Source organism: Medicago sativa, chromosome 2 (assembly GCF_051527215.1).
Source record: "Medicago sativa cultivar Bolivia chromosome 2, Bolivia_mono, whole genome shotgun sequence".
NCBI lineage: Eukaryota > Viridiplantae > Streptophyta > Magnoliopsida > Fabales > Fabaceae > Medicago > Medicago sativa.
The window spans coordinates 62,812,261-62,884,349 of NC_140750.1; the positions used below are offsets into that span (position 1 = coordinate 62,812,261).

At 34.7% G+C, this 72,089-nt stretch overlaps 2 protein-coding genes, 1 long non-coding RNA gene and 2 pseudogenes across 19 annotated transcripts; 2 read left to right on the forward strand and 3 right to left on the reverse strand.

Moving 5' to 3' along the window:
- The first annotated feature begins 401 nt into the window (after nucleotides 1-401).
- On the forward strand, nucleotides 402-6,865 carry LOC146949521 (eukaryotic translation initiation factor 2 subunit gamma-like). The gene is made up of 9 exons (XM_085745516.1): nucleotides 402-543; nucleotides 2,758-2,940; nucleotides 3,116-3,177; nucleotides 3,713-3,825; nucleotides 3,913-4,015; nucleotides 4,486-4,713; nucleotides 4,795-5,013; nucleotides 5,531-5,791; nucleotides 6,289-6,865. The coding sequence occupies exons 2-9, from the start codon at nucleotides 2,835-2,837 to the stop codon at nucleotides 6,595-6,597; spliced, it is 1,401 nt and encodes a 466-aa protein (XP_085601642.1). The 5' UTR covers nucleotides 402-543; nucleotides 2,758-2,834; the 3' UTR covers nucleotides 6,598-6,865.
- A 10,023-nt stretch (nucleotides 6,866-16,888) lies between these two features.
- LOC146949522 (DNA glycosylase/AP lyase ROS1-like) lies at nucleotides 16,889-18,790 on the reverse strand (annotated as a pseudogene).
- A 1,166-nt stretch (nucleotides 18,791-19,956) lies between these two features.
- Nucleotides 19,957-22,431, reverse strand: LOC146949523 (DNA glycosylase/AP lyase ROS1-like; annotated as a pseudogene).
- A 1,705-nt stretch (nucleotides 22,432-24,136) lies between these two features.
- LOC146949524 (protein GRAVITROPIC IN THE LIGHT 1-like) lies at nucleotides 24,137-37,314 on the forward strand. The gene is made up of 3 exons (XM_085745517.1): nucleotides 24,137-24,353; nucleotides 24,870-25,005; nucleotides 35,373-37,314. Exon 3 carries the CDS (start codon nucleotides 35,373-35,375, stop codon nucleotides 36,792-36,794), a length of 1,422 nt encoding a protein of 473 aa, XP_085601643.1. The 5' UTR covers nucleotides 24,137-24,353; nucleotides 24,870-25,005; the 3' UTR covers nucleotides 36,795-37,314.
- Nucleotides 26,653-32,759, reverse strand: LOC146949525 (uncharacterized). 17 transcript variants are annotated; one of them, XR_015027307.1, is made up of 11 exons: nucleotides 32,533-32,759; nucleotides 31,937-32,056; nucleotides 31,606-31,698; nucleotides 30,906-31,249; nucleotides 30,578-30,651; nucleotides 30,282-30,470; nucleotides 30,028-30,201; nucleotides 29,839-29,944; nucleotides 28,755-29,622; nucleotides 27,781-28,157; nucleotides 26,653-27,079 (listed from the first exon to the last, which is right to left on the reverse strand). It is a non-coding gene; the product is annotated as an uncharacterized LOC146949525 (long non-coding RNA). The 17 variants fall into 17 exon arrangements; XR_015027305.1 differs by having other exon boundaries at nucleotides 30,875-31,249; nucleotides 31,937-32,118; XR_015027294.1 differs by having other exon boundaries at nucleotides 27,781-27,937; nucleotides 28,061-28,157; nucleotides 29,839-30,201; ... (1 more) ...; nucleotides 31,937-32,118; nucleotides 32,533-32,756.
- Nucleotides 37,315-72,089: the final 34,775 nt, after the last annotated feature.

Sequence of the window (72,089 nt, forward strand, 5' to 3'; positions counted from 1 at the left end):
TAAACTTGGGGACAAAGAAATCACTTTTTAATAATGTGAATTACTTGCTCCCAAAGTTTCTCATTTGCGTTCTAAAATATTTTAGCTAAACTTGGGGACAAAGAAAACACTTTTTAATAATGTGAATTACTTGCTCCCAAAGTTTCTCGCGTTGTGAATTTTCTCTATAAATAGAGAGCTGCATTCTGGACATTGAAATTCCCAATAGTCTCTCCAAAAAAAATTTTCAACGTTTAATCCTCCAAAAGTTTTTTCATCTGCACTTTTAGTCTCTCCTTCAAGGTAAACTCTCATGTAAAATTCGTAATTATTTTTGAATAAAATTTTGCAGAATTTTTATTTTAGAGGTCCAAAAACATATTTATCCTTAAATAAATTGGAGTTTATTTGTGAAAAATCGTACTCTGACTGTTTTGGATATTACCCTACCCGCAGCCTTGATTCGACACTCTCTCACTCACTCTCCGCCTATCGCTTTTGCGGCCACCTCCTGCCTTGCTTACACCTCCGCACTCCGCACCTTTCTTCTTCTTCTTCTTTCAGGTTTTCATCTCTCTCTCTTCGTTCTCATGTAAATTTACTCTACAAATTCTCGATTTTTTTTTGGTGATATAATTTTCTTGTACATGCGCAAGATTCGTTCGACTTTGAATTAGGGTTTGAAAATTCTTCTTGTGGAATTCTTATTAGTTAATTAGGTTTTATTTAACGAGAGGTTATTTTGATTTGATTATTACCTTACACTATACACATGCATCTGTAATCGATGAAACCAGTTTTAGAAAAGCCCTAAAATTTTCAGGTGCGGTGTACTGATTATTGCAATTTTCCAAGAATGTCCATTGTTGAATGTCTTTAGATCAAATTTAGGTTAGTCAAATCATCAGAGGCAGATAAAGACCTAGAAAACAGCTTATTTGTGGCTTACAGCACAAGCACTTATCATGATAAGCGCTTATGTATAAGCTTGCGTAAGCTATTTTTTACAGCAAAATAACGTTCAATTGTTTTTATATATGCTATAAGTTGTTTTTATAAGGTATATTGGAGAACTTATGAAAACAAGTTGAAAAAAGCTTATCGAAATTGCCATAAGCTGTTTTCAAAAGTTCTCACGAAACTTATGTCAGTAGATTAGCCCAAATAAGCCAATCCAAACACGCCCTTAGTGGGATAAGAGTTAGCTGTTATTGAATATACTACCAAATCATTTATTTTTTTCTTCAATTTTTTTCCCAGGGGGCTTAAACTTGCAAAGTATGGAAATTCTCATTACCCGTATTTCTCGTTGTTAGTAATAAGATGTTGTACTCCTGTGACTTAGTATCCATGAGTTGCTAGGTTTGTTGTTTGTGCTTGTAGGGAAATGATCGAGGTAGCATTAGTTTTTGTTAAAAAATTGGACCTACTGTGTGAGAATAGAAATATGGTGGATGAATAGGAACATGGTGTAACTAGTTGCTAAGTCATTCACTCATTTGGTCAAAAGATTATTATAAAACAGTTTGCATTGATTATATGTCTTTTTTACTCCTGGTGTGCACACTTCATAATCTATGGATCAAGACCAATTTCATTAACCTACTTCTTTTCTGTGTGACTCATTTTAATTTGAAGTGTATGATAGGAGTTGGAATGGGTGAGATTAAGAATACAAAAGTGGTAAAGTAGCTGAATACTAATATTATCACTGATGTTCAATAATAGTGGTGGCTTGTACATAAACAGTAAAACTCTTCCTTACTCTCTCTCTATAGAACAAATGTAGACAAGAAAAAAAGATATCCCTGGTTCCTTCCACCATTTCCCGATTTCCTCTCCTTTCACTCTCTCCCTCCCTCCCGCTCTCCCTCTGACATGCTCTGCCATGTGAACAAGAGGTTATTTCACCCCCTTCCTCAGGAAAATAATTTCAATAGATGGGAAGTGCAGAAAAATTGTGTTAAGAGAGTTATCAATTTATTTTTTTGAGAAGGGGGTTGGAACATATGCAAGGATGAAGTTAAAATACGTTACTGATAGGGGGATTAAAGAACAAGGATATTTTCAACATGGAAAATTATGGATATATTTTGAATTATACTTATGGATGTTATGAAATATAGCTTGTACTTTGCACCAGGTGTAATTGTGAAGCAATCTTCTTTTCTTCTTCCTCTCTCTTTCGTTGTTTTTCTCCCGTGTCATATGACAAATAGTCGACTAGTATTACATTTATGAATTACATTAAAATTAATGATTATTTTAATTTATGGAGTTGACTATCTCTTTGTTAGACTCTAATTTTAATTAGTCAATTCATCTTTACTATCAACAAGCAATGTGTCTCTTGATTCCTGTGCAAAAAACTGTCTGTAGAAACTTGGTACCTGTGCCTTAGTCACTGCACAAAGTTACTACAGTTATAGGGTTTTACTACCAAAGGAAAGTTGATGAAACTAGTTGTAACTTATAAGTGTCACATATTCGAAGTGGTATTTGTAAAAATTTCTTTAGTTATGAAAATAATAGGGAAAGATGCAGAAGAATGAGCGATAATCAATGTCTATTTTTGGACATTATGGAAATATTTCGCTTTCCTTTGTAAAATAATGATCTGCACTGCTGCATTAATTATACATCCTTTACTTTATAATTGCTCATAGTAGGATAGAATGTAGAAGAATTAGGTTGTGTCATATATTTATAAAGAGATTCAATGGAAAGGCAAATGTTTACTTTGATACCGATTTCTTGTCATTTGATAAATACATGCAGGTAGTTTAGAATTAAACAGTGTCAGCTTATAAGTTCATTCCATCACGCAATTGAAGTTTCCATTGGAAGAAGCCAAAATGTCGCGGAAGGGTTTGATGGAACAAGACTTGAGTAAGTTGGATGTGACAAAATTGCATCCACTTTCTCCTGAAGTCATATCTCGTCAGGCTACCATTAATATTGGTAATATATCCTCCCTTTTTGGGGTTCAATCATATCACTTATTGAATTGTTACAGTAATACTAGAACATGAACAAATTTCTTGTTAAATAATTATGTAAACTTCTTTTCCATTGATGACTGTTATTGTTAGATGATTGTTAGATGATTGATGAATAAAAAATTAAATCCTGGCAGGCACTATTGGTCATGTGGCACATGGCAAATCAACAGTTGTGAAAGCAATATCGGGTGTTCAGGTATTTCTTTGTCTAATTTTTTTCCTCTACATTTGTTGTGTGTAGGGGTGAGGATGGCTGTGTTTATATTGTATATATGTTATTCTTGGCACATGGTGTTTTGGAATTCTTCTTTGTGATCGATCCATTTAGATGTAGGTGATTTGTTTCAAGTAGAAAGGAAGTATTTACTCATTGACGTACTCAAAATGCTATATTTTATTTAATCCAAACAGCCTGTGAGTTATGAAGCTTCTGAAATCTGAATTACCATAGACTTATGAAGTTTTGTTAATTTCAATATTTGGATTTTATTTTTTCATAGATAGGGTTTATAGCTACGTTCATTTGATTGGTTTATGGAATCCATAAAAAAGTGGTTATCTTCTCCTAACATTTAGATCAATTGAATTTGCTACCCTGTTTTTGCATCTCCAGTTTTGAAAAAAAGATTTACATAACGCCATAGTACCACATTATATTCTTTGTGCATTTCCCTCGAGCTTTTTTATATTCATGCTGTTGACCTCTGTGGTTTCCCATGAATGTTGTGCAGACTGTGCGTTTCAAAAATGAGTTGGAGCGTAACATTACAATCAAGCTTGGCTATGCCAATGCTAAAATATACAAGTGTGAAGATGAACGATGTCCAAGGCCTATGAGCTACAAGTGGGTATTTATTTTCTGATTGATGTTATATTATCAGGTTATTTCAACTATTGGTAATGTGATCATATTTTTTGTTTTTTGCTACAGGGCTTATGGAAGTGGAAAAGAAGATAATCCTATGTGTGATGTGGCAGGGTTTGAAAACTGCAAGATGAAATTGCTGAGGCATGTTTCTTTTGTCGATTGCCCGGTAAAACTCTGAACTTTCATTTTTTGTTTAAGGTTGTTTTATGGATAACTTCATTAAATTTTAAATTTAATGCAGGATTATTTTCATAAATGTGCACATTTGATTTTACATTTTTTATCCATCCAAATTTTATTTTCTCTCCCTACCATTACATTATCTCCCAATTCTTTTAATCCCGGGAAGAGATGTATACTGCAGTGTCTATGTCTTAACGAACATACATATATAGGTATGTGAGAAGATATGAACATGTCCTATATTATCTACTATATCTGACTAAGATTAACTCATAGGATAAGTTTTGCGGTCTTGGAGTTTCTTAGACTCTCTTGAAGAATAGTTTCCATATCTTAGACCATGTTCGAGCTGACATGCCATACCATGATACCTCTTATGGCCACCATTTAACGACACTGCTTAATGCTTATACATCTACGTGATATTTATTTTTACCTTTTCAATTGCCACAGGGTCATGATATTCTCATGGCTACAATGCTCAATGGAGCAGCTATCATGGATGGAGCTTTGCTACTCATAGCTGCTAATGAAAGCTGTCCACAACCACAAACCTCTGAGCATTTAGCTGCTGTGGAAATTATGCGTCTTCAGCACATCATAATCCTTCAGAACAAGGTCGACCTAATTCAAGAGAATGTGGCTATCAATCAACATGAAGCAATTCAGAAGTTTATAGAAGTAAGTTTTTTGCGAAGAGGTTTCTGCTATGCAAGAGAATAACTTTTTGCTTACTGATACACCTACTTGTTGGCTTACCAGGGAACAGTCGCTGATGGTGCACCAGTGGTACCTATTTCTGCCCAATTGAAGTATAATATTGATGCTGTGTGCGAATATATCGTGAAAAAGATCCCAATTCCTGAAAGGAACTTTGTTTTCCCACCTAATATGATAGTAATTCGGTCCTTTGATGTCAATAAACCTGGTTTTGAGGTTGATGAAATAAAAGGAGGTGTAGCTGGTGGAAGCATTCTGAGGGTAAGTCTTTTGGTGAATATTCTAAGTATTTTTCTTGATTTGCACTTATCCGACTTTGTCTGCAGCACATGCAAATATTAGTTTTCCTAATAAATTTGAATTTTGGAATTATTATGTCTTAACATGTATACAATGAGTAATTCTAAAAATGTTTTTTTATTAATAAGTGTCCTTAAAATGTTTAATCTATGCTAGAATTTCAAATCTTTGAAAATATTGCCGAGGGCAAGCACGCTGAAACATGAACACCCAACATATGAGAAACATTGCAACTTTTTTGTTTTTGGATTTTGTTCTTTGCAATTTTCCAAAATAACTTGAAAAACTCCATTTTATTTCCAAACTAGAACGAAGGGATGAACTCAATACCGTGTTTTTATCTAAAAGCAGTTTGAGTTTGTTATGATGAATTTTCAAGTGACAGAGGCCATGGATCCAGTTATTCTGGGCTGAGTCTTGAATCAGACATATTGACATGACATGTTCTTCTGAAACGCATATGACAACTTCTTTGCAGGGTGTTTTGAAGGTCAACCAATTCATTGAAGTTCGACCTGGAATAGTTGTTAAAGATGAGGGTGGAAATATGAGATGCACACCTATATATTCTAGAATAGTTTCATTGTATGCTGAACAAAATGAGCTTCAATTTGCTGTGCCGGGAGGCCTAATTGGTGTCGGAACAACAATGGATCCCACTTTGACGCGTGCCGACAGGTTGGTGGGGCATGTTCTTGGAGAGGTTGGGTCACTGCCTGAGGTTTTCGTTGAGCTTGAGGTATGTGGCTATGCCTAATGATTTATAATTTTATGCATGCATGCGTGCCTGCCTACCATTAATATGCTTGGTTTCACGAAGTTTCACTATTCATATTATTCACTTTTACTTGCCAATCTGGTGAGATTAGGTGGGTAGTCAAAATTTAGTCTGTTTTGAAGTAAGATTTATCAGCCATTAAATCTCAGGTTGGTATTATAATATTATACATCTAATGTTTTAAAAATCGTGAGTCTATGCAAGTTGGGAGGGGGTTGAAAAATTGTAAATTACTACAGATGATCCAATGATCTCGCACAAGAAAGAAACAGAGGATCGTAGACTCCTGCAATTATACCATCCAATTTGCGATACTGCAAACGTTGCATACATCCATAACAAACCATAGTTTACTTTACTCTTTCCTCACTTTAGAATAGTCAAATCCTTTACATTCACTCAGCTTCCCGGAATGCTCAAAATCTTTATTTACATGAGTTTTGCATTTGGTCTTGCAGGTAAACTTTTTCTTGCTTCGACGGCTTCTTGGTGTCCGAACAAAAGGATCTGAGAGACAGGGAAAGGTAGCTAAGCTGGCTAAATCTGAAATCCTAATGTTGAACATAGGATCAATGTCAACTGGTGCGAAAGTAACTGCTGTGAGGAATGACTTGGCAAAATTGCAACTTACATCTCCTGTGTGCACTAGCAGGGGTGAGAAGATTGCACTCAGTCGACGTGTTGAGAAGCATTGGCGTCTTATTGGGTGGGGTCAAATCCAAGCTGGAATCACTCTCGAAGTCCCTCCTGCACCCATCTTGAATTGAAGACAGACAAGAAAGAGAAAGAGAAGAGACAGACTACAAGAAAGCACTTTTTTTTTTTTTAAAACGTGAGAGATGGATTTAGATATGTGGGAAGGTAGACAATTTTTGGGAACCATTTTTGTGAGATGGAGAAGAAAACATTGGGATTGTCAGTTTTTGTTTTTGCATTGTGATTTACTTGATATTTTCTTTACTGTCAACCTATTTTTGAAGTTGTATCTTATACTGATTGTGTTTAGACTGAGAACTAGCGTTCATTGTTTAGCAAGCCCTGTTTCATTCCACGGTTACCTTACCATTACCCTGTATTGGTTGGGTATGTGATTCATCATATATTTGGAACTGCGGTCCGATGTTTAATTCTTGCAGTTCATGAAAGCTACGCATTGTAGCTTAAATTTTGATGCACGTTTATATTCGCTATAAAAACAAACATGCCAATAGTGAAGCACTCTTCCTTTTTCTTTATAATGGAAGAAGCACTCCATTCATTACAAACTTATCTACACAATAGTTGAGAATCCTATTCTGTTTGGTTTAATTTCTAACGTATATGTTGGAGTGGAGGAAAATTTGGTTTCGGAAAACGAGAGATTGGTAAATTTGATGTTAAAAACGTTGAATCGTGTTAGAGTAGAGTGTAGTGAAATAGAATGCTCAGAAGTAGTATGATTATATTTTTCTTGAGTTGTTTTTACAAAAAAAAAAATGTTTGGAGTGCCAATAATTGATTATGACTTATGACTTTATACCTGACAAGCATCCTCTACCGTGAAATTAGACTTATACATAAATAGCTTGTCTTTTATACCACCTTCAATAAAAGGAAATTGAAACAAAGTTTTTTGAGTTTGAGTGGTTAATGAATTTCATTTAAAGACGGATCGTTTGAAAGAATTGAAATTTAAACTTTGATTGAATCAATCTTTGATCAAATTTTATTTACCATTAGATTTTACTCAAAAGTTACCAATGTTCTTTTTCCCTAAAAATCGGATGATTAAGATAAAAACAAAAAAAGTTAAAAAGTCTGATCTCAAATTTATTTTAACTCAACTATTTAATCTTTTTCATATGACTTAAGATTACTTGTTTGTACAAATTTAGGATTGCAGGAAATTCGGGTCCCAAAACAGTTGTTATACTTGAGTGAGATTGAAAAAGTTGGCAAAGTTTAGGATTCCAGGAAATTCGGGTCCCTATAAAATTTGTTTTTATACTTGAGTGATTGAAAAAGTTGGCAATTGAAATCTAAATTGTCAAAAATATGATTATTTTGATAAACAAATTAGTTTAATTGATATAACAATATAAAGAAGTTTTGCATAAATGTTCAAATAGATTTAAATAATGATTTTTTTTTTGTTGTCAAATAGCTTAATAACTCACACACCTTAAGTATGGAGAAGAGGAGAATCCAGGATACGAACTCTTGTGCATATTATTATACTTACAACTACCAATTGAGTTGAGAAGTAGAGAATTTGGAATTCAATTCATAACTCCTGCATATTATTATACTTGAAGCTACCAACTGAATTGTAATTATACGACATTTAAATAATGAAATCTGATTAGGCGTATTATACAACTCTTGTTTATACAATTTTTTTTTTTTGGTCTCTTGTTTACAATTAAATTCAAAGTATTGCAAAAAAAATTAAACTCAAAGAAATGCATCATCTATACAAGCAAACAAAACCGCACACTATTTTGAAGTTATCTAAAAAAAGTAGTACTAGTTTATAAATCATACAGTACCTTTTCAAAAAATACTGTAAAGTTTTAGATCACAAAAACATAATTTAAAAATCATAATTTCATTTTACTGGATAGTTTATAAAAATGTAGTACGTTTTTTTTGTCATACTTTTAAGATTATATTATCAATTATTATGATGTTCACATCACATGCGAACTGTGCGTGCATGGAACATGCATTTCTTGTATGAAAGCAACCATGAAGACGTCAACAAAAGAAGCATTAAACGTGCATTTATCTTTCGTTCGTGACGTTGGACAGCAATAGGACGCAGGAATCTCATACACTTTTGGATTTTATAGAAATGAATACGAAAAGAATTACTATTAAAAAACTATAGTTAAGATTGATTTATATATGTTTAGAAATCATAATTAAATAAACTATAGCAAAAAATATAGAAGAATTAATTCAATTTAAATGATAAGGCATGTCTCTTATTTTGTTTTACTTTGTTGTCATTCTGCATTAAAAGAATTTTATCTAATGGATAATTTTTATTTTTCTTGTAATATTATGTAAACATGATTTGAAGCCTCGAGATCACCCGCAACTAAAATAATGATTTTTTTAAGGAAACTAAAATAATGATTATCGAAGTTCTTTATAAGTGGTACTAACACTAATGCTAGTTACAGCGAAAATGTTTATCAAGAAGAAATCACGACGTTGCATTAACAAAAGCCATGGCCCACTTCTTTATATCACAACCCATGTATTCCATCAGGGAGAACATCTAACGGATGGAAACAAATCGTGATGATTTCGGAAAGTTTTATTGCATGGATTTCTATCTAGAGTAGTGTTATTTCAACAACTAAAAATTAACATTGTATTTTGACATGGGGGGGGGGGGGGGGGGGGGGGGGGGGGTTAAAAAAAACTAGATGGTATACACACATATGGTCTTGGACAACTAAAAAATTGTTTAAAATAACATTTATCTTCTACATAAGGCATACTAGAACATTAAACATAAATATCTCTCTGAATTGAGATTAAACATTAGAGTAATAATATTTGAACATAAAAAATTTGATAACTTACGAAATAACTTATAAAACTAAGTGTTAATTGGGGTTAAGAGAGAAAAAGAAAAATTATTATAAAAATTTCAAGTTGTTTTCAATGTTGTCATGTAAGTTGTCCAAGTTTTAATGTTCAAATATCAATACTCTAAATATTATGGAGGTTGTGGACCGTATCAAGCAGTTATCTTGGTCGTGGTTTATATGTAGGCAAGGAAGAAATAAAAATATTTTTTTTTTCTTTCTATCTTGTATCCAAAACTAAACTGAAAGAGACATGAGGCTTCCCTGGTGCTGGAATTTTTTAGTGTGATTTAATAGGTGGCATTTAACATGGGAAAGCTTAAAAGTTTCCCATCATGGGAAAGTTAAATATAGCCATTTGATCAAATAAAGAACACATTTTTATCATACACCCACAACACTAGATATGTTTCCTCACCATCTTCAACCACTATTCTCCCCCACCTCAAAGACTTTGGCTATGGCAGAAAGAGGTGACTTGCTTCCATAACAGATTCATAACTTAGTCTCGTTTACAATCACCTCAGCAAACACTTTTTTTTTTTTTAAAAGGAATAAAAATGGAAACATTAGGACGACAACAATGGTAAAGTGTGTAGTTAAGAAAAAAGACCTTAAATAGGTATTCTGGTAAAGATTGATGAAAAGGGGGAAAGTTGATTTCTGGAAGAAAATAAATAAATTCATATTTGATTTCTGTTTTTATTGTTAATTTTACCAGAAATTTATTTTAGAATCTGCACATTGGTTACATGATTCTGTTTTCATTATGTTGATTTTGGAAGGAAATTGCTAATAATTCTATCAATGAATATGTTTAAGGAATTTGTTTTTGGGATGTTAGATGTAATGAGATCAACATGAGGAGAAGAAGCTATGGTAACGGTTCATGGTTTCTGTGAAAAGGCCAAGAGTTAGGAGAATGTAGGGGAGAGTAGTGGTGGAAGATGGTGAGGAAAGAAATCTAGTGTTGTGGGTATATGATAAAAGTGTATTCTTTATTTGATCAAATGGTCATATTTAACTTTCCCATGGTGGGAAACTTTTAAGCTTTCCTATGTTAAATGCCACCGATTTAATAGTGGACGATATAAATGACAATGAGATTGAAATGAAAGGTATAGCATGGGTTGATGTGTTGATGTTTCATCAAGTGGTCGTTTATTTAAGTATACATAGTAGAATTATGTGATTCCATAAGAAAAATAATCTGAAATACAAGATGGTAATGTCTCAAAAGTTTAGAGACTAATTCACGATGTAGCCACCAAACTAGAAAGTAAACAACTATACTATATATTTTGCATTCTAAATAATAGACCTGCACACACACATATCTATTAAGAAAAGTTGTAGCCTTACTCGTATTGCACTCTTGCCTGGAAGTTCGATTGAATTATTAATTCAACAACCCTTAACTAATTAAGCATATGTACAATAGATTAGAAATCTTTTAATGTATAGAATGCAACTAAATAATGCTTATTTTACATCCTCTTCTTTTTCTGTATTCTGCTCACCGAACGCATTCTTTAAGTATATGGTCCATATTTGTGTGGTTGTCAGGTCTTGTTTGGGTATTGGTTAACGGATGTTTTTGTAATTATTTGACAGACACTTTGTATTTTGAACGACCTTTTTAGTACGTCTTGTGTTAAAGAGGCGTCTGACTGTGTTAATATATACCATTTTTGTTTCTTAAAAACAAAGTATATGGTCCATATTTATTTATTTTTTTGGTCAGGTATGGTCCATATTTTTATGCCAACTCATGTATTTTTTTAATGAAATTGTGCTGAAATGTGTAGTATATTGTTAAAATTTCTTTAAAAAAAAATAGAAGTATATATAAACACCATTTAATATATATTTCAAAATTATAAATATTTCCAGCACATACATAGCTTGTTCTTTATACAATGGAGGAAGGAAGTACAGTAGAAACTCTTTAAATTAATACTCGGTAAATTAATAAACTCTCTAAAATAATAAATTTGTCCGGTCCCGACTTGGGCCAATGTAAAAAATTGAAAAACACGATAAAATAATAAGATAATAATTTTTCGGGAGATCCCTTTATAATTTTCGGCCCCAAGAAAATCATAAATTAATAATTCATAGAAACTGAAATAAATATATTACACTCTATTGAAATATGATTCAATAGTTGTCTATTTTCCTTTAAAGTTCAAAAGTCATTATTGATTTCCAATGCATATGAACACAGTAGTTCCAAGGTTCGCTACAACGTAATTCTAAGAGGCACATACTAATTTGCCTTTTTGTTTGGTATGTACAGTATAATTACTTAAAAACTCTTTAAATTAATAATTATTAATTTATCGATAAATTAATAACTCTCTAAATTAATAAATTTCTCCGGTCCTGACATTATTAATTTATAGAGTTTCTACTGTAGTATTTTCGTTGTTGATTATAGAACGAAAAAAAAATAGTGAGAAGCATATTGGTTAAGAAGAAATCATTAATGGAGCTAAAAACTGAAAGAGAGACATGTAAAAAATGACAAATCTTAAGTTGTTCTCCGACACATACCATTTAAATCTATTCCGACCATTCAAACATATAAAAGGGGGAAGGACATTAATACATATTCTTCATGATTAAGAGTTGCTTAAAAGCATATTGGTTAAGAAATCATTACCGGAGATAATTGAAAGATAGTAATGTAAAAAATGACAATCTTATGTTGTTCTTCGACACATACCAATTTTTGTGTGTAAATAGAATATTATCTACGTGCAACTGCATGGATTAATACCTCAAGTTAGATAGGATCACAATGAACGAATCATATAATTAACATTTTAACGTATCGATACAATTAATATGCTTCGGCTTTATAGGAGGGGAACACACATAAAATGGACAATTGTAGTCATAAGTACAAAATTGAAATGTTGCAATGTAAAATTAGAAAACAATATTGTTATTGAAAGACGTGAAAGATTATACGTGTGTGTGAAGATGGATATATTGACTTCAAGAGTAATTCAAAAGAGTTACTCCAAATCTTAACCCTTCATTCTAATAATAATTAATGGCTAAGATTAATTACTAATAATTCCTAGGTGTGGTTAAATCAGGTAAAGAGGAAAATTTGAAAAGGATGAGAAAGGTCTTACCGTCGGTTAAAAGAATAAAAAATGAAAGAAGGATAATCATAACATAAACAAACGTGAAATTTTTAGTCATATTCTTTCTTCTTCCCACTTAACGAACCTTCAACTCTTTGACTACTTTACAATGCAAAAAACCTATTATGTTTACTCAAATTAAAAGTATTTAACACTTCAAAAATAACAATAAATCCCTGCAAAAATAAAATGATGAAATGTTTCTTATGTAGATCGATGTGTTGTGATTGTCCTTTAGCACAATGAGTTCATTAAGTAATTTAAGTAAACAAATTTAAAGTGATGTTTTATGATATCAATTTTATTTTTTTTTGCATTCCATTATTATATTTATTTTATTTTTAGCTTTTTATGATATTAAAAATGGAGACATATCTTTTGTTGGATTTTTTCACATCAGATAAAAAAATATCTGTAAAGAAACAACAATGTCTTATTTTAATAAATAGAATCAACAATGTGTATGTGATATAAGTTTAATCATAAAGTGATAAAGCAAAAGAGGTTTAATCTTGCTGCTTTTCTTAAAGCTCGAGATTTTTTTTTATTTTTATGTTTTTATGTATTAACATAGAACAATAAAAATCAAATTATAGTGATCATGAAAAATTACATTATTGAGAACGTGTCTTAAAATTATATTTGTTTTGAGATTCTGAAACAGAGTGATTAGAACAAGCTTTTGGATGATTAAAAGAGCAATGCTATATATCTAGAAAAAAAAACATCAAGAATTCTTCAAGAATAAAGAGCAACCAATCATAATGTACTATTTGCCACAATTCAAGGAGGTGTGGCTGAAAAATAGGAAGTGGACAAATAAATCATGCAATTAAAACTTGCCACATGTGTCTTGAAAAATTCTTGATACTATTTTTCTAGATAAATAGCATTTTCCTGATTAAAATCACGTTATTGAGTCTGGCTCAGGGATGACTTATGGAACAGGTTGATTAAAATCACATTTTTTTGGATTCGAATCACATGTGTTTTTCCTGTAAAATATAAGCATAAACATGCAACATAAGTAAGTGATACCAAAAGGAGGAAATACAAAGGCTTTTGCTAGGGTTTGAGTGTTGTGTGTCTTTCGGTGAGGTTATATGGTTTGAAAAATATTCTAAACACCGTCGATGGTTAGGAATCATGAGAGAAATAATTCAATAAATTTCTAATGACTTCTTGAGAGAGAAATCATTTAGAGGTTTAAGAGAGGAAATGAGAGAAATTTGGAATTACTCTTGGTGAGCAATTGAATTCTTGATCACTTCTGTAACTTTTTTAAGATAAAGAGAAATGGTAAAAAAATTGGATTGACTCTTCTTGAGCTTGAAACTGATTTCTTATAATTCTTTTGTATCTATTGTAAAGACTCGTTGATATTGAATTGAAGAGTTGCTCTTTCCCTCAAAAATAAGTGAATTTGGGTCAAACCGAGTCAACAATATCTTGGTGTAAATCCTGTATTTATTTTGTTGTGTTTGGATTTAATCTACACATAAGTTCTCATTATTTGGAATTACTTGTTTTATGACGCTTATTGAATAGCGTCATAAAACAACTGGCAAAATTATTTAAACACCCTTTAACTACTCTAGGGACCCAGTAGCACAAGTGAAGCGTAGTATTGTTAAAAGGTCACATAGAAGGGATTCTATCAAGGAAAGCCTTGACATTTAAGTGGTCCAGGTGACCCACCTCTCTTTCTTGGGAACCCCTTTTATGCACCATTTACTTTGCAAGCTGAACTAACTGCTTAGTAAAAACATAAGTAATGGACTAACAGCGGTAGGTTAGGATAAAGACAAAATGGGGCCGAATAGAAAAATAAAATTGGGCAAAAGATCTAGAAGGAAATAAAAACATAGAAAATATGATAACATGCGAGCTAGTTTCCAAGCTAAAGAGGAGTATAAAAGATGTAGGGGGCGAGTTAGTTTAAATTTAATTAAAAGAAAGAGGAGTAGTGAATTCCAAGTTAAGAGCAGTAGTGGAATATAAAGGAAGATTTCGTTCCAATATAAATAGAAGAAAGAAAAGGACTAAAAGCACAAGATAATTAAGTAAGAAAATTATTTCCAAGTTAGTAGGAGAATAAATAAGAGAAATAGAAAACATGGGCGAATTAATAAGAGAAGGACAACAAATAATTAATTCAAATTTAATAAGTAGATGGAAGATTATTTCAAGTTAAACGGGAAATACATAAAATATTTGAATTGATGAGTTAGCTCCAATTTAATAGGATGAAAGTAGTTAGTTCTGAGTAATTATGATGGACTATATTTGAGATTGCATTATTATACTTACCAATTGAGAAGCCTGCAAGTATTGTTATATTTCAGATAAATCATGTCTAGGAGGCACACAATCCCGCCAAGGGCGAGATTAAACAAAAGGAAGAACTTACCAAACAGCACACCATAATTCAAATGTGAAAAATGAAATGCATATGGAAGCAAGTTTCCCTCCATTAAGAACAGGAAGATGAAACACTGAGTTATCCTAACCTTTTTCGACATTTGAGATTTGTTTTGCATGTTTTTTACGAGGCACCATACTTTCTTAACAAATATTGTTCTCTTATTTTCTCTACTTGATTTCCTCATAAATAAAGACAAGACACCAAAGCAGAAAAGTTAAAAACGAAATATCAAGACCAAAAACACTTGCAGAGTAAACCATTACGTCAACCCTTTAAGAGGGCTCTGAACGTCGACATCACGTCAACCCTTAAAGAGGGCTCTGAACGTCTACATTACATCAACCCCTAAAGAGGGCTCTGAACGTCACCTATCCATCAACCCTTAAAGAGGGCTCTGAACGTCGACATTACGTCAACCCCTATGAGGGCTTTGAATGAACAAAAAATGTCAACTTCTATGAGAGCTCTAAATGGCATCAACCCCTATGAGGGCTCTGAACGAACAATAAACGTCAACTCCTATGAGAGCTCTGAACGGCGTCAACCCCTATGAGGGCTCTGAACGAACAAGAAACGTCAACTCCTATGAGAGCTCTAAACGACGTCAACACCTATGAGGGCTCTGAACGAACTAAAAACGTTAACTCCTATGAGAGCTTTGAACGACGTCAACCCCTATGAGGGCTCTGAACGAAATAAAAAGCGACAACTCTTATATGAGCTCTAAACACATGACATGACGTCAATCTCCAAAGGATACCACTACATAAAAACAAATCATCATTGTATTATACCGAAAAAATTTAAATACAGGTGAACGATAGAAACCGCCCTGAGAAAACTCCCCCGCATCTGGAATCTCAAAAAATTCACAGAAACAAGACTTAATTAAAGGATCTCGCCACGTCAAAAACTCCAAAGATTTCAACTAAGTCACATAAAACTACTCGCCTAAGAAACCTTCTTTAGATTTTCTGTTGTACTGAAAAACTACTCGCCCTTCAAATCCTTCGTATTTGCTTGCCTAAAAGATATGAAACGACCACATCACCCTAAAAAAGCATCACGACCTAGTCACTTCATATCATCACTTCGTCTTCTCCCAAGACTCGTGCTTGGAGGGTTGTGGACCGCCAAGTACACTTCTAAGAATCGGGGTCCCTTCGAAAGGGCCCCGGTACCCTATAGAAGGGCCTATGTGCCCCAGAGCGCACACCATAGGGGCGCCGACCGCAAACGTGAACCACCATTTAACCATATCATCACTTCGTCTTCTCCCAATACTCGTGCTTGGGGGGCTGTGGACTGTCAATATATTCATAAAGGCTCGAATGCCCTCTAGAAAGGCTAAGGAGCCTCCCATAAGGGCTCACCAGGCCTAGGCACGCCCTCCAGAGGCGTCGCCTCAACTAGCTTCTAGAAGTATCTAGAGCTTAGGAAGAAGACTTAAGGCCCATCTTTCTTTTGGCTTAAGTCACGAAAGAACAAGCCACAAAGAGCTATAAATACCCCTCTTGGGATCATTCTCAAGGCATCTCATAAACAGTCTAAACCCTAATATCGAATATCGTACTCACTGCGAGTACAATGACTTATAAGAAAAAGTGTCATCATCATGTGCCTAAGAGATCGATAAAGTGTTTAGGGAAGTCCTAAAGGAAAATACTATGGCGGTAATGTGGACGAAGCTAGAATCGTTGTACACGAACAAGACATTGGCTCATATGTTATGTATGAAAAAACAACCTTATTCATTCAAGATGGTAGATTTAAAATTTATTGTGGAGCAATTGATTGAATTCAACAAAATTATTGGGAAAAACCCGCATCAGATAGATAAGACTCTTGATAAGTGTTTATATAGAGGAGGCAATCCTCACCTTACAAGTCGGACTTATAAACTCAAAGTGGACTCCTGTCTGTTAAGTTTAATGCTATGAATTTCACACGGTCCATGGTAGAAGGCATCCTCAACATCACTTAGTGACACTTACGTGGATGGATGTGGAGGTGGAGTTGTCGGCTCTTCGATGATAGGTTGACAGATATTAACTCGGCTCACTTCTGTTTGGTGAATTTCTTCCACTTGGTTTGTGTTCTAAGGACAAAGCAAGTGCAACTGACTCATGACTACAGGTGGGATCTCATCAGTCACACTATTTCCAGATACACCATTGGAACTCTGCTCTGGTCCAGGCAGTATAAGCCTTGCACTTGCAAAGTGCCGACAATCCGCTCTCATTGGGCATGCATTACAATTTGGTTTTTTTTTTGGTACAGAAGACCTTTCCAAATGTAATCATATGGTAATGTAGCTCATATTTGTAATAAATTGCAATTGCAATTTTTTTTGATCTAGTATGCACAGTCGAACCCAAAGATGCTTTTGGTTGAAATTTACCAACGAGTACAATTCTAGGAGATGCAACTGTAGTGACTCACGTAGTGGCTAGAGAGGCACCCATCCCAAGCGTACCGCTATACATCCAATGTTTATGTTAACCGGGAAGGTAGGCTGGTGTAGCGTTAAAAGCCGCACACACTATGCACTTTTCAATCCCAGTCATTCTACGCTCAGCAAATATTATTTTGCTTGGTCATGAGGGTCTCTCAGCCACTCGAGGTCAATGCTTCTATGATCGTCAACCACCCTAATCAGGAAATTCTAAATACGCTTGGCAAGCTTGTTGTTCATGCCCCATTCTTTGATTGCATCAACAATTTTTTTTATAATCCACACATCTCACACCATCCCAGTCTACAAAATCCATGGTGTTTTTGTCTTTTCTCTTTTCCCAGCTTTACCTTGTGCATTTATTTGTAAACTATCCCTATCAAATTGTTCCAGCTTTAGCTTTTCTTTTGCTTTGGTTGGAACCAGATTGATTAGATGAGTTTACATCACATTCTACGTTCTCTTCTGGATCCACTATATGCACTTGTTTTTTTGTTGACTGTCAGGCTTGTGCCTTCTCCATCGTATGTTTTGCATGTGCTGCCTGACTTTTTGGGAAATTGAGACATGAAAGCTGAGCTAGAAAGATGGTTCGAGACATTTTGAGTGAGAATAACCCTACCATTGAATCCACAACTGATCCTTTCCATCTAGAAAATTGTATGTATCCCTGTATGGGATGCATTCGTGCAATAAACGATTCCGCTTGTCCACGGAACAACTTACGTTCTTCTTCCCACCATTTGGCCTAGTCTTCATTTGTTCCATCTACCCCATCATGGTTTAAATCTGAAAGTAAAGGCTTCCATACTCCATTAGTCTCCTCATCAAGGTCAACTTTAGCACGCTGTTTTTTGAGGGGATCAGATGAGCCCTGAAACAGAACAAGTGCATTTTGCTCATATATAACAATGCTTCTCTCTTCTGTGTTCATGTTTAGGTGTCTAAATTCCTCTGTTGGTCCTTCCACATTATGATTTTCTTCCGTATTTTTCCACATACTTTTCCGAGTACTATATCTAACTTTTGGTGATGATTTCCCAATGCAGAATTATGGCACCATAGCATCTCAACTGTGTTGGGATGCTTTATACTAGAAAGAACATTTCTCTTCCTATTTCATTTATTTCTTCCACACGATACAGACATACCTCCAACTAAGACGTTATTGCATGTTTGTGGACTTTCTGCATCTTTAACTGTTTGCCGGTCGGGAAAGTCATGTTGCTTTGCAAAATAATTTTGGTCCAACACAATTTCTGTACGTTTAGTGGTTCTAGAATGAAAATTCTCGCAACCAATCATTTGTAACTTTACCATTGAAACTTGACTGTTACTCATATTTCCATCCTCAACAGGTGCAAGGACCTTTCTTTTATTTTTGTTCTAGGAATTCTGCTCTCCCTAGTTGGATTGTTTTTTGGAAGACATGTACTTGGAGCTTGTGTGTTTGATGCACAAGGATGCACCGGATCATCTTTAGGGGGTAATAATAGGGGTGCTCCATTTTTGGTAATCACAAAAGATGTAACATGAGTGCTCGAACTTTTTCGATTTTGTGTTCTCCTTTTCTTTGGGATTTTTGGAAACTGAATCTGAAACTTTGACGGGTGTGACGCCGGTCCATTGTAGGGTGCCCCAATTTCATGATTCATCCAAGTGCATTGATGATAGGAAAGCCTTTCCTCTAACACGTTGCCACTTTCTCTGTGTGCATGGAATTTTGGAAACTGAATCGCAAACTTTGATGGGTGTGAAGCAGATATTGTCTTTTCGCACTTGGGCTTTCTTTTGGCTTTGCCCTATTACGCTTTCTTTTTGAACATGTGTTTGTGGCTTGCATATCTTCTCCTATTGACATGTTATTGTCTGATGCATGCTTCTCAAGCTTTTTGGCAAGGTCATTCTGGGAAGTTCTCTTCCGACGTGCGTGAGAATCACAGAAATTATAAAAGACGACTGGTTTTGAAACACTGGACTTAACAGGGGTTGTAGGAATCCAAATAAGCTTTCTTTCCATCCATGTTCACCATAAACCCTAACTAAATGCTTGATGAATTTATACTAATTTTAATTGTGCTAAAAGGGAGGAGAATTTTTGGGTGTGGAAATCGATGGACTGATGAAAAAGTAGTTCCCCTCCTTCTCCCTTTGATATCTCAGCAACAGAGTAGAACAAGTGGAAGGTTCAATAGTCAACTAGAGTGATAGAAGGAAGTAGGATGAGAGTTTGGTGATGGATTGGAGGCACACGTGAGAGAAGAAAAGAAGAGTAATAAATTTAGAAGGGCGCGACAAAGTGTTAATCGATTATGAAGTTTACTGGTCTGACATGTATATATCTTTTCCATATTGGTGATGGATTGGAGGCATACATGAGAGAAAAAGAGAAGAGTGATAACTTTAAAAGGGCACAACAAAGTGATAAATTTAGTATTGGGAAAAACCTAAGTCCCACATCGAATAAATAAGACTCTTGATAAAAGTTTATATAAAGGAGACAATCATCACCTTACAAGTTGGTTTTGTAAACTCAGAGTGAACTCCTGTCTGTTAAGTTTAATGTTATGAATTTCACACTGGCCATGGTAGAAGGCATCCTTAACATCACTTAGTGACACTTACGTGGATGGATGTGGAGGTGGAGTTGTCGGCTCTTTGATGATAGGTTGACAGATATTAACTCCGCCCACTTCTGTTTGGTGAATTTCTTCCACTTGGATTGTGTTCTTAGGACAAAGCAATTGCAGCTGACTCATGACTACATGTGGGATCTCATCAGTCACACTATTTCCAGATGGACCATTGGAACTCTGCTCTGGTCCAGGCAGCATAAGCCTTGCACTTGCAAAGTGCCGACAATCCGCTCTCATTGGGCATTGCAACTGACTCATGACTACAGGTGGGATCTCATCAGTCACACTATTTCCAGATGGACCATTGGAACTCTGCTCTGGTCCAGGCAGCATAAGCCTTACACTTGTAAAGTGCCGACAATCCGCTCTCATTGGGCATGCATTACAATTTAGTTTTTTTTGGTACAGAAGACCTTTCCAAATGTAATCATATGGTAATGTAACTCATATTTGTAATAAATTGCAATTGCAATATTATTTTTTTGATCTAGTATGCACAGTCGAGCCCAAAGATGCTTTTGTATGGAATTTACCAACAAGTACAATTCTAGGAGATGCAACTGTAGTGACTGATGTAGTGGCTGGAGAGCCATCCATCCCAAGCGTACCGCTATACGTCCAATGTTTATGTCAATCGAGAACGCAGGCTGGTGCAGTGTTAAAAGTCGCACACACTCTGCACTTTTCAATCCTAGTTATTCTACGCTCACCAAATATTCTTTTGCTTGGTCAGGAGGTACGTCTCTCAGCCACTCGAGGTCAATGCTTCCATGATCGTCAACCAGCCTAATCAGGAAATTCTGAATACGTTTGGCAAGCTTGTTGTTCATGCCCATTCTTTGATTGCATCAACAAACTTTTTTGTAATCTGCACATCTCACACCATCCCAGTCTACAGAATCCATGGTGTTTTCTATCTTTTCTCTTTTCCCAGCTTTAGCTTGTGCATTTATTCGTAAACTACCCATGTCAATTTGTTTCTTTCCAGCTTTAGCTTTTCTCTTGCTCTGGTTGGAACCAGATTGATTAGATGAGTTTACATCACATTCTATGTTCTCTTCTGGATCCACTATATGTACTTGTTTTTTTGTTAATTGTCAGGCTTGTGCCTCCTCCATCATATGCTTTGCACGAGCTACCTGACCTTTTGGGAAACTGAGCAGCAACAGACATTAAAGCTGAGCTAGAAAGATAGTCTGATACATTTTGAGTGAGAAAAACCTTACCACTGAATCCACAACTGATCCTTTCCATCTAGAAAATTATCTGTATCATTGTATGGGATGCATTCTTGCAATAAACGATTCCGCTCGTCCACGGAACAACTTACGTTCTTCTTTCCACCATTTGGCCTTGTCGTCATTTGTTCCATCAACCCCATCATGGTTTAAATCTGAAAGTAAAAGCTTCCATACTATATTAGTCTCCTCACCAAGGTCAACTTTAGCACGCTGTTTTTTGACGGGATCAGATGAGCCCTGAAATAGAACAAGTGCATTTTTCTCATATACAACAATGCTTCTCTCTTCTGATACCCCATTCTATGAGTGCTCGAACTTTTCCGATTTTGTGTTCTCCTTTTCTTTGGGATTTTTGGAATCTGAATCTGAAACTTTGACGGGTACGAGGCCAGCCCATTGTAGGGTGCCCCAATTTCATGATTCATCCAAGTGCATTGATGGTAGGAAAGACTTTCGTCTAACACGTTGCCACTTTCTCTGTGAGCATGGACTTTTGGAAATTGAATTGTAAACTTTGATGGGTATGAAGCAGATACATTATATACATTATAGTGTGCCCCGGTCAGATTCGTTCTTCTGCTATCTGCATGTTCACTGGTTCCAGAATGAACTCTCTTGCAACCAATCATCTGTAACTGTATTGTTGAATCTTGAATATTACTCATTACTGCACTAATTTCTTTGCACAATTGCAGTTGCATTTTCTCTTTTGGCAAAACTTTCTTCTCTTGCTTGTGTGTCAAAAATATACGGAATTATTACAATTGTTGGCATATATTTTTCCAGGAAAGTCTATGGAAACTTTTGTAGGAATGGAAGACTTGTTCAAATCTGACCTTTGCATATATTGCCTTTTAGCACTTGTGCTTTCTTTTGGCTTTGCCCAATTACGCTTTCTTTTTGAACATGTATTTGTGGCTTGCATATCTTCTCCTATTGACATGTTATTGTCTGATGCATGCTTCTCAAGCTTTTTGGCAAGGTCATTCAGGGAAGTTCTCTTCCGACGTGTGTGAGAATAATGGAAATTGTAAAAGACGGCTGGTTTTGAAACACTGGACTTAACAGGGGTTGTAGGAATCCAAGTAAGCTTCTTTCCATCCATGTTCTCCATAAACCCTAACTAAATGCTTGATGAATGTATACTAATTTTAATTGTGCTAAAAGGGAGGAGAATTTTTGGGCGTGGAAATCGATGGACTGATGAAAAAGTAGTTCCCCTCCTTATCCCTTTTTTGTAATACTCATACCGTGAAATGAAGCACATTGTTTTACCGATGCTTTGACTAATACATGAATTGAATGGAGGATTCCTAATTGATAATCTATGAATAATATCATACTCAAGTTAATTCACAATTGTGTCATCGAACAATGCGGGTATTTTAGAGAAATGCTAAGAAGTGTATAATGACACTTGTTAAAAAACAAATTTTTAAAATTCAATGTCTTTGTATCAATTTTTTGGGTTAATAGGTCTTTACCCCTGTAATATAGGTCATTTCTAGTTTCCCCCCCTGTAATTTTTTTTTTTGATTTACCCTTATAAAAAAAATTTGTTTTGATTTACCCTCCTCATAGGCCAATCAAAAATCAATTTTATTTTTTTTTTTCAAGAAATTTTCGTTTTTGTTTGGCCTATTAGAGGGTAAATCAAAACAATTTTTTTTTACAGGAGCTAAATAAAAAAAAATCATTTTTGTTTAGACCATCTTATATTCCCAATAAAAATTAAAAATGTAAGACCATCCACAATGATAGGGTCTTAGCTATTTAAGATCTGGTACCTAATAGGTACCCCATTGTGGAGAAATTTTTTGGGGTCCTATAAGACCCCGGGTCTCACTTAAGACTCCAATCTTAAGTGAGACCCACACCTTTTTAATATTAAAAAATTGATATGCATTGATATAAAGTTATTTATAGTTGATTTGTGGGTCCCATTTAAGAACTTTGTGTGAGATGTTGTGTTGGAGGGATTGAATACTTATTAGATACTACTCCCTCCGGTCCTATTTATAAGAGAAATTTGGGTCAACAAAAGTGAATGTATTTGGTCCAATTTTTTTAACCAGACACATTAACTTTTGTTGACCAAAATTTCTTTTATAAATAAGACCGGAGGTAGTATTATTAAAAAATTATAAATGAGTGATGTGTATATGTAGGACCCATTGAAGCACTAAAAAATAGAGGTCTCCATTGTGGATGCTCTAAGAGCATCTCAAATGGGGGGGTCCTTACTTAACAAGGACCACTCCCCGTTAAGGACCCTCCATTGGAGGAAGAAAAATTGAGTCCCCGTTAAGGAACGGGCAACTATATAAGGACTCTCTCTCTTGGGTAACTAACGGGTCCCACGTTTAAAAAAGTAATAAAACGTGTACTACTTGGTCCCACTTGCATAAAGAAGTAATAAAATGTGTACTACTTGGTCCCACTTGCATAAAGAAGTAATAAAATGTGTACTACTTGGTCCCACTTGTAAAAATGAGTAATAGATAAATTATTTTTGTTTCATATGTAAAGATAGTGTGACATATTTAAGTACTTTTCATTGGAGTCTTTATTAGTGTATTGCCATTGGAGTTATTGAGTCCTTAATAGGTACTTTTATTAAAAAATTATAAATAAATGATGTGTCACGTGAGGTCTATTTAAGGAATTGTTAGGAAACTATCACCGTGGATGCTCTAAGCAAACACGAGTAGTTCGGATTCGGACAGCTTTCTCCAGCGTCTTTTTTCGTCATTTCCAATTACTCTCTCTCTCTTCCCCTGCTTTTATTCTCTCTTTCTCTCTCGACCCTTGAGCTTTTATTCTCTCTCTCAAATCTCTCTCTCTTCCTTTCTCTCTTCCAGCTGTGTCATTTGTGTATCCACCAAAGGGTAAAACCAAAAACCCCCACTTCTCTATGTTACTCTTCACAACACAACACTGCAAAAACACTCCACTTTTCTAAACCTCAGAACAGAGCAAACATTGAAGAAGACCCTTCATCACACACTTCTACTCATAGTCATTGAGGTATAGTTTTATTATTTTCTACAATAGCATTCCCAATTTTTTTCCTTTATCTTTTTATAAAACAAAATCTTATCTTTATGTTTTGATGAAACTGATTCAGTGGCTTTTGGAGGTGAGTTTTAGTTATGGGTTCAAGGTGAACTTTTTTTTTAATAAATGAAAGTTTTTTTTATTATCTTCTGTAGGAAAGTTTTCATTTTTAAAAACAATTTTTTTTTGTGATTTATTTATTTATTTTTTAAATTTTTGTATGTTAAATTTTTTTGATGTTTCTTATGAAGTTTGTTAAGTGTTAACGTTGTTGTTGTTTTTTGGTAGTTACGTTCATTGTTTTTTTCCTCTTTCGGGTGCGTTGTTGTTTTTCATGTTTGGAGAAATGTCTTTTTTTGCCCTTTATTTTCATTGTTAGTATTTTTTTAAATATTTTCATTTCATTTATTTGATTTTTTTTTAATATATAAATATTTGGTGATGATGGTTTTTTTCTTGGTTCATTTTGGCTTTTAATTGTTGCAGGACCGCGTTTGGTGTTAGAACAACATTTAAAAGCATTTATAATTTTTCTGTCTGTTTTCTTCAAATTTACGTTTCACTATGACATCTTGACCACATTCAAATTCACCTTCAATATCTCCTTATCATATTTCTCAAGGTATGTTTAATTTCTTTTTGGCCTGTTACCGTTTGGTTTTTGCATTTTTACACTACTTTATTAATATTTTTGAATGTTTATGTAACTGTTTTTAAAATAAACTAGCTACAAACCCGTGCTTCGCACGGGGTGGATTGCTTTTTTTCGGATAATTTTGTTGGCAAACAGATATTTGTTAATACGTTTAAAAGTAAACTGATTCGAAATTTAGATATTACATGCATATAAATATAAAAAACCATGATCTATAACATATCAAATCCTAGATAGGTCTACCATAAGCGAAACCAAAACAGAAGTTATATAACATAGATTCTAAAGTAGTTGTGTCTGATGGATTACAAAGTTAAATTTCCAAAATAGCCCCATCATCTTCAATTCCAAAAGTAACCACTACCTTTCGTTGTTTACTGGCCGCGGATGTGTCTGACATACATTTTGGTTGGTGGATCTTCCAAATCAAAGATCAAATTGTCACTCTCTTGTAAGTCGCGGTCTATGACGAAGTCAAATCATTCACCACCTAAAGATTTCTCAGCATTCCTCCTGTCAGCTGTTGTTACCCTGCAATTATATGTCTTGTGTGTCTCCACATTCTCTAAAGTCATCCTTAGATACTTCCTCTTCAAGACTCTTTTGGATATTTGATTAGAAAAATGCTACAATCAAATTAATGGATATTGCACAAGATTTCTAAAGACTTTGTTATATACGAATAATGATGCAACTCTATTTGTTCAAGTACTATAAAAAACGGCATAAAATAAAGGGTTAAGTACATTGTACACATGTGAAAGGGAAAACTAATAACATTAACACGCACAAGATAGAGATTCTAATGCAACATTGTCTACTTTACTTTTAGATTTGATGATGAGTCCCATTTCAGTTAAAAAACAAACATCCTAATACAAAAAGAACTTATGCCGAGAATTAGTTTTGACTTAAAAAGATTGTAATATATGCTACGCACAATCATAATTCAATACCCATCAATTCTTAACTTAAAAAAAAAAAAAGAGAAACATCTTAATCGAATCATAGTTCTGACTTAAAAAACAACCTTATATGCATATTAATAATCATGTCCTATTACGGGCTTTCAAAGGAAGGTCTAAAAATACGGTTAAAAGCATATGAGAAAAAGCTAAGATATGAACATCTTTGTGTAAATAAAATTTAAGGAATACTCTTATTCATATTTGAGCATATGTGGGTTTTCGGAAAATGTTACACGAGCATATCAGTAAGGTGATTTGGAAGTAAATTAGAACAAAGTAAACTACTTGCCCAAGTAATCACTTCATGATGGTTTCTTGACATAAAAAACTATACATGATAATGTAACGATGGCAACCTAATTATTTCATATCCAGTCTTATGATCTGAACTTCTATACTTCATCTACACAGAGAAGTGGCCAGGCTAATCCATGTGGTATATTTTAGACACATTTAAACTAAAATCTCTAGTTTTTTTTCGATGCATCATTTATAATGACGTATCCTACAGCAGCCCGAGAATATATAATCATATAAGTTATAAGTTACATCTCATTCACAACATATAATGAAGGAAAGAGTGGCACAACAATAATGGAAAAAATATAGGCATGATGAAATGGAAGTATGAGTAATCAATGTAGACTAACAAACAAAAACCCCATCCAAATTTCATTAACAGTCATTGCAAACCATAAGGGAGTGCACAGAAAAGCAAAAGGATAGGAAACAAAGGCATACATAAGACAGAGAACATGAAAACATAAGTGGCGAAGACGCTAAATACGACAATCAATGGGAGTTACTATATCCCATGGTAAAACAAAAAACACACCAAAATAAGTTACAAAACAAAATGACATAATACATGACAACTAAATCCAAAGAACAACCATGCATTCATCTTCAGTCTTCAATCTTCAGGCAGCGCAATGTTCGCTTGTTAGTGGTTGATGCCTCCACAACCCTTTCAAACCCTGGACTGGCCTCTTTCCCAAGTTCTTGCTAGTCTGAGTTTCAGATGTCTGAGAAGTGTCATCGTTGCCGTTTAAGCAGCCTCCTTCAGTCTGATCCTGGTTTATAAATAACCATTATAAGAAAAATTTGCATCAGCCAATAAAGTCACCGCATGGAAAAGTCTGATAAAGGATATTGCTTCAGCCTCTGGCAGGTTTGGGGTGTCAAACACTTTGCAAATAGATTTTCAATTTTAATTTGATAGAGAAAATGGTAAAGAGTTAAAACCCATTGTGATTTCTGAAATTGTAAGTTTCTCTAAGAATAGTTCCTGAAATTCCTAAATTGACAACAACATCCCTAAAATAGTAAAATGACGTTCATTTTAGTCACACATTATATGGTAAACACTTCGAGTTTTAGCTTATCAGTAGCAACTTGATTAGAAATATTCAACTTTATAGAATAGCTTGAAATATCTGTTAACCAAATATAACATGTAAATGATGATGAAATGAAATTTACAATTACAATTATGTTTTTGTCAATTCCTTAATTTCAAAGACTAACATGCCAACACCCTACAATTAAATTGACAAATTTTGAGATTCAATGGAACAATATACGATTATCTTTACTAAAGCATAGCATAGCATAGCATAGATGATTCATTACACTACATTATGAATTTATGCAAATTAAATCAAATGAATACGATTATCTTTACTAAAGCATAGCATAGCATAGATGATTCATTACACTACATTATGAATTTATGCAAATTAAATCAAATGAAAACAGAAGCAACAGTCTATACCTTCTTCCCTCGAATGACAACTCCAGCTTCACCTTGAATCGCCATATATTTAGTACCACCAATATGTAATCCAGTTGGAGCAAGCGTATCCAGTTGGAGCAAGCGTTCCAGGCTCATCAAAGTCTTTGTTGATAGCATTTATCTCCTCAGGCTTGAACTAATAATCAAAACAAAGGTTACTTAAAACTGACTTCATTTTTGTTTCCTTAGAATTTGTGATCTTTATAACTTAATTGCTCATAAGAACATATGATTTTCTTTAGAAAGATATTAACTTTACCTTGATTAATAAAAGTTGAAACCATGATCACAGTGACAGTGCTCATCAAAACTCTTTAACTTCTTTTTATAGGCATTCAAATTTTTGGTTGTCACCTCTGAAGAATATCTAATCTAATCACATGCATGAAAGTTCTAAAACAGATACTTAGGAATCACAATATATGATCCCTCATTTCCAAAAGAACCATGCCATTTATCAGTCCTTGTAATCATTTGAGGATCATATTGGTGCACAAAGAAACTTTTTAATTTGAAATATATCTCATTTTTATCCAACCTAGAATATACTCTTTGCCCATTGGAAGTCCAAATTAATTCATCATCAATCTAAGTTCAAGGTTTTCATTTTGACAGCAATCTAAGTTTAAGTTTCTAGCGTCACTGAAAAGTATAGTTGCAAACTTTATGAATAGGTATGTGAAAATGCTGGTCACTACAAAGGGGTGAGGCACACTTTTCTCAACCACAAACAATGTAATATCATAGTTTAAATAGTCATTTGAAGAATGGAGCAGTGCAACGTAACAGAGCAACTACCTAAGGATTAATTGGATTTTTGTGATCACCAATGTATATCACTACAGCAAATGCTATCATCATTGCATAAAGAACTTAGCAATGCTAATTTATCAAAATAATTTAGTGATTCCATTGCAGCCAATGTGTTTGGAAAACCAAAGACAAATACAGACCTCCTACCATACAATGGACAGGGATTCAAACTGTCAGTCCCCTCAAAATGCAACCCTAGCAAAGAGGTGGAATACAAAGGTCAGGTTCTTAGATATGAGGACAACTTTGATTCAACCAGCAATGTCCCGTGACTCCAACTGATTAGAAAGCCATCACTGATTATGGTTCACCTCATGAATTCCTCTCATGATAAAAAAAAATTAAAAAACATGAATAAAATGCAAGTGCAAACAACAGCTTCCAACTATCCGAACATGCAACATTTGCAGCCGAATTATAAGCAAAAAATTCTTCCACATCTTTAGATCTACACACAACCTTGCAGCTCTCTAAAAATGGAATATAGAGTGAAAAATACCTCCTTAAAAACAACATGGTCCTTTAAGAATTTACGATGATGATGAACACAAGTAATGTCCGAATCATCTGCATATTGCTAAAACAGGCGGTTCAGCAATCCAAATAAGAGGAGGAAAAGGAATGAAGACATGAAAATGAAACCATCTAAATCAATGATATCACCTTAACTGAAACCACTATGAGCAGTTAAGGACTGTTATAACACAATCAAGATATATTTTAAATTTAAAAGAAAAACAGGCGGAGAACAGAAATATAAGTAGCCAGATTGTTAGATTTGATCCAGCAGTAGCAAACCACAAAACTGGCGTATATAACCTTCAACAGTATCAAATATAGGCTTAGTTAGATGAATCATTGCAGTATAAGCAATAGAAAAGTATAAATTATAGAGACAGAACGAAAGGGAGTACAATTTCAGAGAGATAGTGTGGAGAAGAAACGATTTAAAACCAATCATCGCGACGAATTACATATTCATCTGCTTGCCTTGTCACGTAGAGAACCCTGACAAAAATTATTCAATTCAGACAACAATACATTTCAAGAATGTTAGTGTAACATAATCCTACTAACTAATGTCGTATATTTGCTTTAAAATTCAATACTTTAATTTGAATATTGAATGCAAGTGCAGGTGAAAACCCTTTCTGCAATCACATTGAATCTCTTGCAAATATCCTTTGACCCTTTGAACAGAAAAATTGAGCACAAGATTATTACCTCATTGAAAATGCAGCTAGATCGTAAGCTAAAGCAGCATCCTCAGCACTGTCAGATGTTCCAAGCCAAACACTTCTTCCTTTTCTTGTTGTGTCTCTGATCTCTGCTGCATATTTTCCCCAAAGTCTTTTTCTCACACCTATATATGACAGTTTTAAACCAAAAAACACAATTATGTCATGAACCAACCTTAGTCAATTTCCTTTTGCCAAGCAAATCTGCAGGCACCATCTTAGGCAACAAAACAGAACCCTTGACAAAATCATGAGGGTCAGCAGTTACCCCGGACAACATTTCACCTTACTGCGCTCCAGCAGCAGCATTATCATCCTTATTCAATGCAGAAGAACCTTCCACATTTCCCTGGAAAACAAAAATGAGAAATACATTATTTTTCTATATAAATCTAAAATAATATCTTCACACAGCAATCACTGTCCAACCTTGACATTTGAAAAATTTGCATCCCCATCCTCAAACACTTCAATAATTTTAGCATCCATACAGACCCTCCCAACACGATAAGATCCATCAGACCTGGAAACTGCATTGGATGAATGATCAACAACAAAAAGCATCTTGTGACCAATGAGATTTTTCAGCTCAGATGGATAAAAACCAGCATTTTCACCCTGCACATTTGAAATCGTTAAACATGACATATAAGTGTTAAACATACACATAAATTTACTTGATTACACTACTTTACTTGGCACACACATTTGATCTTGAAACTAACCTTCGCATCAGCCACAAGTTTCGCACAAGACTTCTTAACAATGAAAAGATTGTCTGAATGTCAAATACCAAGTACTGAAATTATTCAACACAGATTTTGAATGAGTTTTGTAATAAGCATTATTTATCTCTTCTAATTATATTCTTTTCCTTCTATTTTTTAATAAAACTACGGACAAAAGATGAAGTCCACTACTTGGCTTACTTAAATAGTTGAGCCACAACTACTAATAATAAAATAACAAAAAAAACATCACTAAAAATATAAAGGTCGATACAAAAGGAAGAGATAAAGTACCATTTGAGAGTGAGTCAAAAGAACTTCCCACCTATTCTCTGAAGACTTCTTCCAGCCCTGAAACTTTCAATCTCCCATTATCTTGGGGTCAATCTCTAACTGATATGCAGGTACATACTCACTTGTCCAAGCACTGAATCAGAACCACCAATTTTCTCTAATTTTTCATAGGATGAAGGCTTCCACCAGAATCACTCTGATTTTATTTTTACAGGCTTGAATCCATCCCTCATCAAGTGATATTTATCCAATAGACTTCTTGCATTTTCAACTATTTCATCTTCAAATAATTTGTGCAAGATGACCGAGAACATCAAACAGGCCACACCAACTCAATCAGGACGTCTTATGCACCATAAGCGGAGCTACCGGGGGCTGCATGTCAATAATTCAGAAAAGAAAAGCTTATAAAATTAGTTATCAACACAAAAGTTCAAACACTAAAATTTCAAATGAAAATCACACTCACTAACAACTCAGAATTATATCGACAAATTTAAGATATACATAGTGTGTCAGTGTGTGTGCTTTCGTTTGTGTGTCTGGGAGAGGGATGCAAAACCTGATTTTAAGAGCTTTCTGCTGCATTGGAATCTTTAAACTTGATGCACTTTTTACGCTAAGTCTTAATTCTTAAGTTAGCAAAATGCCTTAAAAATGGAACAAACTTCCAATTCCTACCATGATTGATGACAAATTTAATCTTAAAGACATTGAATTGAAGTCAGTACCTAAAGGCAATTGAAGTCACCACCTCAAAGCTATAGATTCAGCCAAAGTGGGAAAGTGAGGCCGCAAAACTCAGTGCACCATGAAATGTCTCTCTGTTTTGCAAAGAATCATCACACGGAAGTTAGAAAAAAAAATAGAAATATGCTATACAAAGTTATAACATCTTTAAAACACAAAAACAACTTCTGCAGAGACATATTTGCATCAGAAACTAATCATTGATATTTCTTCTCAGCACAAATTAAACCAAAAACAGCCCAAATCAGTTTAATCATCAAAAACCAAGAACAAAAATCACTTGATTCGACGTTACAGGGAGTGAGTTCTTACCCTTTTAGTGGAGCCCTGTCACAAATACGGGTTTCACCAAACTTCTTCCAAAACCAGCTTATTCCTAGCTTGTATCCAAATCAACGGCCTAATTACAATTTATCCACTTCTACCCTTGCCCTAATCCCCCATAATCACTTTCTGTCAGCTTCTAAAACAGCTCAATTATGATTTAAACAATTCTGTCAACTCCCAAAACAGTTTATCAGTCCACCAACTACTCATATGGTAACTTAAATATATCATTGGTAATATAAAGAACACATAACCATACCTGCAACAACTTGTATTCCAACTTAAGCTTATGCAAAACAACTTAATTGACAGCTTATTACTTATAAAGACTTCAATTTTAACCCAAACACTAAAACATCAATTCAAACATACCCCACAACAACTTAATTGCTACTTTCTAAACAATCTGATGGAAATAGTTCAAAACTATACAAATTGAGAAATTTAATTTCACATAGATGAATTAAACCCAAAATTGCAAAGAAACAAACCAAAAACCTAAATTTTTGAATTAAAAGCACAAAACTCATTCAATCTGAGACATGCATGGCCTTAGATTCAAGAAGGAATAAGAAAATCACCTCTTTGATGAAGAAGAAGAAGACGTCGACCCTTCTTTCTCTGTTCCCGTTTCCTCTTTCTCTCATCCCCTTCTTCCTCTCCCTTTCCAATCTCTCGTCCCCCTTCTTTTGTTTTTTTTTTCCTTTTCACATATATATAGGCAAGGGGAGTCCATTTACTAATTTACGAAAATGCCCTTATTAAGGGCAAAATTGTAATTTCCACGGACATTGATTTTCCTATCTAGTTTAGTAGATAAAAAAACAAAAGTAGCTCAAACATGTTGTAATAACTAAAACTATTATTACTACATTTTAGGTAGTATCTGTCTGGAAAAGTGTTGGTTTCAAATTTGCAATGTTTATTTTAGGTAGTAGCAGAATCTGATAATACATGTTTATTGAGAGTATGATTGTAATCTGTGAAGGATTTTGGTATTTGAAGTATGGACATTTTTGTAATTTTAAAGGACAGAGAATCTCAAGTTGTATGATTTTGACTTTTTTATAGAAAATAAGTAAAGAGCCATGTGAACTTCTGACATAATGGATGTTGAAATGACATAAACATTGGGAAGATGTTATATGATTCAGTCACTTACATATAACAAAATATTCCCACATTTTTTATTATACAAAATTTTAAAGCTTCTATTTCTACTTTTTGACATTTTTGTCCCTTGTTATGCCTTTTTATACTCCACCTTGTGATAGATCCGTTACAACTAATATGCATTAATATGGCATTAGCCAATAGCCATACTTTACATATATTGTTTGATGTATATAAGTATTAGTATAAAATGTAGAACATGTGAGCATAACTAAATTGGTAGAGACGTTGCATTATATATGCAGAGGTTTGTGTTCGAGTACAACGTTGATTTTTGGGTTAAAACAGTATCAAGGGTTCTAGTCACGGGAAACACATGGTGTGTTATAAATGATTTTGTACAATTATGACAATGTATATTTGCCCAAACCATTATGCCTTAACTATTGATGTCGTTATTTGATTCTTATATAATAGTAGTACTAATAGAACGTACTACTAGTATGACATTTATGCAATGGCTATATTTTTGGCTTATGCATTTTGTAAATGCTAAATAAGATGTTTGGTGTATGATTTTTTGTTGCTTCAACTTTCAAGTGGACACAATTTTTACACCGTCAGTTACATGGTTAAAATTACGTCGTAATGTTTTATCATGAATCATATTTCGGTCCTTCTCATCAATTGTTAAATCTTTTCTAATACAGTAAAAAAATTACATTCACATAAACAAAAACAGTAAAAAAAATCATGTAAATTATTTTATCCTTGTATTTGTGATAAATATATTATATTATTAAACAATGTGAAACACACACCGCCCTTGCCCTTTGTGTTTGTTTGAGGAACATTTATCTTTTGTCATGATTATAAGGTTGGAAGTTCCCTGTCAGTATCTCACTTTAAATATGGGCTCTGATGCAAACACTGTTTCATATACTTTATGTCTAGATCTTCAAAGATGCTGGATATGCATATCTCAGGGAATCCTAAGGATTATGAGTCAGGAAAATTATATTTATATTTCTTTTTCATTAAAATTATAATAAATTCATTTGTCAGTTTATCATTGAGGAAAAACTTCATAACTTCATTTAGTTAATGAAGTTTTAGATACTAAGTACTAATTAGTTTTTAAATTAATAAATTTACAATAATGTCTAGGAAAACATGGACTCATTTTTTAATGGTTCAAATGTGAGTCTTAATTCAAACATGCTTTACCAACATCTAATCATTAACCCTAGAAAATTTGGGTTTTTAACTGTTTTTTAGTTGGATTTCACCATTCCTTTGTAAAAAAACATGCAAAGAGAAAGGAATAATCAATCATGTTGGAGACATCTCTAATAATTATTATGATTATTACATACACTAGAATAATTCATTCTAAAGAAACTATTGACCACTTTCACATTACAAATTATATATAATTACTTGATTGATGGGCCTATTGCCTCAACGCTCCTTGAAATATACTAGTAATGAAACTAAACAATACATAATCACTTTGTCAAATCATGGTAAAGTATATAGAATGGTTAACCTTGTTTTCTTTCTAGTACGTGGTGTTCAATCACCATTCAAAGTTGTGCATTATTTTTTATTCTGGTATAAAATAAGGAATATTCTATTTACACATTTCATATAAATTTTATTAGTGTTAACTGTTTTAGTTTTTAATTTGCTTGTTATATAAGCCTTTGCTTGTTAAGAATTGTATTATTTTGATAAATTACAATTTTGATCTTTTTGAGTATCTATCTTTAGATCCTGTCCTTCAATTTTTATTCCTTTGCTTCTTACATGCTTTTTCTTAGAAACTACTTTTTGAAACTTCTAAAATTACACATACAATACTATATTAGTTGCATTATTTGAACATCAGATAAAAATATCAATTTTGAACACTATATATCTTATCTTCATCTCTTATTTTTAATCTTATGTGTACACAAATTTTGAGAATACCACAAAAATTAAAGAGCACTATATTTGATGTCTTATTTTTCATGTTAAACATAATTTTCTATGTAATATGTACCTTTTTTTTTATAGATAGATGAAGAACAAAAAGAAAATTTCCCTTCACTGCTAAAGTCCTCGATCTATGTGTTAAAGCAATTTACTTTCTTTTTTTTTAATATTATTTTATCTAAACATGCTCATCATGATCAACATCTTATTACTTTATTATAATTGTGAATCCTAGTAAAAGATATTGTCATTAGTATAATACATTATAACATCTCATTTTCACATTTTATTATTTTCATTTGCTGATTTTCATTCTATACTTTTTCAGATGGAATCAATGAAACCTTCAGCAGTGACACCAAGCAAGAAATTAGCTAGGAATTTTGCCAAAGTTCTTCATCTTAGAGCATTTTTGAAGAATGTTACTATATCTGATACAAATCCAAAGGATGAAACAAACATGGAAAAGACTACAATAACTTGGTCTGAATCACTCAAAAAAGTTGATGAAGATGAAGAGATTGAAGAACAAAGAGTTGCAACAGAAGCACTTCTTTCAAAGATTTTTGCTAGCATTTCAACCGTTAAAGGTGCATATGCTGAACTGCAACATTTTCAGACACCTTTTGACCCTGATGGAATTGAAGCTTCTGATAAACTACTAGTTTCTGAGTTGAAGCATTTATCTGAGCTAAAACAATGTTACTTGAAGAAACAATTTGATCCTTCACCAGAGAAAGCGATACTCGCAGCTGAATCGAAGGAGATAAAGGGTGTCATTAAAACCTACGAGGTTACCGCGAAGAAGTTGGAATCACAGGTAAGACTCAAAGATTCTGAGATTATGTTTCTTAAAGAGAAGTTAGTGGAAGCTAATAGTCATAACAAGTTAATTGAGAAGAGATTGAATCAAAGTGGAACATTATCAGTACTTGATAATGTTGTTCACATATCAGGATTAAGTCCTAGCCACTTTGCTACCGTTCTTCGTCACGCGGTTAGATCGATTCGAAACTTTGTGAGGATTATTGTTGATGAAATGAGATCTGCAAAATGGGATATTGATGCTGCTGTTGATGCTATTGAACACAATGTGGTTTATATGATAGAAGATCACAAGTGTTTCACAATTGAATCTTTTGTTTGCAAAGAAATGTTTGATGCATTTCACTTCCCTAATTTCAATCTTCCAAATGAGGCACTTCCTGATGATAGAAAAAATCAACAAAATTGGTTCTTTGAAAAGTTCAATGAGTTGAAATCAACGAAAGCTAAAGACTTTCTTGCTGAGAAACCAAGATCATCGTTTGCGCAATTCTGCAGGAACAAGTATTTGAGACTTGTTCATCCAAAAATGGAGTCATCATTTTTTGGCAACATGATTCACAGGAACCTTTTGAGTGGTGGAGAGTTTCCAAAAAGTGATTTTTTTGCATCTTTTGCTGAAATGGCTAAGAGGGTTTATCTCTTGCATTGTTTAGCCTTTTCTTTTGAGGTTCAAGCTGAAATCTTTCAAGTGGGAAAAGGGTGTAGATTTTCTGATGTGTACATGGAAAGTGTGAATGATGAAATGTTTGTGTTTTCAGACAAGACAGTTGTTGAATCAGAAGAAGAACCAGTTGTTGGTTTTACTGTTGTTCCTGGTTTTAGGATTGGTAAAACTGTTTTACAATGTCAAGTTTACCTCATGCAGAAGAATCACATCAAGGTGAAAGGATCGCGTGCTGGTCCGATTTCACACAGGAGTTAATCTTTATCATCGATTCGAGATCAGACGGTTCAAATTACACTGTCTGTTTACTCAGTGAAACAATCTTAGCCGTCGATCTAAATCGGGTTGTAACCATGTGACGCAGTTACAACATAGAATCCATTTCAAGGTGAAAAAAGTTCAAATTTCTATAAGCAAATGTAAAAGGAGATTTGTGGTCAGATAATGTGCCCTACAACACAAGGGAAGGACATGGCATGGACTGAACTTTTGGTAGGATTGATAGGCCATTTTTGTCCTTTTGTGTTTTGGCTATTTTAGAAAAAAAGAGAAAAGCTAGTGGGACCATAGCATTGGGAACAACCTTTTTCTTTTAGAATCTTTTTTTGTTTTTTTGTTTTAATTTATGCAGAATTATTTATCAAAAACATCCCCCCAAAATTGTATTGATATTAGGCCGGTGACAGGGGTGGTCTAGCTGTTATGCATCTTTACCAGACATTGCATGATATAATATGTATATAATGAATCATATATAATATAGTTAGGAATTTTATAATCCTCTTTTTCTTTTTTTAGTATTATATAATATTTGGTCTACCTTATTCCTCTTTTGTTGAACTTTGGTTAAGGTTATTTTAATGTCATTTTGTCTGTGGATACCTCTACTATATCTTATGTAATGTTGGAATAGGTGTTATGTGTGCTAGCACTAGCATTGCTTATTATTAGTATAATCTTTGTTCTGCATTAATATCAGTGTTTTTTGAAGCTCTATGCAATTCCTTTTATCAATGGTCATTTCTCCTCTTCATTCTAAAATTTTGCTTGGTTTTGGCATTATATTTTTTAATAATAGTACATGTGTTTACAAGTTCGAGATGTAAATATCCCTTAAACTATGGCTTTAGATGTAACTATGGTTTTTGTTGTTTTTAAAGAGATGGAGTAGTATTTATATTATTCCTTAAACTATGGCTTTAGATGTAACTATGGTTTTTGTTGTTTTTAAAGAGATGGAGTAGTATTTATATTATTTGCAATGAAAAATGATAAATTTGACATAATAAATATAAATAATACTACATTTTAGTGCAAAAATATACAACCACAAAATATTAAAGTGTCATGTTAATTTGCGCCTTTAAGAAAAGGACATAAGTTAAACAACATAAAAAAGAACAATTTTGTATCGGAAAACATTATATGTTGACTCTTAAGAAGTTGAATGTACGACTTTTGATATGTATAGTTTTATAATAAATTTTTTAACATGTGCCCTTGAGGATACAAGTTATCGTGTGCCCTTAAAGTGCAATGTGTTATTTGAAAATATGCAGTTGTACAACTTTGAGAAGGCACCACTAGTACCATTGTTGTTTTAAAATTTGAACAAGACGTCACACCAATGAGACCTCTATGTCATGATTCAATTGTTTTAAATCCTATGAATTGATACAAATTGCAATCGAACTACTTAAATAACTAAATCGTAGATACTTTCAATTTACTGCTCGACCAGTTGAATCAAGTTTGGTTTGATTTTGAGAATATTGTCTATCGGAGAATGAGATCTAAGTAAATTCGTCACAAGAGAATGTGGAATTTGGATTCCTTACAATTGTAATTTTTCGCAATAAGACATTCAATTGTAGATGGTTGTTGAATTGAGATCAAAATTGTTGATTCTAAACCCGATTTTTTAAAATTACAAATCTATTTTAAATCTAAATTTGTCTAATTCCGATTCAACGATCATTGATGTGACTGATATTATGAATGCGAGAATTTAAATTTGAGAATGAGTTTACTACTACTACTAGCACTCAACTTGCTTCAAGAAAAACAAGCATAAGTAACCAAATGACAACTTTGCCCTTATAGAAATGAATATTAAAAATGAACTTTACAAATTCATATAGTACTGTTTATGATGTACGATTCACAATTTGTGTAGTAAATATTATTAAAAGCATATTAGGTCCCACATGATGCCAACTTCATTGAACCAAGGTCAGAAATGAAGGAGCATGTGAAGACAATATTTGCAAACCCTTATTGTGTGTCCCATAAATATTATTATGTGATCCTCTAGGGATATGCATGTTCATGTAAATGCTTTATGCGATCCCAACAATTGATTGCGACTTATGCAATGCAACAAGTGATTGAGAGCACATTGGTCTGTGCTTCACATGGTTGAAAAGGAAAGTGGTATGGACCATATTAGATCTTGCAGTGCTAGTCACTAGTCAAGTATTTTTTTTGAAAAGGGGTCAATTTTTTCTGTCCTTTGCTAACGTTTAGTCCATGTGGCAAAGAGGTAGATTTGAGTTATTTTTCTAGATGTTAGGGTTTGGTCTTCTTTTTCTCTTACCATTTTGATAAGAGGGGGCCAAAGGGCATTTAATTGAGGCTATAATTTTGGTGTGACAGGACAAGGCTCATAAAACCTTTGTTATATCATCTAACTACACTGACAAAGAAGTAGGCAGATACTCCCTCCGTCCCGGAATAACTGACCCATTTTTTAAAAAAAAGTGTCCCAAAATAACTGACCCATTTCAATTTTCAATACAACTTTCATCATTCCCAATACAATATAACACTAAATAATACTACTTTTATCATTCCCAATACAATATATTCCACTTTTCCCTTCATTTATACGCTTTTCTTAATCTGTGTGAAAAACCAAAGTAGGTCAATTATACCGGGACGGAGGGAGTATAAAGATAGATGAATAATTTTACATAATGAACGATAAAGTTTATTTGATCTATTTAGCTTACAAGGATTTGAGTCATTTGACTCATATTTGACAAAAGTATGAGTTTAACTTCGCTTTTCAACGTAAAGATCTCGTTGGTCATCTCTTTAATAAATAATCTGTAAGTATCTTCGTTGAAAAATATTTTATGAACATTTAAGTTTTTTTTTTTAATTATGTGATACTCAACTCATCAATTTTTTATTTTTTTTTAAAAAAGATATTACATAATCTTTTTCTTGAATTTAAATATATCTTCTTCCTTGAGGATATACTTGTCCTTTCAAATATCTCCAACAACAAGTTTGTAATAAACTTAAACTTAATTCCGTAATTCCGTAACCACTATCAAATGGTTTCCATAATACCACATCACACCTCAAACATATTTTGTTTCAATGATAATTTTTTTTTATGAAACTCACTTTTTTTTTTATTTGCAACATTTAATTTGAGAAAATAAATCAACTTTAAATTTGATGATGCAATAGCCTACTTAAGCTAATTTAACTTCTTTTTTTGCCATCCACACTATCATATCATGATTCCTCCAATGAAAAAAAGGAATAACTCATCATTCTATAAAACTCATTTAGATATCTTTATCAGAAATGCTCTTAGTTTTTGCAATAAAAAAGTTTCATTTGCATTTCCAAAAACATGTATTTTTTTTTATAATAAAATTTAGATGAATTGGTTTTAGTGACTCGCAAAGGTTCAAGACTCAAAGTTCAATTACAAAAGTATGTACAAATTACTTATATGTGATGATTTTTACCGAATGAACCTATCTATGTTAGCAAAATATAAATTCTTTTTATTTGATTTTATTTTTAGTGGTTGTTATCTTGTTTTATTTTTGTCTTTAAAATGATTTCTACAACATGTGAATATTTTTATTGTAGTATGAGAAGTATGAACCATTGGAGTCCAGAGTGAATGGTTCATGCATATAGTATGTGTAAGTGTTATAATTGTAAATTTCATTTATCGAGTTAAACCTTTACAAATTTTAAAATGTGTACAGAGTTCGATCGAAAGATAAGTAAAGTCTGATAAAAAACTGTTTCATTTAAAAATCAAAAGTATGAGTCATATATGATCAAAATCAAGTCAACGCGTAATATGACTAACTTTTAAACGAGCAAATATCATAGTTCTTAAAGAGTTAATCAACAAACATAAATTGATAGTAAATATAAACAACAATTAAAATTTATAAATATATAAAAAAATCTAAGACTGTGTTTGGAACTTTAAGATGGAAGGGAAGATTTTGAAAAACAAAATGAATGGTGAAGTGGAAAAAATGATGTACTTTGAAAGGGAGGAATTCAAGGGTTTATTTCTCTGTATAATTCAAAATCCATCTAATTTGAAGGGATTAAAAAATTGTATTGGAGTATGATTTTCGGAAGTTTAAACAAATTCCCTAAATTTAATCCATATTGATATAATACTCTGAAGATTAAAAATATATTAATCATAAGTATTTACTTATTATTCTGTGCAAAAAGACTCTTCCAAAATATATGAAAAATGTATGTATTTTTTCCTCTCCTGCAAAGTTCTCTCCCCCATCCCCTCTAAACTCTCAAATAATTTAAGATGAAATTCGATGTAATCAAGTCGGTTAACACCAAATGAGATTAAAAATCAACAAATACTATCTTTGGCCCTATATATAAGAAAAATCAACCCAATAAAAGTTTATGCCTTTCTCCTAAAATTTCGATAAAACACATCAACTTTTATTAACATCACTTTTTCTTATATATAAGATCAAAAAAGTATTAGTTTCGTTCGGTTTACATATTTTGGATTAATTTGAGATTATTTTTCTATCGATTGATTTAAACACACAAAACAATGAATGACAAAATTTTTAAAGTATAATATTTGATTCTTAGGTCGGCGCTGCCAAAAAGTAGTAAAAAAAATATAGTAGAAGGGCCTGCCGATTTTGAATTGGACCGTTTAGAGCTTCTACTATAAAGATATCTATTTTTGGGTACTTAAGTGGATCTTTTTTGTACACATTACCTATTCTGTATATATTTTTAATAACAGTAACTAATAAGCACTCAATCTTTCTAACTCGTCAAATATAAAAAAAAAAGTTTTAAATAGGTCTCACTTATAATTTTATACCATTTATCGATAAGTTTATATCATTACATTTTTATATTTTAAGTTTAAAATGGTGTGGAAGCCCCCGAGAGAGAGAGAGAGAGAGAGAGAGAGAGAGAGAGAGAGAGAGAGAGAGAGAGAGAGAGAGAGAGAGAGAGAGAGAGAGAGAGAGAGAGAGAGAGAGAGAGAGAGAGAGAGAGAGAATGCAGGCGACCAAAAAGTCAACGGAGGGTAAAACATACATTCAACAAAAATAGGATATGAATTGAAGCATAATCTTTAGGATTGAAGCATAAAGTGGATATGCCTACAACCTAGGATAGGTGGAACTCACTGAGACATCCTGTCTCACCCCCAATCCCTTTTTTTTTCCAGATCAGCAGGTTGTTCGTGGCAAGGAAAGACAATTCAGGAGGCGGAATGACTTAACTTCATATGCACGGGTCGTACTAGTGTAGAATATTTCTTACAGTTTCAGATATGTATCAGATATGTATCTATTTGACAGATGTATCAATTTAGAAGATGTACAAACTTGCATTGATGTTTATATTCATTCAGTCAAAATTTTATGTTTATATTGTAATTTTAATGTATCCAGTACTAAGTTTAACACACATGCTTAATATTCTAGATAAGTTTAGTATAGGTGTTACATAACATATGGATCATGTGATAACAATTAGGAGAATATTCATTTGTATAAGCATGTTAACAGGTAATCAAGGGACAACACTTAAAGATATGTTGAAATATAGTAAGACATACACAATTAAACCAAGTCGACATTTAGGTCCATGTTCGTATTATAAAAAGTCATGTAGTAAGTATCATAAGTTTTTTATTGCAAGAGTTCAATTTAACTATGTCATTTATGCTCATTATGATGCATGATACACTTATCACATTGAAACATTCACACATTTCACCTTTCCTTGAGAGTTTCCATAATACATAACATTTAAGCACCTAACAAATGCAACAATCAATTCACACATAATCATGGGAAATCTATGACTCATTTGGTACCACTACTTTGAAAGAGGAACATGATGTACTATTCTCTTGCGAAGGTGATTACATTAAACCATCACAGACTCGCTCGATTCATAATAATATGTTATATGACACCTAAAAATACAAAATGGTTTCATGGTAGCTCCTAACAATCAGGTTCTATACCCATGTCACTCATGAATTGTCTCTTCTTTATAGACTGTGTGATCTCCTTTGAAGATCTCTCACTGATCATACTCATTATCATTTATGCTTCTGTGTCACAGGGCTCGTCACATCCTGTTATATATTGAGGACAAATAAACATATATCACCTTATCTTAATTTACTAGGTCATCATTCAATAGATGACTGATATTTATGGAGGTATGAGTTATAAAAGATGGACCATATATGATTGTCAACAACTTTACAACGTTGTTGTAAAAAAGTTGTATTATTTCAAATGCAAATTTTGTTGCTGCCAAAAAATTATACTATTATCAACAACAAGTTATGTTGTTATCAAAAAGTTGAGTCATTTGCAACGACAATAATTATTGTTGTGATAAGTCACTTTCCACAGTGATAATTAGATTGTTAAGAAAACAATAATCGCTGATATATGTATATCATTGCCAGCAAATTGAATGTCACTGAAAAAATCGCTCTCAAATATCTCATTTGTTGGAGTGGATACACAATTCATAGAGACATAATTTATATATACAAAATTATAATTATATCATATTTAATTTCACAAATAGAGAATTAAAATCACTTAGTGGTCATAGCAGAAGATTATATAATCATAGCTACTAACATCTTGATAAACAACCAACAACACTTAGACATTTCACATGAAACTTAATTAATAGTTTAGACAATGTAAAATCAAAAAGATTAATTCATCTAAATGTAAATATACATATATCATTCACATATATAACTTTGGAAACTCAGGTTATTTGATGTGTGAATTACTAAATTACCTAAACATTGTAACATATCATTGGCTAATCCTTAGATAACATATAAGAATGCATAATGATATGTAGATAGTTAATAAGTGGGAATAATTAAAAAAAATTAACACATAGGAACATATATTTAATCAAGTAATAACAATTAGGAGAATATTGATATGTATAAGCATTTTAACAGGTAATCAAGGGACAACACTTCGAAATATCCTGAAACATATTAAGACATACACCCTCCGGTCACTATTATAAGCAAAACTTTGCATTTTAGATTCATTCATTAAATGATGTATGTGGTTGTTTTATCTTGGTTTTCGGGTGTCAAACATTGATTACGTTTGAACCATTTTAACCTTTGATATCTCATTTTTTCTTGGGAAGGGAAAAAATAAGCAAAACCCTTGAGAATCGAGGTCCGGGAGTTGTTTTCGCTACGGGAAGGTGTTAGGCACCCATAACGACTATAGTATCTTATAGGAACCGTCTATACTTTCTACGCGCGCGCTTTATTTTTAAATGCTATTTGAAAAATGATATTTACACCTAAGGGTTTACTAAGTGAAGAATTGGAGGGAGAAGAAAGTGTTTGAATTTTTATTTTATTTGAATTGAAGGAATTTTGATTCCTTGCCTACGTACCCTTTTAAGGGATCAAATCCACCGTAGTTCTCTTCCAAAAATGTTTTTGATTTTGTTGGTTGATTTTAAGTTTGAAAATTGGAATTTTGAAGAATGAGGGAGAGAGGCCTCAAGGGCATAAGATTGTGAAATTGTGAGGTTGAATTAGTTATTTTGCAAAAGAAAGTCAAAGTATGATTAAAATTCATTAAGATTTTGTTTAAGAAAAGAGAAGGAAAATACAATGGGATTTTGATCCCAAGGTTTATTTAGAAAATTATTTGAGTGATGTTGTTCATATTTTTTGGAAAATTGATTTTTTTCTAAATGTAAAACCTAAGCATTCATCTAAACATTCAATCCTAAACATACATCTAAACATGCATATCCTAGCCATACATCTAAAGTAACCAAGTGAGGTGTGTGCTAGTGTCGGTGTGGGTGTCGGTGTACATCATTAGAGTCCCTTGTCCTTTACATCATTGGCCTAGATACATGCTATGGTCTTGCAAGAAAAGTAAACGACATGAAAGTAATATTACAAGTCCCTAATTCTTTACATACTAAATTTTTGTAAGAAAAATAATATTGCAAGAAAACTAGGCTAGAATATGAGATGAGAGGAGCTTATGGGATGCATGAAAACATGAAGTAAAGTGGTTAGTAACACAAGGTATAATAGCATGAAAATTATAAGCATAAGAAACACTAAAAAACTTGGCAAAAAAAAAAAGTAAGACTTTTAATCTAAAAGTGGCAAAGTATACCTAAAATTTACCATAACATCAAGGCAAGTACATGGCTTATAATTCCCCATATCATGACAATTTTCAAAGGTGTTATTTCAGCCATGACATGAGAATCACAAAGAAGTATCAAGCCAAGAGTTATGACATATTTATAGACATATCTTCACACTTATTTCCACACTAGAATATTCATATAACTTGCAAAACAATAAACTAACATTTAAACCCACAACACAATGGAAACAAGCACACATTCAGAGGCAAGAACATCAAGCAATCATATGTCAAGTATCCATGCCACATAGCAAAGTATCATGACCAAAATGTAGCAAGATTTCTCCAAAGTTTTAGCAATAACAAGAAATATCACACATATATTTTTCAGGTTTTAAAAATGTAACAACTTCACAAAAATATCAAGAAAAAAGGCAAGAACATATAGAAATATATTTTTAGAATTTTATTATGAATTTTGAATGTAACAAAGGTGTAATTAACAAGAAACGGTGTGGAAATAGTAAAAAAACACAAGAAACGAACACAGCAAGGAAACTAGGCCCAAGTCCAAAGTTACAGATGGATCTTGGACTATCCAAATGCCTCAGAGACGTCGGATTGATCCAAGTCCATCAAAACCCTAGATCTAAGGGCCGGGAGTGCATGGCGCATGATAAGCTCAATCAGAGACACCGGAAGGTTGAATTAGGACCACACATCTAATCAAACAGCAAAATCAACGGTTGAGGAGGGCATGGAGGGCATGTGTGCATATAAAAGCAAAGAACATGCGCGCGTGGAGGAATAGGGACGTACAACATGGAGGGCATGGAGGGCATAGGGACGTACAACACAGAACACGCGCGCGCGCGTGGAGGGCATGTGAGCATATAAAAGCAAAGAACAAAGAGAGATGCTCATAAACAAGAGCCAATCCTCTCTCCAAAACGTTCTGGAGAGAGAGAGAGTCTGCAAGTGACTCTCCTCTCCGACCTGATTCCAATCATCTTCCTCTTTTTTTCCTGCGCGGTGGCCGGTGGTGGCGCCACCGCGTCGGAGCTTCTAACTACGCTATCTTACAAACTTATTACATATTTTTATAGCTCTTTCTCTCCTCTTTTCGATTCCAAGGCCAGATTTCTAAAAAGATTCTTGAATCAATGTAGATCGGAGAAATTCTTTCACGGCTTTGATGTTTTTTTTTCTTTACTCGTTTTTTTCTAATGATTCTTTGAAGGAAAGCTTCTAAAACACTTCGATCTACATCGATCTATGGATGAAACACCTTCGTGCATGTTTGGAAGAAAAGACGAGACGGTTCATGTGTTTACCTGTGTTTCTTTTGGACGGAGACTCAATCGGAGAAGATGAAGGGAGACCTTGTGATTTTTCTCTGTGCTTCTGGTACTCGCTTCGTCGTTGATACGAACCAAAGGTAAACCGGTGGATATGTTCTTCTTCTTCTTTGATTCAAAGCCTGCTTCGATTCATCTTCTTCTCTCTCTCGGCTTTCTTCTTCTCGTGATCGCCTTGGGCTTGAATTGCGAGAAGAGGAACAAATATAGTTCGATGATGATGATTTTCGAAGAAAATCACTGAGACTATTACGAATCCAATTGAATTTGATGAAAATCTATTGAATTGGCCTGGTTTTGGTTTCGGTTTTCTGATGATTTGTGTTGATTTTTTGTGAAATTGAAAGGAGTTTTGGCGTTATGGTGATTCTGTGATGTTGAATTTGATGAGAATTGAAGGATTCTGTGGTGATTTGTGGAATCTTGGTGGAAATTGATACGGTTAGGGTTTAGAAAGGGGATGAATGTTCTTGAGCATTCATCTCAGTTTTTGGAATTTTGTGAAGTTTGATCTTTGATGATCAGAGAGAGAAATCGAAACTGTGTTTATGTGAGTTGGCAGAAAGTGATTGATCCCCCTTTGACTTGGACTGTGACTGGACTTTTATAGCTGACACATGTGAATGTCGAACCAATGGCCTGTTGACACGTGGATTTGGACTTGTAACTAATTTTCTGGGCAAATTTGCAATTAACCAAAAGATAAGGGCTAATCTGCAAAAACTGAAATAAAAAGGACTAAAATGCAAAATAACAAAAGGACCAAAATGTAATTAAAATAAAATTGGTAAAAAATGTAATTTGAAAATAACGTAAAGTGAAACGATTAAAAATAACAAAGCGGACTAAAATGAACCAATTACTTAAATGAGGTACTTCAAAGTAACCTCTCTCTGCCAAAATTTCATGTGAAATGACCAAAACGCCCCTAGGGACTAAAATGACTCAAAATGACTCAAATGCAATTTTAAAATGGTTTTTTAACAGAGAATTAAAGCAAGAGTTTATACAGGCAAATTAAAAGGCTCAGAGACAATTTTTAGGGATTAAAAGGGGTTTTAACATAGGAAATGACTAAAATGCCCCCAGGGGGCTAAGCTGACTCAAAATGACTTCAACTGTAATTTTTGGAATGGATTTTGACATGAGATTGAACAAGAATTTATACAAGCCAAATGAAAAGACTCAAACAACTTTCAAAGACTAAAATGGGTTTGAATGCAGGAAATGACTAAAATACCCTTTTCCATGGATTTTGCAAACAATATTGAAATAAAATGCAGAGAAAGATGCAATTGATTAGAGACAAATACAAATGACTTGAAATGCAAGAAAAAGTTTTGGATGACTTGAAATGCAGGAAAACATGGAGAAATACACAGTTGAAAAGATTTGTAAAGCTAAGTTGAGAGATAAAGCAGAGTAAAATGTCAGTGTAAACAATAGCAAATTGGCAATTCTTCAAGAATAATAGACATATATCAAAGATGAAAGTAAATTTTGAGCAAGTATTTTTAGGTCCAAAATTAGGGTATAACAGCAGTCCATAATAAACACTATCTACATCATTAATTGAATGAATTTAAAATGTAAAGTTTTGCTTATAATTGTGACCGGAGGGTGTACACAATTAAACCAAGTCAACATTTATGGTCATGTTCACATTATAAAAAAGTCATGTAGTAAGTATCATAAGTGATTTATTGCAAGAGTTCAATTTAACTATGTCATTTATTCTCATTATGATGCATGATGCATTTATCACATTGAAACATTCACACTTTTCACCTTCCTTTGCGACTTTCCACAATACATAACATTTAAGCACCTAACAAATACAACACACAATACACACGTAATCTTGAGACAACTATGACTCTTTAGGTAACACTCAATACACACAATTCACCTTTCCTTGAGATTTTCCACATTTCATAGCATTTAAGCACGTAACAAATGCAACACTTGATATACACATATCATGAGACAAATATGACTCGTCTTCGGATCGAACTTGCCGTTTGACCGGAAACATAGGCATATAAGCAGGTACAAGCTATTCTTTGGATCGAACTAGCCACTTGACCAATAACAAGACATATAGCAAAATACATTGAAGGTTTGATTTGACAAGATACAAATTGAGGGTAGACTGACATTGATTTGATTTGAAGATAGACATGACCATTATTGTTGGCCCAAGAGTAAATTGAGAGTGAATTAGCATTGATTGAGACATTGAATTGAATTGAAAGTTGATATCGAAAGAGACATTGGAAGCTGAAAATAGTCAGAGACATAGACATTGAATTGGAGAGTTGAAATTGAGTTGAATTGGAGATTGAAATTGAGTTGAATTGAGAATTGAAATTGAATTGAATTGAAAGTTGAGATTGAACTGAATTGGAAGTGGAAATTGAGTTGGATTGAAAGTGAAGATTGAGTTGAATTGAAAGTTGAGATCGGGAATGAAACATGTATGTACGGTATAACAAGATTATTAAAGGTATGAGCACATAAAATGCATGATTATGCATGTATGAATGCTTGAAATGCATGATTGGTTTGTATTTTGACAAAGAAGTTTCACGGAGACAGACAAAACATTGGAATATTGGGCACGTAGTGGCTCGTGCTATAACATATTCATGTGGAAATCCTCTTTGGAGAGACCGTCATTGAAAGACGTATCAAAACCATGGCTGAGGGCAATAAAACTTGTAGAGGAGGGAACCTTGGAAGATTCCTTGATACAGGTTGCCATTGCTAGGCGTGTCAGTGCTGAGTAAACATTGGATGTTCGCATCTGTGGTCAATGCTTTTTATATCATTTTCATTCTTTCATTTTTCAATCCCATTTTTGCCTGAACCGCCCTTTCGGGTTTTCGATTCACCGGGAATAAATTCTTTTCATTGCCCCATTTTTGCCTGAATTGCCTTCATAGGTTTTCAATCAGCGGGGTGCTCATTTTTGCCTAAGCCGCCCTTCCGGGTTTTCAACTTAGCGAGCTTTTCATTTGTATTTTTTTTCAAATTTCCATTCTGTTTTTTCATTCTTGCCATTGACCACAGATCATCCTGGGGAACAACCTGCTTGTAACACGTATTGGAATAGACATTGACACTCATTTATTCATGCATGTTTCACTGGAATGTACCCTATTGCTCAGGTTTGCTTTCAAAATAGACAAAAAGATTTTTCAATTTTAAAAGATGTTTGTTTCAGACATTGACATTATCAAAATGGAAAGAAAATATTTTGTATATAGCATTGAAAATAGAAAGAAAAATAGAATTTCAAACAAAAGCACAGGCTCAAATTGATGTAGAAGAGTGAGGGTCAGCCAATGGCATAACTCCACGGATTTACAAAGCTTGGAAAATGGTAATTTTATTGGTGTGATGCATTGAACACAATGACCGCTACATTTCATAGAAATTTTGAATTCACAAGTACAGAAGCTTCTGATGAAGACGATCATTGACAGTTGCAGATGCCCCAAGGAGTAATGGTGATTTGCCAGATATAGTTACTTGTCTTTTATTATCAATCTCATTTTTGCATGAACCGCCCTTTCGGGTTTTTAGCTCATCGAGACGCTCATTTTTGCCTGAGTTGCGTACAATCTCAGCGAGCTTTTTCATATATTTTTTTTTGTCCCTAACTTTTGCCTGGATCACCCTTTCGGGTTTTCGATCCACCGGGAAGCGCATTTTTGCCTAGGCCGCCCTTTCGGGTTTTCGACCTACCACACTGTTCTTTTCTTTTTAGACAAAGTATTTCTTGACTATATCGGCATTAACAGGATTCGGAAGTTCGACACCATCCATGTGTGTGAGAATCAAAGCACCGCCAGAGAAAGCCTTCTTGACAACATAAGGACCTTCGTAGTTAGGTGTCCACTTGTCCCTTGGGTCGGGTTGCTGGCTTATCCTTCTTTTCAATACAAGTTCGCCTTCCTTGAATTCTCGAGGTCGGACTTTCTTGTCAAAAGCATTCTTCATTCGTACTTGATACAACTGTCCATGAGCCATAGCATCCATACGTTTCTCTTCAATCAAGTTCAACTGATCATACCGACTTTGACACCATTCAGCCTCAGTTAATTTTGCTTCCATAATCACTCGAAGAGACGGAATCTCCACTTCCAGAGGGAGAACTGCTTCCATACCATATACCAAGGAAAAGGGTGTTGCCCCAGTTGAACTGCGCACTGTAGTACGGTAACCATGCAAGGCAAACGGTAGCATCTCATGCCAGTCTTTGTAAGTAGTGACCATCTTCTGAACAATCTTCTTGATGTTTTTGTTAGCGGCCTCGACTGCACCATTCATCTGAGGTCTATAAGGAGAAGAGTTGTGATGTTCGATCTTGAATTCTTCACATAAAGCTTGCATCATGCTATTGTTCAGATTGGAACCATTGTCAGTGATAATCTTGTTGGGAACACCGTATCGACAGATGATGTTATTCTTGATAAACTTCACCACCACTTACTTGGTCACATTTGCATAGGAGGCAGCTTCAACCCACTTGGTGAAATAGTCAATTGCCACTAGAATGAAACGATGTCCGTTGGAAGCCTTTGGTTCAATTCTTCCGATCATGTCAATGCCCCACATAGAGAAAGGCCATGGGGAGGATATAACATTGAGAGCATGTGGAGGCACATGAATCTTATCAGCATAAATTTGACATTTGTGGCATCTCTTGGCATGCCTGTAGCAGTCACGCTCCATGGTTATCCAGTAATAGCCGGCTCTTAACAGTTTCCTTGACATAGTGTGACCTGTAGCATGGGTCCCAAAGGTACCGTCATGTACATCATGCATCAATTTCTCAGCTTCTTGTTTATCAACACATCTCAACAAGACCATGTCATAGTTCCTCTTGTATAGGATTTCTCCGTCCAGAAGGAATTTGCTAGCCCATCTTCTCAAGGTCTTTTTATCCCTGTTGGAAGCACCAGGTGGATATTCATGATTCTGCAATAACTGTTTGATATTAGAATACCAAGGTTTTCCATTATTCACATCTTTATCAGCTTGATCATGTATATTTTCAATAGTAAACACATGAGCGGGTCTATCAAGACGTTGTACTTTGATTACGGGCACGTCATTCCAATGGTTCACACGAAACATGGAAGACAAAGTAGCAAGAGCATCAGCCATTTGGTTTTCATCCCGAGGGATATGGTGCAACTCAACCTTGGTGAAGTATGTCAACATACGTCTTGCATAGTCACGGTAAGGGATCAGCTTCTCATGATGAGTCTCCCATTCACCCTTTATCTGATTAATAACAAGTGCAGAATCTCCATAGATGTCAAGGTGCTTAATTCTCAGGTCAATGGCTTCTTCAATGCCCAAGATGCATGCTTCATATTCAGCTATGTTGTTCGTGCATTCAAAAGTTATTCGGGCAGTGAAGGGAATGTGGTGCCCCTGTGGAGTTACAATAATGGCTCCAATCCCTTTACCGTAGGCATTGACAGCACCATCAAATACCAATCCCCATTTGCTATTGGGATCCGGCCCTTCATTGATCAATAGTTCTTCACAGTCTTTTGCTTTTAGATACATAATCTCTTCATCAGGAAAATCAAACTTAATTGACTGGTAATCATCAAGAGGTTGACAAGCAAGATGCTCAGCAAGGACACTTCCTTTGATTGCTTTCTGAGCTTTGTACACAACATCATATTCAGACAACAACATTTGCCAATGTGCAATCTTTCCAGTAACAGCAGGCTTCTCAAAGATGTACTTGATTGGATCCATTCGGGATATCAACCAAGTTGTATGATTCACCATATAATGACGCAGACGTTTGGCAACCCAAGCTAAAGCACAACAAGTCTTTTCAAGCATTGTATACCGAGTCTCACAGTCGGTGAACTTCTTGCTCAGATAATAGATAGCATGTTCTTTCTTTCCAGTCTCGTCTTGTTGACCGAGAACACAACCCACGGAATCATCTAACACCGACAGGTACATAATCAAAGGCCTTCCTTCCACCGGCGGGACAAGGATAGGTGGTTCCAACAGGTATTCCTTAATGCTATCAAAAGCTTCCTGACATTCATCATTCCATACAACAGGCTGATTTTTTCTGAGCAATTTGAAGATTGGTCCGCAGGTAGTAGTCATGTGAGATATGAATCTTGAAATATAATTCAGGCGTCCGAGGAAACCTCTGACTTGCTTTTCAGTTTGAGGGGCCGACATCTCTCTGATGGCTCGGACTTTATCAGGATCAACTTCAATGCCTCTTTGACTGACAATGAAGCCTAGCAACTTCCCTGATCTTACACCAAATGTGCACTTGTTAGGATTCAACCGCAGCCTGTACTTTCTTAATCTTTCAAACATCTTTTCCAAATACACAATATGCTGCTCTTCATCACTTGATTTCACAATCATGTCATCAACATACACTTCAATTTCTTTGTGAATCATATCATGAAACAGAGTGGTCATACCCCTTTGATAGGTAGCACCCGCATTTATCAATCCGAACGGCATCACCTTATAACAGAACGTTCCCCACGGAGTGATGAAAGACGTCTTTTCTCTATCTTCAGGTGACATCCGTATCTGGTTATAACCAGAGAAACCATCCATAAAGGAGAACACTTTGGATTGAGCAGTACTGTCAACAAGCACATCAATATGAGGCAATGGGAAGTTATCTTTCGGACTGGCTTTATTCAGATCTCTGTAATCAACACACATTCGAACTTTCCCATCTTTCTTTGGTACCGGTACAATGTTGGCAATCCACTCAGGATATTCAGCTGTCATAAGGAAACCCGCATCAATTTGCTTCTGCACCTCAGCCTTGATTTTAATAGCCATGTCTGGGCGAGACCTTCTCAATTTTTGTTTAACAGGAGGACATTCAGGTCTTATCGGTATCCGATGTTCCACAATCTTGGGATCTAGACCTGGCATATCTTCATAGGACCATGCAAAGACATCTGGATAATCACGGAGAAGCTGAGTAATCTTCTTTTTCACTTCTAGCTCAAGTGCAGCACCAATCTTGATCTCTCGCTTGTTCTCTTCAGTACCCAGGTTGATAAGCTCAATCTCTTCCTGGTGAGGCTGAATGGCTCTTCTTTCTTGCTCAAGCAGTCGAGTGATCTCATATGGTATCTCTTCATCATCTTCCTCATCTTCAGCTTCATATACAGGGAATTCAAAATTTGGAGGAACCATAGGGTCACTGTGTTCAACGGGTTTATTATGGTTCAATCTGCATAATATGATTGGGATGATTTTAGAAAAATGTTTTTCATGCAGATTTTTGAAATTAATAAGAAAATACAGATTTTTTGGTTTTTTCTGGCATTACCATTATTTCCAAGAAAAAGGCACTAAAAAGTAAAAAACAAAGAGTTGTGGAAAAGACGACAATTTTTATTGATAACGGCAATGCCGAAACAAACATGCCCTTACAAAGATATCACTTTCGCCTTGGGCAGAGCGAAATGATTGTTATTTTGAAAACAAAGAAAAACATGAGCAACAAGACACATTACATGGAAGCATGCATGACTTAAGGAACATCAATGGCCTCCCAATTTCTCACAGTGCCTCCTGGTACAACAAATGTAGGCACATAACTACTTTCAGCAGCATCTTCGGCAATAGCATTGATGAACCCATCACTATAGAAAGTTCATGTTGAAACGCCTGAGGTCGGAGAAAACCCAAGGCCCTCTTTACGCTTATTCTCCAAAACCTGTATCACTTTGCCCCAGCCAACAGCTTGCCCTTCTTGAACAGCTTTATGGGCGTCTTTCAATGAAGCCATACTAGCACTAGCCCTCCAGGACTCTGCGCCTTCAACAGTCAAGCCTTGGAACGACGTCCCTTCAGCGGACCCTGCTTCAACACAAGAGAAAGATGACACTTGGCTAACCAGATATGCTTCTTCACCATGTACAGTGACAAGCTTACCATTCCTCACAAACTTGAGCTTCTGGTGCAGAGTAGAAGTTACTGCCCCAGCGTCGTGAATCCATGGTCTTCCGAGGAGACAACTGTAAGAAGCATTGATGTCCATGACCTGGAAAGTGATCTGGAATGTCTCAGGACCAATGGTAATTGGTAGATCTACCTCCCCAAGAACATCCTTGCGAGATCCGTCGAAAGCCTTAACCAAATAACTACTTCCCCTTAGGGAAAGTCCATGATGACTCAACTGTCTCAGTGTAGACTCAGGCATTACATTTAAGGATGATCCAGTGTCCACCAGCACATTGGATATCATGTCAGGCTTGCAGTGCACCGAGATATGCAGAGCCAAATTATGGTATTTCCCTGCTTCGGGGAGCTCATCATCACCAAACCCCAAGTTATTGCAAGCAGTAATGTTGCCCACTATTCCATCGAACTGATCCACGGAGACTTCGTGATCAACATAGGCCTGTTCCAGTACTTTCATCAACACTTTCCTGTGAGCTTCTGAGCTCAAGAGCAGAGACAAGATGGATATTTTTTACGGAGTTTGCAGCAGCTGGTCTACAATCTTATAATCGCTCTTTTTGATAAGCCTCAGAATTTCGTCCAGATTAGACTCTTCAATAGACTGGCCTAATGGGCCGGCGTTCTTGTCAATAGGAGGAGCAACTGGTGGAGTTATTGTGGCAACAGGTGTAACCACCTTCTTTTGGAACAAGGGTGGACGGACCTTTCCGCTTCTCAGAGCTGTAATTTCTCCAGCAACGTTGTCAACCGTGGCTGAGGATACCAGAGGCACTTCCACCCCATTCTCAATCATAGTTGCATCATACTTGTAAGGGATTGCCTTAGTAGAGGCATAAGATACTGGGCCAGGTAACCTGATCACTAAGGGTTCAACATTCCTTGTCTGAGATGCACTTTCAGCCGGGGAATCATGGAACACTGGCACAATCACGCAAACATCACTGGCAATCAAGTGTTTATCATCCATTAGGCTCTGTATATCATCTTGTACCACACAACAACCCATAGGATTTTGAAGACATTCTGAACAAGAAGCATGATTGTGATTGAACAAAGAAGTCTGGAAAAGTTTGACATGTAGTGGCACCAGAGGGGTAGCAACATTACGGACATCTAAAGTGGGAGCCTCTCTAGGAACACGAACTCCTTCGAAAGCCTCGATCATGTTAACGGCAGCATGGTTTGGAAGTGGGTTGTCAAGAACGTGAGGAACACTATTTTCAAAAGTTAACCGTCCTCTGTCTATCAGGTCCTTTACCACATATTTCAGAGCATAGCAACCTTCAACATCGTGGCCTTGAGCGCCCTGATGGAATTCACATGTGAGATCCTGTCGGAACCTGGGAGGCAATGGTGTAGGCGGAGGCTTGCCTGGTCTGGTGACGCAATGGCCTTTAGCGAGTAGAGTTGGGAGCAGATCAGCATACCGCATCGGTATTTGTGGGAAATAAGTCTTGGGCCGAGGACCCTGTTGTTGTTGTTGTTGTTGTTGTTGAGCAGGAGGCTGCTGTTGTACTTGCTGAGCAATGGCATTAACGGGCGCTGGTGGTTGACCCGGTGGCAGAGGATATTGCTGATAGAATGGTGGGAAGAAGGGATGCTGAGAATACTGCATATGTTGGTAGGGCCAAGGTAACTGAGCAGCAACCATAGCCGGGTTACCAGATACCATCCCCACTTCGGATTCTTTCTTCTTATGGTGGCCATTACCATACTTCTTAGGTGCACTAGCTGAAGATTCTCCCTTTTCAAGAACAATGATACCCTCTCTGACAGCCTTTTCTAGACGAGTTCCCATAGTAACCATGTCGGGGAAATTATTTGGAGCAGAGACTATCATTCTTTCAACATATTCCTTCTTCAAAGTTTTCAGGAATGTCTGTGTCAGTTCCTCCTCATCAAGCCGAGGAGAAACACGGGCAGCTGCCCCTCTCCATCTCTGAGCATATTCACGGAAGGTTTCATCTGACTTCTGAGACAAAGACTTAAGAGAATCCCTATTCGGCTTCAAGCGGGTGTTAAACTCATAGTGACTCTCAAAAGCAGCAGCGAGTTCCTCAAAAGTATGGATATTGTCTTTGCTCAAACCAGTGTACTAGTCTGCAGCATCTTCCATCAAGCTATCCTGGAAGCAGTAGATCATCAGCGCATCGTTATCTGCATAGTTGGCCATCTTTCGGACGTACCGAATGACATGGCTATGTGGGTAAGAAGTTCCATTGTATTTGTCAAAATCTGGCACTTTGAACTTCTTAGGAACCTCAAATCGGGACACCAGGCATAGATCACGAGCCTTAGCAGAAACACCGCTCCCACGGCTGGCCTTAACCTCTCGGAGCTCTCCAGCTAGCTCCCTTAACTGTTCTCTCATAGCCTCCATTATAGGATCCTGTCCGCGCGGAGTATCAACATCGATTACCTGTCGTACAGTGTGTACAACGGGATCAGTAACAACAGTAGTTACTTGAGGCATAGAGGTAGATGTAGAAGCAAAGGTTGTCACAGGAATCTGTCCTTGATTACCAACACCAGAAATACCAGCTGCAGTATTAGGAGCATAGAAAGCTGAGAGTCCATAAGGGCGACCATTGGGCATAACAAATCGAGCATCAGAAACCACAGTAGATAGTGGAATAGATGGAATTGTCTCAGTGGAAGTTGGAACAGATGTGGCTGGTTGTTCTTGTGCAGCCATCAGAGTAGACATAGTGTCATGAGCCTTAGCCAAGTCCTCTTTCATAGCAGCCAATTCGGCACGAAGCTGTGCATTTTCTTCTTCACAGTTAGCCATATTTCTTCTCTTGTACAATCTTGTTTGATGAACTCTATCTGGTTGGTAAACCTTACGAGCACGAGCCACTTTTCAGACTGTGGCAGAAGAACCAGGAGGCAAATGAGCACGAGAGAAGTTTTTTGAGACCGATGAATGCATATGATGCATGAGATGTGTTAATGCATATGCAAAAAGACTCTTTTTATGTTATCGAAGGGTTTTAGACAAATTAGAAACTTGTAAACATTACTAAACAATTGAAACATCAAAATTAGACAAAACAATCAAACATCGCCGAGTCTTACAAGCTAATTCCCTTTGAAATACTAAGCCAAGGGATAGACTTTGAAACGTAAAACAATAACAACTGGAAATAAAAGTAGGAACAGAGATCCTCAAGCATAGGAAGTGGAAGTATCATCCTCATAGGAAGTGGAAGTATCATCGCCGCAGTATTGGGCATAGAAGTTACGGGCACCCCTAACCCTCTTGGAGTCCCTCATAAGCAACTTATCCTTTTCTTCAATTTCCTTCCGAGCTTTAGCCAGCTCTTTCTTCAGTGTCAACACCTCATGAGTCTTCTATTCATCTTTTCCATCCAAAGTCATGATCAAATTCTCAGCCTCATAGTATCTAGTCTTCCAATGATGCTTCTCTCGGCTCTCCATAGCTAGATGTTCCTGATACATCTCCTGAGTAGGTGGAAGTAGAGGCAAAGGCATGGTTGGAATAGATGCAGACACATATCTCATGGCGGGGTAAGGCATACCAATCTTCTCAGCTTGGTTTATCACCCACTATGTATAGGCCTCATGAGCAACACCGGTCCTTACGCCCATATGCTTCACCTCTTTCTTCCGAAGCTTGGGCCAAGCCTCTACGAAATCTTCTCTTATTCCTGTGGGTGCATTGGAGTAGTGAAAGAAGTAAGGAGATGTAGCAAGATGGATGGGCTTTTCTTTCATCGGGAAACCAAATTGTCGCAAGGCGAGCTCCGGGTAATAATTGATTCCACCCCGGGTACCAAGAAGAGGTACATTAAGAAACTTCCCACCACCGAAGATGATTTCTTTGACTCTAGCAGCGGGAGTGAGCCAAACCACTTCATTAGGGGTGAGAGCCATGATCCTTTGTGAAATGGTCCAATTCTCTGGATTATCATGGAAAGTCTTCGGGAGGTGCGAAATAAACCACCTATAGAGAAGAGGTACACAACAGAGGATGTATCCACGACCCTTGTCGGATCGATCGTGAATAGAATGGTATGTGTCAGCTAGCAAAGTAGGAACCGGGTTCTTGGAGTGGAAGATCATAATAGCATTTATGTCCACGAAGCCATCAAGATTCGGAAAGAGAATAAGCCCATAGATGAGGAGTGCAAGAATAGCTTCAAGAGTGTCTTGACAAGTAGTTTTGAGGTTGGCTTTCTCAAGTAGATACTCCAAAGTGAACCCTCGGATGTGAGCCTTAGTGACAAGATTCTTGGAGACATCGGTGGTCTTGAGATAGAGATCTTTAGCAATAACCAATGGAGTAGGAGGATTCTCAAGTCCCGCGAAGGGTACCCCCTTAGCAATAGATAGATCCATCAAGCAAGAATAAGCCTCGAGTGTGGGCACTAATTGAAAGTCGGGAAAAGTGAAGCACCGATAGTCCCGATCATAGAATTGCACTAGAGTGTGCACAAGCTTCTCATCCACATTAGTCTGGAGAAGAGTAAGTAAAGCCCGTAACGATGTCGGAAACCAGTCGGATCCTCGATCTTGAGTGCCAAATCTCTCAAACTAGCCAAATCCACTTCCTTGAACTTGTAGGACTTAGTCTTCCCCATTCCTACAATGTTTACAAATTCAATTGGTCTAAGCCCTTCGATAAATGCATGGAAAAAGAGTTTATGCATGAATGCATGTATGCATGATTATGTTCAAGTACGGAGAAAACATGGTGGGTTGAAATTCAAAGTCAAGGAGTCATGGGTGGACACGGTGTCCGGTGAATCTATGGCTTTGGATAATAGTAACCGGGTTCTGAAAAAGGTTCCCAAGTTGCAACCTCTCCTACGTATATCATGGTGCCACGAGACAAACACTCGCTCCATGATTATCCGTAAGAAGGTCTAACTTGAGTGTAGTATTGCGTGACGACTAAAATTCGAGACAACACTTGGTTTAGCCTCCGCACTACATCCTAACAAATGGCCATGGATGGGTTTGGTTATCTACGGTTCATAGCGTCATAGAACAATTAGAAGCAAAGTGCCTAAACGCGACAACACGCGCCGACAACATCACCCCCAAAATGCCTCAGCTATGTGGGATTGATCGCATAATCCAATACACGAGGCAACCCTCGGAATGAATTGTCGATTATATCCCCCCTAAATCCTAAGTTCACTCAGCCCGGGTGTAGGACTTTTGATATTCTCACCCCACATGTTTGCAAGAAATTTAAACATTTATTCATATAAGAAAGCAAAGAGAAGCAAGTAAAAACGAAAGCGCAAGCGTGGAAATAAAGACTAGGCGTAACTCTCGAATCTCCCCAGTGAAGTCGCCAGCTGTTTTATCTTGGTTTTCGGGTGTCAAACATTGATTACGTTTGAACCTTTTTAACCTTTGATATCTCATTTTTTCTTGGGAAGGGAAAAAATAAGCAAAACCCTTGAGAATCGAGGTCCGGGAGTTGTTTTCGCTACGGGAAGGTGTTAGGCACCCATAACGACTATAGTATCCTATAGGAACCGTCTTTACTTTCTTCGTGCGCGCTTTATTTTTAAATGCTATTTGAAAAATGATATTTACACCTAAGAGTTTACTAAGTGAAGAATTGGAGGGAGAAGAAAGTGTTTGAATTTTTATTTTATTTGAATTGAAGGAATTTTGATTCCTTGCCTACGTACCCTTTTAAGGGATCAAATCCACCGTAGTTCTCTTCCAAAAATGTTTTTGATTTTGTTGGTTGATTTTAAGTTTGAAAATTGAAATTTTGAAGAATGAGGGAGAGAGGCCTCAAGGGCATAAGATTGTGAAATTGTGAGGTTTAATTAGTTATTTTGCAAAAGAAAGTCAAAGTATGATTAAAATTCATTAAGATTTTGTTTAAGAAAAGAGAAGGAAAATACAATGGGATTTTGATCCCAAGGTTTATTTAGAAAATTATTTGAGTGATGTTGTTCATATTTTTTGGAAAATTGATTTTTTCTAAATGTAAAACCTAAGCATTCATCTAAACATTCAATCCTAAACATACATCTAAACATGCATATCTTAGCCATACATCTAAAGTAACCAAGTGAGGTGTGTGCTAGTGTCGGTGTGGGTGTCAGTGTACATCATTAGAGTCCCTTGTCCTTTACATCATTGGCCTAGATACATGCTATGGTCTTGCAAGAAAAGTAAACTACATGAAAGTAATATTACAAGTCCCTAATTCTTTACATACTAAATTTTTGTAAGAAAAATAATATTGCAAGAAAACTAGGCTAGAATATGAGATGAGAGGAGCTTATGGGATGCATGAAAACATGAAGTAAAGTGGTTAGTAACACAAGGTATAATAGCATGAAAATTATAAGCAAAAGAAACACCAGAAAACTTGGCCAAAAAAAATAGTAAGACTTTTAATCTAAAAGTGGCTAAGTATACCTAAAATTTACCATAACATCAAGGCAAGTACATGGCTTATAATTCCCCATATCATGACAATTTTCAAAGGTGTTATTTCAGCCATGACATGAGAATCACAAAGAAGTATCAAGGCAAGAGTTATGACATATTTATAGACATATCTTCACACTTATTTCCACACAAGAATATTCATATAACTTGCAAAACAAGAAACTAACATTTAAACCCACAACACAATGGAAACAAGCACACATTCAGAGGCAAGAACATCAAGCAATCATATGTCAAGTATCCATGCCACATAGCAAAGTATCATGACCAAAATGTAGCAAGATTTCTCCAAAGTTTTAGTAATAACAAGAAATATCACACATATATTTTTCAGGTTTTAAAAATGTAACAACTTCACAAAAATATCAAGAAAAAAGGCAAGAACATATAGAAATATATTTTTAGAATTTTATTATGAATTTTGAATGTAACAAAGGTGTAATTAACAAGAAACGGTGTGGAAATAGTAAAAAAACACAAGAAACGAACACAGCAAGGAAACTAGGCCCAAGTCCAAAGTTACAGATGGATCTTGGACTATCCAAATGCCTCAGAGGCGTCGGATTGATCCAAGTCCATCAAAACCCTAGATCTAAGGGCTGGGAGTGCATGGCGCATGATAAGCTCAATCAGACACACCAGAAGGTTGAATCAGGACCACACATCTAATCAAACAGCAAAATCAACGGTTGTAAAGGCAGGGGAACAGGGACGTACAGCACACGCGCGCGCGTGGAGGGCATGTGAGCATATAAAAGCAAAGAACAAAGAGAGATGCTCGTAAACAAGAGCCAATCCTCTCTCCAAAACGTTCTAGAGAGAGAGAGTCTGCAAGTGACTCTCCTCTCCGACCTGATTCCAATCATCTTCCTCTTTTTTTCCGGCGCGGTGGCCGGTGGTGGCGCCACCGCGTCGGAGCTTCTAACTACGCCGTCTTACAAAATTATTACATATTTTTATAGCTCTTTCTCTCCTCTTTTCGATTCCAAGGCCAGATTTCTAAAAAGATTCTTGAATCAATGTAGATCGGAGAAATTCTTTCACGGCTTTGATGTTTTTTTTTCTTTACTCCTTTTTTTCTAATGATTCTTTGAAGGAAAGCTTCTAAAACACTCCAATCTACATCGATCTATGGATGAAACACCTTCGTGCATGTTTAGAAGAAAAAACGAGACGGTTCATGTGTTTACCTGTGTTTCTTTTGGACGGAGACTCAATCGGAGAAGATGAAGGGAGACCTTGTGATTTTTCTCTGTGCTTCTGGTACTCGCTTCGTCGTTGATACGAACCAAAGGTAAACCGGTGGATATGTTCTTCTTCTTCTTTGATTCAAAGCCTGCTTCGATTCATCTTCTTCTCTCTCTCGGCTTTCTTCTTCACGTGATCGCCTTGGGCTTGAATTGCTAGAAGAGGAACAAATATAGTTCGATGATGATGATTTTCGAAGAAAATCACTGAGACTATTACGAATCCAATTGAATTTGATGAAAATCTATTAAATTGGCCTGGTTTTGGTTTCGGTTTTCTGATGATTTGTGTTGATTTTTTGTGAAATTGAAAGGAGTTTTGGCGTTATGGTAATTCTGTGATGTTGAATTTGATGAGAATTGAAGGATTCTGTGGTGATTTGTGGAATCTTGGTGGAAATTGATACGGTTAGGGTTTAGAAAGGGGATGAATGTTCTTGAGCATTCATCTCAGTTTCTGGAATTTTGTGAAGTTTGATCTTTGATGATCAGAGAGAGAAATCGAAACTGTGTTTATGTGAGTTGGCAGAAAGTGATTGATCCCCCTTTGACTTGGACTGTGACTGGACTTTTATAGCTGACACATGTGAATGCTGGACCAATGGCCTGTTGACACGTGGATTTGGACTTGTAACTAAATTTCTGGACAAATTTGCAATTAACCAAGAGATAAGGACTAATCTGCAAAAACTGAAATAAAAAGGACTAAAATGCAAAATAACAAAAGGACCAAAATGTAATTAAAATAAAATTGGTAAAAAAATGTAATTTGAAAATAACGTAAAGTGAAACGATTAAAAATAACAAAGCGGACTAAAATGAACCAATTACTTAAATGAGCTACTTCAAAGTAACCTCTCTCTGCCAAAATTTCATGTGAAATGACCAAAACGCCCCTAGGGACTAAAATGACTCAAATGCAATTTTAAAATGGTTTTTTAACAGAGAATTAAAGCAAGAGTTTATACAGGCAAATTAAAAGGCTCAGAGACAATTTTTAGGGATTAAAAGGGGTTTTAACACAGGAAATGACTAAAATGCCCCTAGGGGCTAAGCTGACTCAAAATGACTTCAACTGTAATTTTTGGAATGGATTTTGACATGAGATTGAACAAGAATTTATACAAGCCAAATGAAAAGACTCAAACAACTTTCAAAGACTAAAATGGGTTTGAATGCAGGAAATGACTAAAATACCCTTTTCCATGGATTTTGCAAACAATATTGAAATAAAATGCAGAGAAAGATGCAATTGATTAGAGACAAATACAAATGACTTGAAATGCAAGAAAAAGTTTTGGATGACTTGAAATGCAGGAAAACATGGAGAAATACACAGTTGAAAAGATTTGTAAAGCTAAGTTGAGAGATAAAGCAGAGTAAAATGTCAGTGTAAACAATAGCAAATTGGCAATTCTTCAAGAATAATAGACATATATCAAAGATGAAAGGAAATTTTGAGCAAGTATTTTTAGGTCCAAAATTAGGGTATAACAGCGGTCTATAATAAACACTATCTACATCATTAATTGAATGAATTTAAAATGTAAAGTTTTGCTTATAATTGTGACCGGAGGGTGTACACAATTAAACCAAGTCAACATTTATGGTCATGTTCACATTATAAAAAAGTCATGTAGTAAGTATCATAAGTGATTTATCGCAAGAGTTCAATTTAACTATGTCATTTATTCTCATTATGATGCATGATGCATTTATCACATTGAAACATTCACACTTTTCACCTTCCTTTGCGACTTTCCACAATACATAACATTTAAGCACCTAACAAATGCAACACACAATACACACGTAATCTTGAGACAACTATGACTCTTTAGGTAACACTCAATACACACAATTCACCTTTCCTTGAGATTTTCCACATTTCATAGCATTTAAGCACGTAACAAATGCAACACTTGATATACACATATCATGAGACAAATATGACTCGTCTTTTATGTCTTCTTTTTCACACTAAAAATTATAATTTATTATCCTTCTCCATTAGTTATAAGTACTTTGAATGCGGTTTTATTCTTTCCTTGCTTTCACAACTTGCAATTCTAGAAACACTACTAATTAATAGAGAAAACTATATATCACTATCATTAGTTAAAAATATTTGAAATATTATATGTTATTTTTAGAATATATATTTTGGGGGGAGAGGAAGAGACAAAAACATCTATTTAGGAGAAAATATGAAGGATAAATGAGCCATATTATATTGAAATAATCACGTACGAGTTTTTAAATTTGGAATTTGCTATTTCAGCCCCACTTATTTCCTCAATTTTCTTGAAATACCTCATTCATCTTTCAAGAACAAATTCCACATAGTATACGCTTTTCCAATTTCACGAACAAGTATAAAATTTCTACCCACTATACAACTAGATAAAAAACATCGCATGTATTTAGTCCAAAAATGTATTATATATATTTTTTTATAAAACTATTATCAAGTTACTCTTTTATGTGTATTGAGTTACTAAGTACATATTAATATTTAGATATGTTAATAATATACTTTTAGCAACACAACAGTCAAACAAAATGGAATATGAGTTTATTGCAAATAACTTATTTGTTTACATTCAAAAACAAATTGTTAGTCTATTTAGTACATTTTCCTTAGTCTATTTTGTTTTTTGTTACTTTAATTTACATTTTTCATAATTAAATATAATTATGTTTTTTTATTAATGATTTAAGTTTATAATTAAATATTATCTTTGCCTAAAAATAAATATTTATATTTGGTCCTCTCGTGAAAATAACTTTAACTTCGCCACTGTCTTTATGTATAAATGTATTCAATATTAATTCTTTTCATTTACAGGTTGCCTGTCATTTACAAGTTTATTTTTAGAATGAGTCTAATTAAATTATTAATAATGTACTACATGTGTTTTGTGTTATTTTAAATTAAAACTATGGAGTCCCCGTGAGCTTAGCTCAGTTGGTAAGGACAATACATAATATATGCAAGGTCCGAGGTTCGAACCCCGAACACCACACAAAAAATCTATGGAGTATTATTGTTAAAATTGTGATCGGCTGATGAAACAAAACGTGGGAGGAAAAAATCAAAGTGGAGTGATAGCTTTCAAGCTGAGTGGATTGACAAGGTCCGAAGTGATGACTTTCAAACTGAGTTGATCGACCAAGACCAAAATAAAGACTTTCGAACTTAGTAGATTGACCAGGTCTGGAATGATGGCTTTCAAACCGAGTTGATTGATCAGTACTGTAATGATGACTTTCTAGCTGAGTGGATTGACTCTTGGACGAGATCCTACATTCACAACCTTATGGCCTAGCTTAGTTCTGATGTGTTTCAGCATATGCCATTTAATTGAGGATTATTAGTTTTTTATTTTAACTTTTGGTACCATTCTTTTCCCTTTTTTAATTATAGCATTTCAGACTTTTGTTTTGTAACAAGACCCAATTATAGAAGGCCTATTTCTGTTATGATTCAAATCGAATCATTGAATAAAAAAATGTTTCATTTCTTTATGGTGTAAACCGACTTCTTTCATTCTCAAGAGTGTATTAAATTGATGGTTGAGTGATCTTGTTTTACTGACGATGATTTGACTAAAACTATTTTATCACTTGGCTGACATAGCCTAACAATACATAATCACAATAAGTACACTTTTCTAGTAATATGTTATAACTTTGGAAACTCAAGCTATTTGATGTGCAAATTACTAAATTACCTAAACATAGTAACATATCATTGACTATTCCTTAGATAACATATAGGAACACATAATGATATGTAGATAGTTAATATGTGGGAATAATTAGAAACAAATTAACACATAGGAACATATAGATACTTAATCATGTGATACCAATTAGGAGAATATATGTACCTGTAAGCATGTTAACATGCAATCAAGGGACAACACTTAGATATATGTTGAAACATAGTAAGAAATACATAATTAAACCAAATCGACAATCAGGGCCATATTCACATTATAAAAAGTCATGTAGTAATTATCATAAGTGATTTATTGCAAGAGTTCAATTTAACTATGCCATTTATTTTCATTAGGATGCATGATATAATTATCACATTGAAACATTCACACATTTCACCTTCCCTTGAGAATTTCCACAATACATAGCATTTAAGCACCTAACAAATACAATACTTAATACACACATAGTCATGAGACAACTATAACTCATTTGATACAACTACTTTGAAAGAGGAACATGATGTACTATTTTCTTATGGAGGTGTGTACATTAAACCCTCATAGACCTGCTCGACTCACAAGTCACTAGAGAATTTTCTCATCTTTATAGATCTTGTGATCTCTTTTGGAGATCTCACACTGATCATACTCAGTATCATTTATGTTTCCTTGTCATTGAGCTCATCACACCCTTCCTGTTGGGTTTGTAGACATGTGTTGGCTACATTTTGTTAAAACAATAGTTCTAGCAAGATGTCAGACAAAATATCTTAACATGTTGGTACGACATCATTGCATGCCTTGATCCTCTTACTCGGAGATTTATTTTAAACGTGAAGATTCCTGAATATTCTCTGAATATTTGATTCACGTGGATTGCTGCCCATGAAGCGTGTGATTCTAGAATCTGCAGAGGTCGGTTTATTCATTACCGTATTTCCTAAAATGGATGTCATGACATTTAAGGAAATACTATATTTGATCCTAGAAAATTGTGAAGTCTGTATATATGATTTGGTGTGCTGATTCTTTAGCCTATGACGAAAATGCCCATGCTGCTGAATGGCTATTTAAAGGAAGACTCAAACCCTTGTGAAATAACCGAAGTCGTCATATCAAAGAAAGAGTCTTTTAGTGTTCCGTGTCTTTGTTAAGCCTTGTGCTTTATTGTATACCTCTCTGGTTGCTGCTATTGAATATCAAAAGCACAGTTGGTTTGATGTAGTTCAGTTGTATTGGATCAAAACCATTGCTTTATAAAAGAATATTATTATATTTTTTGAGTCCTTGATGTGAGCCACTCTTGTATCACATTGATGCATAGAGTTGGACTTTAATTGAGTTGTAAACTCTGAATCACTCAACGCTTGTAAGCTAGAGTTAATTATTTGTGTAGGAGAGTGTCTCCATTTATGTCACTTTAAGGACGATCACTGAATTTGTGACTAAGAGGAAGTGAGAGGGGGATCTCTCATATCTAGGACTAGTGAGAGTCTTAGGTAGAAATTGCACGGGCAGTGATTAAGTGAGAAGGCAGTGAACTGGGTTGTTCACGTGTGAACCGGGGGTGGTTTACATAGTACTTTGAATTGATACTATTATAGTGAATTTCCTTTCTGGCTTGGTAGCCCCCAGATGTAGGTGAGGTTGCACTGAACTGGGTCAACAAATAATACATGTTCTTCCTTCCCTGCACTTTACTTTATTACTGTGCATTTGTTATTTGTGCTGTTACGATGTCTTGACATTGTAGTTTGTCATTTCTGATGTCCTGACATCGTATACGACATATGTCCTCTAAGATTCTGGAATTTCACTTCCTATATGTTGACGACATATAAACATATACCTCCCTATCTTATTTACTAGGTCACTACTCAATGGACGACTGATATCAATGGAGGTATGGGTTATCACACATGGACCATATATCCTAACAATATTATTTCTCCCTCATCGACTAAAGCTACTTCTTAATGAGTATACCACTCTCAACAAAGAATATGAATTTAGTACAGTTTTACACTTGGATCATACATCATAATCCCGCCTTTATAAGGACTTAATTCAGTTCATCACAATTGACAACACATGATCCACATATGAGATTTTTCAAACATTTATTAACTAACACAATTAACATATACACTACTTATAAATACACATTTCATAGATGCACAATTCACAGATACACGGTTCACAAATATAAAATTCATATATACACAATTCATAAACACAGAGCTCCCAAATATATATTGCACATATACATTGTTCAAAGATACACAACTCACAGATACACAATTCATATATACAAAATTACAATTATATCATATTTAATTTCACAATAAGAGAATTAACATTACTTAGTGTTCATAACAGAAGATTACATAATCATAGCTAGCTACTAACAACTTCATGAACAACCAACAACACTTAGACATTTCACATGAAACTTAATTAATAGCTTAGAGAATATAAAAAAATTAATTCATCTAAATGTAAGTATACATATATCATTCACAAATATTACTCGTAAATTACGCAACACGTTATCAATTTTTGAATTTCTAATTTTAGGATCACTTGACCAAGCACACATTTAGTTCATTTAAATCACTCTCGATAGGGATCAACATTTGACTTAGTTATAGACAAAATAGGAAAATGTGACACTCTCATTTATCCCACTTACACAACACCAATGATTATGGCCAAGCCAACTTACCTCTTAGCTTAGGAATTGAGCTTTATCACCAAATGAATTTTTTAGCACATAAGCAAAGGTGTGAAGAAAGTAGCTACAAGCTTTCATACAAATGAAATTGTGCAAGAAATGACAAATATGACATGAGTTGCAAAAGGAAGAGAAGTACAAATGTATAATCTCTTCTTATACTAAGCAAACTAAACCGAAAAGGGCTTGATGTAACGAAACGCAATAGAAACTCTAACATTGTCGACGAGGAGTATAAATGTGCCCTTACCTCATGTTTTATGTCTTATTTTTTTAAGGAAATTTAGAATTTATTCTCCTCCTCCATTAGTTCTAAATACTTTGATTGTATGATCTTATTCTTTCTTTCCTTTCACAAATAGGAATTCTAGAAGCACTACTAATTAATAGAGAAAACTATATATCACTACCATTAGTTAAAAATATTTCGAATGTTATATGTTATTTATTTATTTATTTATTTATTTTTGGGGGGGGGGGGGGGGGGGGAAACCAAAGCATGTATCTAGGAGAAAATATGAAGGATTAAAATGGGCCATATTATATTGGAATAATCACGTACAAGTTTTAAATTTGGAATTTTCTATTTCTACCCCACTTATTTACTCATACAATTTTCTTGAAATACCTCATTCATCTTTCAGGAACAAATTACACAGTATACCCCTTTCCAATTTCGTGAACAAGTATAAAATTTCTACCCACTATACAACAAGATCGATAAAAAAAACCTGCATATATTTAGTTCAAAAATTTAATATGTATATTTTGTATAAAACTATTACTATGTTACTCATGCTAACTAGTGCCCCAGGGGCACTAGTTAAGAAAGTTAAAAATAGAAAAATTTCATTGAAAACAACAAAGTTTTGACTTTAAAAAATTTAAATACGTACTTTTCTACAATTTCCAATACAATCTTTATATATTAGTTTTCTTAACTAGGACCCCGAAGGCACTAATTAACATAATATATTTCCCGCTACCTCAAACAAGTCTAGTTCCAAAAGATTATCATGAGCAAAAAAGTCAAAAAATTATCAACACAACAATCAAACAAAATGGAAGGTGAGTTTATTGCAAATAACTTATTTATTAACATTAAAAAAAAAAGTGTTAGTCTATTTAGTACATTTTCGATGAATCCCAGCTGATTTCAACTTTACTAAATAATTAATATCAATTTTTATTTTGTTTGCTGTTGCTTTAATTTAAATTTTACATAAGTAAATATAATTATGATTTTTTTTTATTAATGATTAAGTTTAGGGTCATGTTAACTTGTGCCCTAAGGGCACAAGTTAAGGAGCTTAAAATGAAAATTCAAAATAACTTTTATAATTAAAAGACAACTTTTTAAACTTTCAATGCATTGAATGCACAATTTCCAAGATTTTTTTTTTCTACATTTAGCTTTTTAACTTATGCCCCAAGGGCATAAGTTAACATTTCCCTTAAGTTTATAATTAAATATTATCTATTATCTTTGCCTAAAACTATTTTGGTCTTCTTTTTTTGGTGGTGTCCAGGGTTCGAACCCTAGACCTTGCATATATTATGCATTGTCCTTACCAACTGAGCTAAGCTCACGGGGACTATATTTTGGTCTTCTTGTGAAAATAACTCCAACTTCGCCATTATTTTTATGTATAAATGTATTAAATATTAATTCTTTTCATTTTACTAGTCATTTACGTGTTTGTCCCCGGGAGCTTAGCTCGGTTGGTATGGACAATGCATAAAATATGTAAGGTCCGGGTTTCGAACCCGGCCACCACCAAAAAAGTCATTTACGTGTATGTTTTTGGAATGAGTCTAATTAAATTTATTCAAGGTCCGGGTTTCGAACCCCGACCACCACCAAAAAAGTCATTTACGTGTTTGTTTTTGGAATGAGTCTAATTAAATTTATTAATAATATACTACATGTTTTGTGTGATTTTTAGTTAACTTTGTGGTTGGAGAATGTCCAACACTTGTTGAGTCAATTTGGATGTAGTTGTCTCTAATTTCTCTATGAAAGAAATTTTTTAACCCTAAAAAAATATTGTTTTCGTTGTTTTCTAATTTAAGGACCAGGAAGATTATTAAAACCTTTGTTTTAGACCTCCCAACAAATTTTTTATTTTCAGTAGTTCTTATGAATAAATGGCTTTAATGTGGAAAAAATATTGAAATTTTAGAGAACATATATTAACTTTTTTAAAGCCTGATTGACCCACTTAATGGGAAAAAACTTAATTTTTGTTCTTGTTGTTAAGTCTCACTAACTCTCGAAAATTATTGAACTGGTCTTTTCTAATATTATAAGTCCTTTTTGATCCTTCTTGAAGTTTGTGGTTGATTTAAACATTGAAATACCTTTTTAAAAAAGAGTAAGATCCATCCACACTTCTCACAAAATATATGTCGTTAGGCACATTGTAGTATTTGTTTGTTTGGCGTCTAAGAGAAAATTAGCTAAAAAGAGTGGCTTCTCTCTAAACTCAAGAAACAAACATAAGTGTAATATACTATTGCTTTCTTTTCATATCCTTAAAAAGAGTGGCTTCACTCCAAACACGAGTCTATTGTCGTTGTACCTTAGAAACAAACATATGCGTAATATATATTATTGCCTTCTTTTCATATTGAAAATAATAGAAAATTGATTTTTGTTATGATGATGGGTTCTAGCAGGAACCCGGGGAATCTACAGTATAAAGACACGTGAAGAAGTCTCTCTGAGACGAAGAACGGGACGGAAACATGGGGCGCTTCGGGTCTCACGCCATATCCCATTAACATTATTGACCACATAGTTAAGAAGTCTAAATATCTACCACTATGACGACCTAATTTCATGGGATTATGATAGAAATTTTTAATTGATGATATACTATACAATAATATGACATGTATTTAGCAAATGAGAATCATTAACTCAATATCACTAATATGTAACATGGAGAGGAAATTAAGCTAATGTCAAAATCACAACATAACTTTATAGTTACAAAGATATTGCAAATTTTGCTCTCATGTTTGGGTTGCAATAATTAAGATTGTAGATATCATTAGTGTCCAGCACCGGGGCTAGGGTTAGACGACACGAGAACTCTTCCATTTCTGGCAAGATGAGCAACGAGTCTTCCACTTGCATGAATATTTGGCATATTATTATTAGTAACCTCAATTAAAGGTAGGGTACCCTTTAAAGATGACACATCTTGTGTCTCCAATTTCATGAGAATCTTTCGTGCATCTATAGAAGATGGTAATGAATAAATTACCAAGACAAGGAGAGTGATGAGTAAAAGAGAATTCAAGCGAGCCATGTATAGAGAATACTAAAAGAATATGATAAGATACTAATGTGTTTGTGTTTTTGCTATGAGTTGACAAGAGGAATGGCTTATAGGCTATTTATAGGATTAGGTGTCTCATGCTACTTTTCTCATGTGTTGAATTGAAAGACAAAAAAAAAAAAAAAAACAACAACAATCAATAGGGTAGGACTTACCACTAAGTGCACATTTTTATTAAATTTTAGTGCTTTATTGAACTTTGTTAATAGGCCGTAAATATTGTAATTTGTAACAC

Excerpts from the sequence above, each read along its gene's own strand:
- LOC146949521 (XM_085745516.1), top strand. The coding sequence starts at position 2,835 with ATGTCGCGGAAGGGTTTGATGGAACAAGACTTGAGTAAGTTGGATGTG. Across the intron at positions 3,178-3,712 it reads AAGCAATATCGGGTGTTCAG|ACTGTGCGTTTCAAAAATGA; the intron begins GTATTTCTTTGT and ends AATGTTGTGCAG. Across the intron at positions 3,826-3,912 it reads CCAAGGCCTATGAGCTACAA|GGCTTATGGAAGTGGAAAAG; the intron begins GTGGGTATTTAT and ends TTTTTGCTACAG.
- LOC146949524 (XM_085745517.1), top strand. The coding sequence starts at position 35,373 with ATGGAATCAATGAAACCTTCAGCAGTGACACCAAGCAAGAAATTAGCT.